We start from the raw sequence: 60,948 nt of genomic DNA, 5'->3' as shown, positions 1-60,948 counted from the left end.
GATTATTCATGATTCATTGGATTCATTAAATTTCTGCTGTGAATTCATCATTGACTCACATCACTTATACAGTGAGTGGTTACTTCCACTTTATTTAATCTAGGTTAGCAATTCTAAGGTCAGTTTAGTTGCAAAGCCAGAATCAGAGACCATAATTTACCTCCCATTTTTTAAGATGACAACAAATATGGATTAGCACAGTGAATCCCGACATATCATGCAAAATTCAAATAGATGACATTATTCAGGAGCTATGTTTTAATAAAGTTGTGTAATTTCAACATCACTCCCGAAGGGAGCATTTGAACCTTACATTGTTGTTTGTCAGGAATCTCTTGGATTGACCATTCTGGTCAGCATAAATCCATACTCAGGCCCCAGGAAACCATCCAAAATGCACTACTAGTGCAATCTGTGAAATGTCTTGAGTTATCAGTTTAAGTTTGGCTTCAGGAAATCTACACATTTCCCATGAAGAGATTTACACCTCAGGAATCATTTCCATGTGTGAATAATGTGATCGAATAATGCTGAAAAATGCTGAAATGTTTTCCTTATACTGCTGCATACCAAAATATTTCTCCAAACCCGGAGAAAAACTCTTTCTGTTTTGAAGAGTGTGTCAAAACACAGGGCTCCACCTCAGGGGAAAGACTTTACCATACGTCTGTACACACAGAACCCATGGCCAGGTCACTGCTCCAGAAGACCAAGCAATCAATCAAATCACCTGCTAAAATAAAGAATAATAAATAATTTAAAAAGATGTTTTTGTTCACTGCTCACTCAGCTTCTGTGCCAGCAGATCTGTATTCGTTCCATAGAAAGTGTTTTCTCTTAAGCTTCGAAAGCTTTTATGCAGTCACCCAGAGGAACGGTTCAGGCTGGGCTGAAAACACAAAGGTCACAGGTTTGATCTGAGGTAGGAGTGACCAAGAACGTGGGGAATTACCAGAGTCACAGGCCCTCTGTTATCATTGTGCCCTTTAGCAAAACACTTATTCTCTGTGTAATAATCAGTCTTCTATGGCATTTTTGTCATCGATTTTTTTTTAGGACATCCATTAATGATAATACATGAAATATACCAAATAACTTTTTGAGGTAAAAAAAAAAAAAAAAAGATAAAACTTTGAATATTTAAAATGTTTTTAAAAATGTCATCCAAACAACTCTCTATGTTCATATCATTGTATCATTTATACAAAACTTCTGAATATGTGTATTAAATTTCACGGTGACAAAAGTTTAAAAGCTGTATTTTTTGTCTGCTTTGTAACGGCATTAGTCGACGTTAAAGTGATTAGCCAATCAAATCAAACGTAACATTACGTTAGCTTAAAGAGTCGCATTTGTCAATACGTGAGTTATGTACTAAAGATTTCATATTTTACAAATGTTTACAATAAAAATTGTCAAACAATAGTAAACGACAGTAATATTTTCTGATACAAACTACTCGACCTTTTGTCGAATCTCAAATTAAAATATAAAGTTTTACATGGCTATCGGTTCGAGGCTATTTCACGAATATTTTAAACCGATCCATAAAAAAATCATACGTTGAAGAACTGCACATCATGGCTCACAGACATTACTGTTTGTTAACAAATCAAAGGTATGTTCTGCAATGTATATTATACGTGTTTATGTTGTAATGTTCTTACTTTTATATTCAGTTCACATACAATTGTTTTGAATGTTTTAGACATTCTGGTGCCATCAGCCTGGCAGTGTTTTCAGTTGCTCGACCACTCACATGGCTGGAAACTCTCTTTACTGTGAAATAACATGCATTTGTATCTCCTTTCCTTCCCTCTATCACAGAAAACAAACACGCAGGGTAATAAACGAGAGAGAAGTTCTGTGTTTGAGTTGGACGGGATGTCTAGCACAAACGGTGGGAAAGGATGCTGGCTGCAGGTTTGTACTCGGAGCAGAGCTGAGGTGAGCAAAGCAGCACAACCGGAGAAATGCTTTACCTAAAGCCAAACCACGAGATAAGATACAAGGGCTTTGCCATGAATTTCTATATACCTTCGGGTGTTTGTTGAGTGATATTTTGTCTTCTGGAGGAGGGAAAAACAGGACGAAATAGAAAAAAATAAGGAGGTGAAACAACTTAATGTGATTGTAATCAAAGCATCACTTTGTTTAGCAGCTTGGCATTCTGTCGCTGATGTGGCACCACTTCTAAACGCATCATTAAAGTCATTAACTTTCATAATTTCCCCAATTTTCTTTATTTCAAATATAAACAGTCTCCAGCTTCTACAGCCAAATGCTCCGAGACCTCCCGTTTCACAGGGAGCTTTATGTTTATCAGATGAATGCTGGGATATCTTAGGGGCTTTCTGGCTGATCGGAACATACTCTAAATGATCCTGAAAAAGTCCTAATGGCAAACACAGGTGGGAAAAGCATTACGAGCCCATCGGAGCTGCTACCATTCTCACAAAGACGGCTAACGCTAAGAGAAAACATGCAAGGCAATCGTGATAAAGTGGGAGAGAAATGCAGTGTGAGAGGAGTGTGTACTTTCTTTGTGAAAGCAAGTAGTTGAATTGTACTGTAACAACTCCTAGAACGGTTAATTAGACAGTAAGTGAACTATGAAAGCAAAGCGGGCTATTGCTCTAATTCCAAAATCACCCTGCTAATGAGCCTCGCAAAAACAACCATCAGACTATTTTTCAATTACGTGAACCTGGTTGAGCTGTAGTTAAAATCTGAACAATTTCATTTGTACAGCATATTTATTTATTAGGCCAGGAAAGCTCCCCCAAGCATTTCCTTTTTCAAAGAAAAAACAACCCCACAAAAACACAAGACACCAGATTTCAGTAAAAAAACTCTAGAAGGCTTAACGGTTTATGATTAGCAGCACCACGCATATAGTTAGATAAATGAGAAATGCTATAAAAATGCATACGTATGAGATATTTTACTATGAATATAAATGTTTCACTGTCAAAAAAATAAATTAAATTAAAAATATATATTTAAATTATTTACATTCCTTTATTTCTGCTTAGTAAAACACTTTGTGCAGTTACACTTAAAAGTGTGTATATTTTTACATTAAAGATCAGCATTTCACCTTTGTAAAAGCCTAGTATGCAATGCCATGTACAATCAGAAGAGATACTACTGTACTTCTGTTTAATGTATTTTTAATAAATACTCTGAGAATGTCCACTGATCTTCGGTATGAGATGTGCAAATCAAATGCAGTGTTAACTGTTTCACAATTAACAGCTGAAAAATGTAACAACAGAGCAAAAGTTAGGCACAATATTACTATAAGAAAACTTTAGTACTATTTGCACATATTTTCAGTCAAAGAAAGGGTTTAGTTCTTGTAAACTATATTAGTTGGCATGATTCTCCTGTTAATTACCCATTAAGGCTGGATCTAGTCTTAACCAACACGTGAACAATACATGTAGTTTTGAAATCTATATACCTGACTAGCATGAGAACGGGAGCATGGGAACAGGACGACTGAGGATGACTCTGGATTTATTTAAAACATATAACCGCACACACATTGTTACTGTTGCAGCAGAACTAACAATCCGCTAGTTGCAATTTTACAACATTTCAATGCAAAGTAAATAAGAATGGCAAAAACAGCTCCCTCCTGTGGATGTAGGCATACATTTTGCATGTTTTCTTTCCAAGAGAAATACTTGGTCGTACTTTATTTTCTCAGAGATGTCCTTTATTTTTTTCAAAATGTGACTCAAATTTGAGATTTCAGGTTGTGATTCCCACCATCACCTCACTGATGTCCCACAGTTTCTTGGCCACCCCCTCATCTGTGGCCTTAGCCAATAGTTGCTCTTCGTGACAGTTAGCAAAGCACTTCCCCTGAACGCCCTCCACAGCCGTAGAGCAGGCCAGATAGATAGAAGTCTGCGCTCCTTCCTCAGGAGACTTGAAGAAGGCATGTGAAGCCAGGTTAAACAGCGGCTTCACCAGCAGTGGGATGTGGACATGCCTGCCCAGGTTAGTCCGCACAATCCCTGGGGTGAGAGCATTTACTGTCACTCCGGTCTCCTCGAGCCGGTGCGAGAGCTCCAGAGTGAACAGAAGATTGGCTAGTTTACTCCGTGCGTAGGCGAAAGCTTTATCATAACTCTGCTCACTGTTTAGGTCGTCAAAGTTTATTTCACCGTACTTGTAGAGCTTAGAGGACACTACAATGATACGGCTAGGAGCAGAGCGTTTGAGTAGGTCCAGCAGTAGGTTAGTGAGCAGGAAGTGACCCAGATGATTGACGGCGAACTGCATCTCGAAGCCATCTTCAGATTTGGTGTATGGACACTGGTAGATTCCAGCATTGTTGATCAGGATGTCGATCCTCGACTCTTCCTGTTTGAGATACAACAGATATGGCAAATTGATCACAAGAATGACAAGATAAAATAATCACAAACGGAGAAACATTATTCTATGCTAATTTAGATACATTTCTTTTGATTGTCTATTCTTTTCTTTAAACACCAGACTTTAAAGAATGGGACATGTATGAAACAGTAGTAAAAGCATTAGGCAATGAAATCTTTAAACCTATTGACTCTTGCATACATGGTTATAAGAATATGCAATATATTATTTAATTCAAGATAATTGGGACATACTAAATGTAGATGGTTTTATTTTCTAAAGTTTTAAAATATAAAATTGTTCTATTTAATTTAAGTAATATTTAACATTTATGTTGGCCAACACAATACTATGGTAATTTTATACAAAACGTTTTTATATATTATTTGGTGTTTCATTATTCTTACTTTTTTGGTTTTGTATTTCTTTTACTGTTCTCAAACTCTACTGCTGCCACCCCTCATAAACGGTTACATTTTAGTTATGTGTAATAAAAACAACACATACGCAACAGAATAGTACAATGTTTATATACTGATAATAAAATATATCTACTTGAAGTACACTCCCTCTCCCCAATAGCATTACGTTATACGGGTTCTTTAGCTTGTCAATGAATTCTATTGGAAAAAAGGTTTCATGCGCGCAACCACGTGCTCTTGAACTTCTCGAGAGTGACATCGTTCACACAAAAGCGCGTGACGTTCGTAGTTACTGTGCACTTCTTAGTTGAGAGCAATTCTACCAGAGCGTGCTACGGGTGCTTTATATTTGCTGGCGTGTTCTAAATGTCTGAAAAGAGAAGCAAATCCTTTTTGCTTTGTTTGATGCAGTACCTTCATTATCTCTTCGCAAAAAATACGGACAGATTTAAGCGACGCCAGGTCCAAGAGTTTGATCACTAGTTCCCCTTGCTCTGGTCCGGCCTCCTGCTGGATCTCCTGGGCTGCTTTCTCTGCCCGTTCTCGGTCCCTACAAGCCATGATCACTCGGCCCTGACGGCGCAGCAGCTCCGCGGCCGTGGCTTTTCCAATACCACTATTTGCCCCGGTCACGATAATGGTTTTGCCCCGCAGCATATCGACGCCTTCATCCAAATGTTTAGAATGGGGAATTGCTTGACTGCTGATCCTTCTGGGGCCATCGACAACATCCAGTTCACGAGCAGGTTTGTAGGCGTAAACAATCACTCATGTGGGAAGTAACTGGAACGTTATTGAACTACATCACCCAGAAGCCATAGCGGTTAAAACGTAATGCATGTTATAGCTGTTTTTACTTACGTGCAGTGGAAAGAAAACTACATGTATCTGACAGTAATGAGAAGACAACATAAAAATAGATCAAATTACATTTGAAACCATACAAAAAAAAAAAGTCAAACGCATTTTTTCCCACTTCCGTTCCATGTTTATTTAGACCTGTACTTCTAGTCAAATCTGTGTTTAGGACTACAAACTAAACATCTCTATTAAAACACAAAACAAAAAGACAACCCAAATATGATCACACATTTAATTTTTCAGCACAAATAAATCCAGTGTTTGACAGTCAACAACATATTTTGGTTTTGTGGACAGAACTAAATAAAATGAATATATACCTTATGGTAAACACACAGGGGTAACACATTCTAATTACAATATATATGTTTCTTCACAGTCTTACTCTTATTTCAGCATTTTATTATTGTGGCAAGGTCTGTCAGAAACACTGGTGGTGAACAAACATAGGTCAGTGAATTAAACTGGCTGATGATTGAGTCTGAATATATAAGTACAGCAGTAAAAAAAGTTCAAAACATCAAAATGTAGATAAAATTTGCAAAATTAATCTTTGAATAATAAGACTTAATAAAATACAGACAGTTGCAGTATATGTTTCCCTGAGATAGAATTAAATATTCTCAATTAAACTTGAAGAAACACCTTAAAAATCAGAATGAACAAGGTATAAAATTGGATAAATCCATGTAATTTCACATTATTCTCCTTAAAAAAAGAAAGTGATGCAGCACATAGTTTAACCTCACAGTGCTGACACATTAGTACAGTACATGATATACCAGAACATTTTGAGCACCGTAGCTTCTTTGTATTTATATTTCCAGCAATTAATTTATAATCCATTATATGTATAGTTCAAGGTTCAGAACTTTCTCTTATGCAACCAAATAAATAAATACAGTTACCTATAACTTGCCAAGTCCCTGCTCATTATTAATATTAGTAAACATTCAGCTGTTGTATAGATTAAATGTAAGACACTGAATAGGTGTTGAGGTACCTAAAGTATTGGTCAGTTGCATTGGATAATCACCAAATCTTTTCACTTTTTTTCAGTATCACTTGTATCTATGCGTTTCCCCTTATCATACTTCTGTCCAATCCCATAGGGCACATGAGCAGCGATTGTACCCAGCTCCTGGGCACCTTCTATGTGGAACATCTGATCATCAAAGAAGATGTGAGGCCTGATCTTTTGTAAGAGAGGCCCCTTTGGAGCCCCAGCCAAAAAGAGGGCCTCATCTACCTCCAACCCCCAGCTTCGTAGGGTCTTCAGAACACGGGCCCCAGCGCTGGCGGCACTTCGTGCTGTGACTAGGTAAGTGCGAATAGGGCAACTGATTCGTTGGTTTTTTGCATAGAACTTGCGCTGGAGTTTACCCAGTGCTTCCAGGAAACCTTTAAGGGGGCCCTAGGAGAAAATAATGCAACAACGATCAAGGATAGAATGGATATTGAGTGCTACAAACACAACATGATGGAAAAGATACTAGTAGTAATGAATATTAGTAGTTAGTTATTGTTACCCAAACTTAGTTTACCTGAGCAAGAGGCTTGTTCTCAAACTCTTTCTCATGCCTAAAGAATGTGTCCAATCCGTGTTCCTTAACAATAATTTCAGACTCGTCTGAAAACAAAACCGCATCTCCATCGAATGCTACACGTAACTGTGTGTCACTGAGCTCATTTTCACTGCCGCATGCGAACATTGTGGCAGCTGCTATTCCTGTAAAAAAGGGAATTTAAAGCAAATTTAGCTTCATCTTTAGCTACTTTAAAGATCTTCTGATTTATCTTCTGCATTGATATGAAAATACCAGTTAGATCACAATGCATATATTTTTTTTATACCTTCTTCAATAGCTTCTTGTACCTTCTTTGAATCTTTGGACAAGTAGAGGTTAGTCATGTAGGCCTTTAGGTAGCCAATTGGACTCTCTCCACCCGTCATGCAAAATCTCTCTATAGTTAGATCTGCAGAGAGAGAATTCATGTACTAATTATTATATATATATATATATATATATATATATATATATATAGTTTATATTTAATGCAGTACATATGCATTTGTGTGCTTGAAACCTCATGAGAAACATTATGTAAATCACTGTAGTGGTCTTTAGCCAAATTTTGCTCAGTGTGCCTATGTACATGTTGGTCTATATCTGTGTAGAAAATATATATTTTAGAGAATATAATGAAATGTAATGAAAGGCTGAATTGTAGGTGAGTAAATGTTTCCTGGTTGAATGGTAGGTTAATTTCTATACCGTAGTAATTGATGCTGTTGATGAGGCGAACTCCGACCTGGGCGTGATTGTTAGTCATCAGCACAATATCAAACAGCTCCTCGTCATCTGGGTATAGTTCTCTCAAACGAGCATTTACATTCATCAGGGCCTGTCGATTAGAAAAAACAAAGTAAATACAAAAAGCATGGCCCTGGTTATCTGTTTATTAGTGTAGAGTCATGCAATAAAAAGGACTAAAGTCCATCAATGAACAAAAGTCAAAGCGTACATTTGTTTTCCATGTTGCTCTACAAATTTTTCAAAAGATTTGCATCAGTGTAAATTCAACTACTTGGCCCAACCAGCTTATCTGACATGTGTCAGGTTCATACTAGAGTACCTGTGCTAGGGGTTGTCAGTGTTGGTTTGATTTTGTCATTCTTTCTTTCTTTTTCAGTTTTTTCCACAATACTTGTGCCAAAATTAAGGGCTAATTTCTAACACATATACACTATTCTGGTGTCACATCAAATAGAAGAGTTAGATCAAAGTTAATCAAATTATAGTACCCAAAAACTACAGGGTTATATTATTAAATAGTTTTGGTCATGTCATTTTTAATCAATACCAAAGGAGATTTCAGCAGTAATATACCTAGATGATGTGAACTGAGGTGTTGTGAGGAATGCATCAGTTGGGTTGTAAACATTAAAAAAAAAATCCTATTCTTTTTTTCTATAGGGGAATTGATTTTGAAAGATAATCTAAAAAGTCTGACCAACTGAGAGCTATGATGTTGCACATCAATGCTATATGCATGCGATGGTATATGTATGCATAACCTTTAAATCATTTTGTTTACACTATCGTTCCTGCATGTTGAAAAGCTGTATTTCTCAAGATTCTGCAAAAAATCTACCTAATTCAGATAATGGAACAAAACAACAATTTTTCATAATTCTCTATCATTTTTCATTTGATGGCCTTCACAATGCTTCATGGGATTGAAGTGATAAAGCTACACACATACCTATTTCAAAAGAATGTCTGAAAAAATAATTCAAATGAAAATAATAATGGGAAAAATACTGAAAAGGTGTTGCTACTGTTGCACTCTGTTCAAGTGTCAAGTTGCATTACTTGTGGAATCAGGTTTGACAGGTGCTGATGGAGGTAGGGCTAGTGTTATGATCAAACAGCGTTCAGATCGTTTAAAAGAAATAATTTTGTAGTGCTTAAACCGGTTGTTACCTTCACGAAAGGAAACGAGACCCCTGGGGTGAAAGGCTGGTCCTCGAGCTCCAGCTGGTGCGCGACGTACCTCTCCAGCCCCTCCTCTTCAAACACCTTCCTCTCCTTCACCATGTTAAACAGCGTTCGCGAGGACACCGCAATGGTCACGGCGTTGCTGGGTTTGGGCTATAATAATAAGTTAAAAGCAAGCAAATGTTTACAACAGCTGTAGACGACAGCCAAGCTGCTCTATGTGGTCAGTTACCGGTCTGTTCAGCGCTGTTGTGACTGGCGCAGTGACGCGCCATCGATACTGCAAGCGAAGAACGCGACGCGCTAAAACGCTCTCGCTTTCAGGGTAGACAGCTGTCTTCAATATAATATAACTCTTTTTTTCTAGCAATATCGCTAGCATTGTATATTGGGTATCGGATGCGGAAGACGCTGCTGTCATTTACAGATTATATACACAAACAGTCGCTTACCGGACGGGGCTTCTTCGTTGTTTTCGCGTTGTCAAATAATGCTTTGACAGCTGCCCAGTCTCTTTCTTCGCTGTTGTCGGAGTTGGACTGTCCAGCTCCCCCAGTGCCTTCAGGTTTGCTCATATTGTTGCGGTGGCAGGGAGGAAGAATTGTGTTCTGTAGGTCTATTTCTCTCAGCAGCATCAAAGCCACCACAACCACCACGTGACGTCACCAGTCCCGGGCAAGTGTCGGACTTGTAGATTTGCATGTTTTTTTTTTCTTCTTCTTTCCAGTACATTTAAATAGTACAAAAAAAGCTAAAAATAAGCTAAATATTACATGATCATTGATCTGGAGCTTTAATTATGTAGAAATAATGTGAAGGCTAACTATAGCGAGCAATAGCCTAACTATGTGCCCCTTTAAAATGTGACATCAAATAAATAAATACCGTTGTCCTGAGAGCAGTGTTCAGTTTAGGTTAAAACTGTAGTTCTGAATAAATCCAGGTGTTGTACTGAACAGCTATTAAACACAGGAATGCGTGCCATATAATATATGGCGAAAGAGAAAAACATGCCATATAATATATGGCGCTCCCGCCGTGTCATTCCGCGGTTTGACGCTACGCTGAATAAACGTGCATCTGCTCGTATAGTAGCCTAACGCTCAAAGTCCGCTCAAATAACAAAGCTCAAAAGCAGAGTCCGCTCAAATACGGGCTCAATGTTAGTGAATGATAATTTTTAGTTCTTGTTCATTCAGAGTGCATTAACAAGCACAACTGTTAATTTACTGCATTAGTAAATGTTGCAATTGACATTAAACAATATTAAAGAATGAATGATTTTTTTTTATTATTAGTTAATGTTATAGTTGTTAACTAATGTTAACTAACCTTAACTAATGAAGTGTTATCATTATTAATATAACCTAAATACTGTCAGATGTTTTACTTAAGGCTGTGTTTTCATTTGCTTATACATTTGTATTCAGTATCATTAAAATTGTGTTAAAACAATCATACAAAATTACTCAATATTATTTAATAAAGTAGTAGCATTTTCAGTTTTGGTTTTCAGCCAATTGCATCCAGAATTTTCAGTTTCCATTTTGGCTCAGAATTTTTATTTTGGTGCATGTCTGATTAAACACTCAAAAAATTTACTGCCAGATAAACTGAAAGAGTGGTGCAAGAGGATGTGATTCTGGTCTTTGAAAAGATCAATGTGGTTTGGAATTGGTAAAATGTTCATATGTTCAAAATATCAGTTTGTATGCGTGCACTGTAGTAAGAATGCAGGAGAAAAAAGACATTTAGGTAAAGATTTATTGATTAAAATATAATTATTTAAAATCAGCATTTGCCTTAATTTCACTTACAATTTAAGCCTTAAAAACATCAGTGGAAAGTGCCAAATTTAACTTTCCTGGCATTATAAATCATGTTGCAGAAGAAAGAATTGTCAGGAATGAACAAGGATTAAGTTGCAGGTGTGAACTCAAATCTATTTCCTGTCTCTTAACAAAAACTTGACTGGGGCAGAGGGCCAGAAGACATAATTCCAGACAGATAAAATAACCAAGTAAGCGGTCAATAAACATGTGTCCAGTCACTCCGCTAGGCAAGGAGCGTTTGGAGTAGAGGAATCTGCTCTTATAGTCTCTGCATCAGTCCCAACATCCCAGCAAAAGATCTTTGTAGAGTACTCCAAAAGGAGCAGGTGAGGAGGAACTACAAAACACAGCACTGGAGGAGCCAGGACAGGGGAACAGAGGTCTGGAGGAAACAAGAGGCAGAGTGAGCAAAAGGAGTAAAACTAAAAAATACCAGCTATGCTTGGAGCCACAGGTGAGAAGGCAGCTGAAGTGGTTAATCAGATGACAGTGGGGAGGGAAAACACAAGCACATGGCAAACTGTTAGACAGAGACCAAAAACAAACTGATCAGAATGAAGTCATGACAAGAATGATGTATGGTTTTGTCACGCATTTACAAATAAGACTAGGTTTGATTCTCACTCATTCCGTACACCATAAGGAACATGAGCACTAATAACCCCTTTTTCAAGGGCTCCGTTAACATGTTGCATCTGGTCATCAAAGAATATGTGAGGTTTGAGTGCTTGTAGTACAGGCCCTTTATGGGCACCACTCAGAAAGAATGCCTCATCTATCTCCAGATTGTTCTCCTGAAGAGTCTTCAGAGCTCTGATTCCAGGGCTGCCTGTGCTACGTGATGTTACCAAGTAGGTACGAATTGGACTTGGGCTTGGGGCTTTCCGGAATTTCTTATTGAGATGTGCCAATGCTTCACAAAACTTTGCCAGAGGACCCTGCAAAAGAAATAATTTTAACAAATATTTAACATTACCTTTTTGAGAAAGAAAGAGAGAGACAGAGAGATACTACATTATATTACAGTGTTTTGAATGAACTAACTAAATGTTTAGTCAAATACCTTATTTTAAGGCATAGGCCTATGTTAGTTTAATTAACTAATTATCTTTGTAAAGCATGTGTGGTATGTGTTTCAACTGTAAGCTCTAAATGTGTGGCGAGTAGACTTTTCTTTAAAAGCTTCCTTTAAATGTAGATGAATGTGTGTTTTGTGAATGTGAAATATAACAATAGCCAACTCATCTGATCTTTACATATGATTTCAGACCAATAGCCTTACCATTGGCAAAGATGTCCCCTCTTTGGTACACTCATTTTGGAAGAAACCCTCTAGACCTTTCTCTTTGTAGACTCTCTCTGACTCATCTGAAAACAGGACTCCATCACCATCAAAGGCCACACGTAACATTTCATCACTCTGCTTTTGGTAATCTCTCTGGAACATAGTGGCTGCTCCGAATCCTGAACAAGAATGGCTCATTTTAAAAGTTCAATAGAAGTAACATTTCCGTTGCATTTATATTATAAATACCTTCATGCATCCAGTGAAAAAGACTTGAAGCATCACCTGCTCTTATGGCCTCCTTCACATTCTGCTCGTTTGTGGAAAGGTAGAGAATAGGCTTGATCTCTTTAAGGCATTTAACAAGGTCCTTTTCAGGAGCAATGCTAATATTCAGATCTGCACACACTGCACACACACAACTTTAAGAATAAAATTACATTTTGTTTTATTCTTGTTTATACTAAATTATTAAAAAAATATTAAATACAGCTTGAAGGGATGGTTCAGAAAAAAATATTTTATAAGGTATTATAATTAAGATGATTTATCATTATACTTGTACATTTATTAAAAATTAAAATTGTGACCAATTACATCAAAATTAAGAAATTCACAATTTAAGCAAGCAGGACTGGCAGATTTTTATTTTAACTTTGTCAGATTTTCTTTTGTTTAAAATTGTAATTGTTCTTAACTTTAAATACTTAAGTAAGCTACTTTATACATTTAACTTAAAGTTGTAAGGTAATATGTAATATAAATGTTTTATTAGTAGAACCCTAAGTAGTTATAACTGCTAATACAATAAAAGCAAGCTTACTAATTTGTACACTAAATGAGCAGGGCAATATAGAAAATAAAACATCTGTTCTCAATCTGTTCTCTTCTATTTTCTAATAAACCTTTTGAAATTAAACTTCTATTTTCATGAATTACATGCAGTAATAAACAACATGTGAACACTGTAAAATATTTTGCCACAAACTGACAGGCAAGTAATTACACAAAAAAATGCCAAAAGTATAAATAAATAAAAATAAATGCCGTAAATAGCCCTTCAAAGGGAGGGTAAGCAATTTTTGAAGAAAAGTTTATAAAACAGAGTTGGGCCGATTACCAAAACAAACTTGTAGCCAATCAGCAGTAAGGGGCGTGTCTACTCATGACTTGTGGGGGAGATGGCATTCAGTGAACAGTCCAGCAAAAGAAATATATACGACTGATAAAAAACAAAAAAACTTTCCAGTGCTAGAGAGAACTCAACAGGCAGAAGGCCTGCAATTGAACGGCAAGGTGGCTTTAATTTGCAATTTAAAGTTCTCATCAAGGCACGTCAGATCTCGTCACACCCCTATAAAATGCCACTAAATCCCCCAATTATTATTAATCTTGCACAAAAAAACATTTAGCTCTTCCTTTCGAGTGCCATGGCAAAGCATACCAGGAAATAGAAATCCCAGACAGTTTCTGTTAAGTTTAGGTTTGTTCTAAGAAATTAATTCATAAAACTCAAAACAAGAAGTTCAGATTACTTTAAATGTGTCAATTTCTTTAAATAAAAAACAATGGAAGTTTTAAATTCTAAATTAAAAGAAGTTCTAAGAAAAGTTTATTTGTTAAAGTTCGTTAAAATTAAGTTTGCTCTACTCAGATGAATTATTTTGAGCATTTTGCAGGACCGTGAGATATTTTAATGTGAATCACGACCTGAAATGTTATCTCTAGATTGACATCCTACGGTCACTGCATAGATTTATTGTATGAGAAACAGCACTTTCAACATTCTTCACTGATCACAATTTTTCAGTGTGTTTCATGCACGGAAATAGAGTTTTGGGGAACTTCTTTCTAGTTACTGTATAAATAAAGCACTCTTCTACTCCTACTGTAGTTTAACATACTTTGTTTCAGATGATCCATGTCCTGAATGCCGGTAGGTATCAACACAATTTTGAACTGCTCATTGGTGTCTGGTGTCAGTTCACTCAAACGTTGGTTCACCTTTGTAAGAGCCTAGAGTGAGTGGTGAAAAACACTAAATACACCATACACAATAAATAGTTATGTGAGAAAAAAAACTCATTTGTGTCAGAGAAAAGCAGTTTCAGTGAAAATAGACACACATTAATAAAAAAAAATTTAAAAACTGGATCTACAAGGTAAAAGTAAATGATTATTGATACTGACACAGAGGATTTGCTGTTACCTTGACCAATGGAAAAGCAACTCCTCTAGGGTTGGTCTCCACTGTCTCTTGACTGAATAATGCGCATGATGAGACTACAATGGTCAGTTGCGTCACTGAAAAATAAAGATGCAGAGTGGATTTAATTCAAGGCTTATTAAATATTGGAACACAACAGAATTATTATTTTTTGATAATGTCATTGTGAACGTGAACAAACAACATACTTGTGAGCTCGCTTGTTTTCTTGATTTTCTTATTCCTGCTTTTGTTGCTTGATTGAGATCGTCTCTGTGGACAAACAAAACCCAAAACGTATTTTTACATCTGCATTAAACATTAATCTCATGCAAGACACAGACATGAAAACTGACCGCATTTAAACAGAATGTTTAAAAAGTAGTTTAAATGTGACATTAGAGTAACAGATACTAGAAAAACTTACCTTACCTGAATGCATATTGTCTCACAAGCTAGTACTGAAGAATTGATGCTTCTGCAGTATTTATAGTTTTTTATAAACGGTAGAACAATACTTGTGATTATATAAGTAGGCGTTCAAATAACTTTTGACTTGTTTAATAAATCCGGTTTTTCAGGATTACTTGTATTGTTCTTTTTGCTGCTATATTTATTCTTACTGAACATAGTTTTAATTAAATTAAATACCGATACTTTTATTTTTTAGTTTACAAATACATTTTTAAAACATTAGGTGAAAAGAATATGTAAAATATTAGTTGCTTAACTTTATCCAATAGATAGTCTCATCTTAGTTTATTCGCTATAGTTTAGAAAAGGATAATAAAATATGTAAAGAACAGATTTAAACTGTCAGAACACATTCATTAATGATATCAGATAACTTTTATAGAAAGGTATGTAATGATTACAATCAAGCAAAAGCAACTGTTAGTACAACAACTATCAATACTTTGTCGGGCCACCCTTAGCCTCAGGGACAGCCTGTAGTTTCCTGGCCATGCTGTCAACCAGGTTCACGGAAACATGAACTTCAACTATTATCCGGATTCTTTATAGTAGTACACAGACCAAAGTATCAAGATATAATATGCCTCTTTATTCTACTATCCTTACTTGCATAAATGAGCTACAGTGTCCGGAACCCACTAGTAAAAAATATCAAAAAGTATATCTGGTGTTTGAATAATTTAGGTAATTTTCACACTTAAAAATACCCATTAAAATGTATTTTACAAGTTTTTGTTACTTTCACTGTTACTTATTTTATTTATTTATTTATTTGTATTTATTTTTGCTCTATGGTACATCATTTTGTATTTAATAGCAAGAAAAGCATGGTCCAGTATAAAAACGTGGGTATGTTTTGGTCGGCCATCAAGAGACTTTTTAAAATGTAAGTTGTAAATGTAAAACAGTTTCTGGATGTTTTGCCCATTACTTAAGCTACACACCTTCTATGTAGATATCTTGAGTATTTTTTGTTGTCACCACATTAAACAGAAAGGTTTCTATCTTCAATGTGGCACACCCAAAGGCACACCCTTTTTGTTATACATTGCATTGGCATGGTTTAAAATTACAAATAATAGATTTTTTAGAAAATAGTACAACAGTATTATTTATTAGAAATCTTGAACACAGCTTACTTGCTCTGACGAATGCTTTTGTTCTTTTCCTGATATTGACATTCCAGCGTTTGCAGTTTGAATCGGTTTCTTGCCTGCAACAATTTAAATTTTAAATAGTAGGTGTGTCACATTAAAGGTTCAAGGATAGACTACGGATGTTCCGCAAAGTAAAAGACTGAAAACTGAAATTATTCCAAATAAAATGTTTTTAAAATGTGGATAATGCTGCCAGATTTTGATTTAATGTGCATTATTGAATTTATTTACCTATTATTATTATTATTATTATTATTATTATTTTTATATCAAAGCTTGGCAATTCAACACATCAACTTCATGATGGGCAGATCTTAACTTTGCAGATCTCATTATAATGCAGACAAAGAAACTATTATTTAAGGAAGGTACAGTGCAAACTACTGATATCTAGATCAATATCAAACCTATGGCCAATGTGTGCAGGTATGTGTGACTGTGCTGTCCATTTTACTTGCAAAGATGATTTTTGCATTTCATGAGTGTTCCAGGAAGAATACTATATTTGATTTATTAAGACTATCTCTCAGATGTTGTTGTTTTTTTAAACAATAGGCTACCATTGTATAATACTGTGATGCATATTACTTTTTTTACTAGGAAAATGTCATGTTAAGACATTTTATTTATTTATTTATTCATTGATGGCTAGGTTAAATTTGTTTGTACAGGCATTAACATTTGCTTAGTGGTAATTTTTTTTCTTATTGCCGTATTTGATTATTCAACACAATTCTTTCTATTCCCCTTCTTACATAATCAAGTGATTTCACGCTCCATGACTAATTGATGAATTAATGTTGCTTAGCAGTCAGGTGCAGCTGAGATGATCATTAACTTCATCTGTCAATGGAACAACAAGATGCTCAGCAGGATTTACTGGTTAATTAGTGGCAAGGATTGCAGTCAGTGGTGAACAGTGTATTAAAGAGATTACTATGCATGATCATAAGGAAGATACTGGGTGTTTCCCAGAAAATCCATCTTACTCTGTCCTCAGTATATTATATTTGTAGTTCAAACGTTTAGTCCTGCTATCTCTTTCTTTAGCAGCGGTTAGCCTGAAATAAACTAAACACTTTTTGGGCTTACCAGTTTCTGTGTATATGTGTGTGCATTTATTATACAGTGGTAATGAATGTAATGTGCCAGTAAGCCTTCATCTGGTTAATATTGCAGTTTGGATTTTTATTTTTGAGTGTGCATGTGAGTGTATTTAAAGTGTGTTTCCATGTAAAATACACACTCTTTCTTAGAGTAAATGTTTTACTCTCTTGTTAAAAATGAGAGTTCTCACTTCACTGCTTTCTCAGACTTGGAGCAATGATGTAATTGCCTATAATCCTGTGGGGGTATCTCTCACTTCACACACACTAACACACACTTACACACAGAGGCACACCTGGGAATCTCTTACACATAAATGGAGGCCGATTTCTGTCATCAGTCCTGATTCTGTTTCCCGCTACATAACACCCTCTGTGGTGCGGCCAGCAGCTGCCGTTTATTTAACTTGTGACTAAGGCCACAGAAATGAGGGGTTATAGTGGATGCAGAGAGAGCAAAGCTGTTCTACAGGCTGACCTGAGATCGAGGTTGAGAATGGCTTGGTTTTATTTTGATAAAATTATTAAGAGTAGTGTGAATGTTGTAATGTTTTCAACGATCCTGTGACAAAACACAATTTGTGTGCTTAAATGCATGAAAGAAGTGTAATGTACAAGATCATTTTTAAGAGCAGGGGTTACTAAAATTGGGCCTGGGAGCCCCCAGGGGCCTGCATCAGAGTTCTAGGAGCTCTGTAGAAAAATTAAAGGTCTGTCAAAAGTAGAAAATCTTCCTGGGACAATATATGAATATATTCTATAGTGAATCCCACTATAGAAGTGAATTCAAATTGAAAATATGGGGTAATTTACATTTTAAAAAAACTAAATTAAAATCTTGAAAACATTAAAATACAAAAAAAGAGAAACGCTGATTTGGCACCTAACTGTAATAAATTAAAACACTATGTTATTAATACTATTACTATTATGTTTAATATGCCTATTTAATTTAAATAGTAAACTAAGAGTCATCATTTTGGCCATCCTTGATATTAACCATATTCAAAAACTACTAGTGTGAAGTAAACAGTAGGAAAGCAGGTCCAATTTTTGAGTAATTTCTAGAAAGGTCGAAGGTCATATTAAATCTAAACTCTGATCGTCTCAAAATAAGTGTATTTGACAGCTTGTTATAAACATCTGCCAATAGAAGTTAATGTATCAGCCAAAATCAGTAACGTCTTTACTCTTTTACAGTGTGTAAGTCCCATCCAAGTCACAAGCAACCGCCTTTGAGATCATATTTAGAGCGTGTAGCTGGTCTTTATCAGAATTTGTGGAAAACTTTTGTAGTTTTTTCACCCTTCATTGCAGTAGAACTAAATTATGATCAGTTTGATCAACTGAACTGAGCATTTATAGCATAAAAAAAAACCAGTTTGAAATCTGCATGATTCCCACGATCTGCCCAATGTTCCCCCATAGGACCATGAACCCAAATACGTAAAACAGTTAGAAGTCGGTTTGTCATGTAGCTAATAAAAACCAGCTTTAGCCGAGTTAACAAATGGGCTGGCTGACTGAAGTGGTCATGGACTGTCAGTGACTCTGGCCGGAGCTGAGCTGTGATTAATGATGGTGTTTGGTGGTTTGCTAACCCTCTCCTCACTTCTTGTGCTCCCATTTAACTTCTCAGGGTGAAGAGTGCTGGTCTGGCATCAGTGTTTTTTCAGTTTGTGTCCTGACAAACATAATCATATAGACAACTGGGAGCTGATTTTAGATCCAGAGGGGGTGCTTGACAGATATGAGCCCAGTACTGATGAGGATCAACAGTGACCCTGTTAGCACTCCGTCCTATGTTGTCTTTAATGTCCACTGGAGACTGTAGGCCTGGTGTTGAATGGTTTATAGAACTGGTGAAATGCAGCTGTACAAAATCAACCTTTAGAAGGCCTGATTTTAGTAAGTTAGTTCTGGAGTCAGAAGCTAGTTCTTAACGTTGTGAAATTATGTTATTTCATCTGGAATGTTGGAATATGTACATCTAAAAATAATAAATACTGATTTTTGACTCTCTTCTCAGTGATATGTATTTTGCGATCATGTATTTTTTATTCTTGTTAATAAAAATAATAATACAATAATAATATTATGTAAATATACTTAAAATATTGTTAATAATAATAATAATAATAATGACAAATAATTTATATTAATAAGTAATATAATAACAATATAATATATAAATAACATAATTCTATTCTATTCTGTTCTGTTCTATCAATATGGTATTACACTAATATCATGAGAAGTAATTCACATTTTATACAGTTGACAGTGTGTGTGTGTTTGTTTTTATATATATATATATATATATATATATATATATATATATATATATATATATCCCTGACTTTGGTTTTGACTTTACTTTGTTACTTTGGTTTTTTGCTTTTCTCAATTTTGTGATTAATAAAAGACAAGATGTTTCATGAAATGAACAGCAACAATATTAAATTAAAGCCAAATTCCTAAAATACAATATAACTTATTATTTAATATTTTAAGAATTTGTAATAAAAACTTTATTTTTAATAAAGTTTTAATATAAATTTCGTTGTTGTTACAAATAATAATTTATATTAAGAAATGACATAAATTATAAAAATAAAAATTACATTTAAATGTATAAAACTTTTATATTTCTATATATGCTATTCATAAAATATATTTAATATTATGCAAGTAGTTATTCACTTTTTTATAGTTTACAGTGTGTCTTTTTATATTTCTTAACATTTCGGTTAAACTTTTTATTTTTGTATTCCGCTTTCTAACTATAAGAAACTCTGTAACTACATGTCAACTACATGTAAGCTAATTGTCATTACTTTATACTACTCTGTACTACTCTCAAAGTGTGCTGTTAGTGTAGGTTTAGGGTTAGTAGAGTAAGTTGACATATACTTGCAAAGTTTTTCATAGTATGATAAATAAATAAAATGATAAAATGTTAGAAAATATTATTACCAATTCTCTAATTACTATTAGACATGTAGAATGTCTAAAGTGGACTATCAAAATAAAGTGTTACCAACATTTTCAATGCAAACAAGTTCAGATTTATTAATTTGTATAGCACCTATCACAATAATTACTGATCTATAAAAGTTACAGAAAACTTGCACATGGCAAAAATTTGTACTAGACCTTTCAGCAGCATACAAAAAAAGTGTTTTGAAAGCGTATTGAAAGAATAATAATATTTGATAAATGTGTTAAGTTGTTGCATTACACATTTAATTAATCTCTGAAATGAACATGTTAACTCTGGCACCCCTAAAAAGTCCTCATCTAATACCAGCCAGTAAATGAGTTCATGAACCTGTGACGCATGTGTCAGTGAATGTGTGTGGGGGGCCTCAGGAATCTCCGCTCTGTGTTTCATGGTCTGCTCTGCTGATTGCCCCTTGGCTTCTGTACTGAGAAGATGCTGCCAGGAGCTCATCAGCTTCCTTGGGAGTCAGAAGCTATAGCAACTACCTACAGTGTGTGTGTGTGTTTACATCATTGGAAGATGATCATATCTGCAGATGGAATATATACAGGTGACCAGGCAGAACTGCACTGCTTTTCCTTGAAAGCAGGGAGGTCTCCAGTAAAGAAGTGGGAGGAATGTTCTTCTAGTGGTCTATATTTTATAAACGAACCTATGCAGTGAGATTGTGTTTCTGCTCTAACTCATTTCATGATTTAACTCAGATTTACAGGAAAAGGTCAAGATGCTGTGCTTCACTCTACAGCGATTCTAGAGATAGTTCTAGACCATGTCAGGTGGGACACTAACCAAATGAGACTAATGTGACACCATATGTGTATTAGATGTGGGAACTACAGTAGCTCAACAGCAGCGAAGCAGTACAGGGATCTCGAAGTGACCAAGAGCATGGTCTAGAGGCAGAATTTATAGTATAGTATAGTATAGTATACTAAGGCATTGAAAAAAAAAAAAAGTAAATAAAAAGGTGATGATATACCAACCTGAAAAAAATCACTTATAGTGCCATTGCAAAACATTGAGACAACAAAAACAATGAAAACATTTTAATGTGAATTTAGAACATATGAAAATAGCCGCAGTATTAATACATTTCTAAAAATGTTTTAAATGGTCTGTTTTGCATTAACTTTGACAATAAATCCGTAACGCTCAACAATAAGCCTCCGATGCTGTTGTGTATGACTTGTAAACATTGCTGTTATTATGCAATCAGAACGAAAATAGTTGTTTTTCCAAATATGAATTGCACTTATGATTTAATGCATTTGCATCAGGAAATTCTGAAGATTATTGATGATATTGTCCATAACCTCACTATAAATCCTAGCGTGCTTCCAAATGCTTGGAGGGTAGCTATGTTTCTTGAAACTCGCAACAGTGGAAGGATCATATTTGACAGTAAAAAATGGAGAGATTCTGGTGTGTGTGCAAGTCAAATGTGGAAAAGCAGTGAGTGTGTGTGTGTGTGTTTGTGTTGGACTTTGAGAATGTGTGAATGAGTAATTGTGGGAAAAAGAATCTCATCTCAATCACATGCTTCTGCTTCCCTCATTTTTCTGTATTTCTGACATAATGCTACACCTGCACACTCTGCTCTCTTCCTCGCTCTCCAACATCAACATCTCTCTATTTTTCCAGCTTTACTGGGTTTAATAGATGATCCAAGCGGAGCAGCGCTGGGGAACTTGACGTAGCAGCACCGAATCTGATTCTCGCTCATCTTATTTCAGTCCAAACAGTCCCTATTTTGTCTGTTTATATCCCCTCTCTGGCAACAGGGCTTGAGGTAACGAGTGTGGTGTGCTTTACTCTAACTGTTTGTGTTGAAGAATGAGCGAGAGAAAGAGAGATGGATTTAAGCAGGCATGATGTAGCCACATTCTCACCATCCCATGATCCCCTACTGTGCAGGCTACAGCCAAAACAGTGATGTAAGCAATCCGAGCAGCTATGCAAGTTAGAGGGGAAACATTCATGCCCCTGTAACCGTACATTCAAAAAGCTTTCTGGCAAAACCAGTTGGTAAACCTAGTATGTTTATTCTAAAACCTTGCTTAAAAATGCTGTATTTATACTCGATGCGTTATGCCAATCAGCAAAAATTTACTAGATGTTCTCTTTATCAAAAAGTAAAAAAAAAAAACCCCAAACAAAACAAGCAAGAAGGAGCTGTGCCAGCTTGTTGTATGAAAACCTTCTGCTAGCCAGTAATTTGGCCACAGAGGGGCGACAAACTCTACATTTGCGAAAACGTGCACAAAAAAGCAGGAGAACGAGGGGGAAAAACACAGTAAGGACTCCACTGAGAAGACCATCTCAGACCAGAATGAGTTTAGGTTTATGCTGGTTTGGTACTGGTCAACATGTTAACTAGTAAAATCTATTTGTCAAGTCTTTCAGCCAGCACCTTCTTAACCAGGCGCTTAACCAAAGCCTGATGTAGATATCAAGGATGCATACGACATACTTGGTTTAATAGAAATGTGAGGGTTTAATTGAAGTCTGGAAATCTGGTAGTTGTTAGAAGGTCTATCAACTTTGGAGCGTCATTTCCTCTGTAAGCACTTGCTCAGTGGCCTGTTGATCAAGATTAACCTGTACGTCATCACTGTGCTATTTGGTTATGGAGTGAGATGAATTATAGTTTTTATTATTGTTCGAGCATGTGTAAAGATGCATGCGCACGTTGAAAGATCACAGATCTGCTGAGGTCAAAAGCTCAATTGAGTACAGGAGTGTTATAATAAGGGATTCACGTCAGTATAGGGTACAGCAGAGGCTTAGGGGTCAGAGGTCAGAAATAAGACATTGTTTTACACCATCTGTCTCTCGACAGACACTTCACAGATTGTTGCTTCTTTCTTTCTTTTTGTTCTTTTTTTTTCCAGATTGGTCTCTCTCTCTCTCAAACACACACACACACACACATATATGTGTGTATATATGCATGTATATATATATATATACACTGTGGGGTCCAAAATCTGAGACCACATTGAACATCTGGGAATAAAAATCTAATTTAGACCTGAAAATAAACACAATTTTGAAACGTTTTTCATTTTGAGTTCGAATTGATTTTGATTGAGTTTTGGTTTTGTAAAATTGTAAACAAAGTGACCATGACCATGTGAACTCCACATTCTCAAATCATTCTGCATTTCATGATCACTAGGTTGTGCACAAACGGCATGTAGCTTGATGCCTTTGTAAAAACAATCAAATTTAAATATCAAAATATATTCTTATATACAATGGCAGTTGAAAGGGAAGGAAATCCCTTATGCTCTCCAAGGCTGCATTTATTTGCAAAATCCAAAATGCAGTAAAAACAACAATATTGTAAAATACTATTGTAATTAAAACAAGTTTCGTATTTGAATATATTATAAAATGTCATGTATTCCTGTGATTGCAAAGCTGAATTTTCAGCAGCCATTACACTGTCTTCAGTGTCACATGATTTTTCAGAAGTCATTCGAATATGCTGATTGGGTATTCAAGAAACATGGCTAATTATCAATGTTGAAAACAGTTGAAGCATCCAGTTTAGTGGTTAAAAAGCCCATAATACTTTTGTGGAAGTCATGAAATATTTTTTTTTTTGAAAAAGAAAAACATTTATTTGAAATGCTTTTCTTCCATTATAATCTTACTGCCACATTTAAATTGAATGCATCCTTGCTGAAAAGTATTTTTATGAGAAAAATACAAATTAAAAGCACTTTCATTGATTCCAGACTTTGGGTCACTACTGTATATTTATATCTTTTTCACCTTTGCTCATTCACTATATGTTCTAATACTGCAAACTGAGTGTTTTCTCTTCAGCTGTCAGTCCTCACATCTTTTATCTTGCCCTCTCGTCTTTTTCCTCTCTCTCGCTCTCCATCTCTCTTCTCATAATAAACACTAAATGTTTTATCTTCGAGCCTCCACCCCCTGCCCCATCTGCAGCTGTGTGTGTGAGTGTGTGTGTCTGAGAGGAGGTGGTAATGTTGGTGAATGAGTGCAGGGTTGTTGTTCTCTCCCGGTCTGGCACAGCACCTGGATTATATTTGAGACGGGAAACACTGAAGTAGATGTTTCGAGGATGTGTATGAACCAAACTAAACATTCAGTCATACAGGAGACACGTGGAGGCCTGTCAGCCAGTGAACCCAAACTTCTGTACACCCACCAGAGAAATGACATGCATACCTCACATGTTTAACAAGACATGGCACTTTCACCCTCCATAGAAGACAAACACAAACGATACAGACAGATAATAGATGAGATACCGCACAGTAGATAAAGTGGACAGAAAGTCCCTGTGGAAGCTAGGTAAAATTTGACACAATCACACATGTATTTTATGATGCAACACGTAACAATAAGGATACAAGCATTAAGATTGCGTTTCAAAATTATGAAATGTAGTTCTATAAATACATATTATTGATCTGTATGAACCAGTGCAGTGCCATGGCACCGATGGCAGTGAAAAATACATTGCAGAACAAAGAGAAAATTGACAACATGCAGGCAGACAAGACGGAGCAGCTTACTTTTGGCATGAAACAATGTCTCAGCTTTCAAATTTGATAATTTCTCGAAGACGATCAAACAATAAAAGTTTTGTGGCTCTATAATGTGTCATGTTAGATCGCTGTTGCACTTCAGTTCAGTACTAGTTTAAAAAATGAATGAACATCTGAAGGTGTATCTTGTGTCAACTGCAATACACACTATTTTTCAATCCACCAAATTTAATCTAATCTGTTTGGATTATTTGTTGGTCAAAATCAGTGTTATTGGTTAGAATCAGTGTTATGCTAGGGCAGATCGTCTGTCAGTCTAAATCCCTGTGAAGGGTCAATTGGGCATTAAGCAGTCAGATACTTCATATCATATTCCCCAATTTCACAATACTCACAATACTCGTATGCTAAATATTAGACTCATACAGTAACTGAAACGATTACTTGCGTATTTTAACTACTACACTTCCTACTAACTTTCCGTAGTTCCAGATATACTTATAGTTGTGTTTGCAACTTCAACACTCTTCAGTCTTGAAGTATAATTTAGTGTTAATACTATAGTATTTTATTGTTGCAATGTTTGTCATGTTGTTTGGCTGATTGTTTTACATAAATCATGGATAGGATTTTTCCTAGCAGAAACTTTAAGATAGGTGCAGGTAGATTTCTAAAATAATTGAAACTAAAATCAATATTGTATGCCAGCTTATTTATTTTTTTTTAGTTAGTAGTCCCATTATACGCGAGATTACTTTCTGTTCATCTATTAGGCTATTGTAAATAAATGTAAAATTACTGTTATCCTATGTTCATAATTGAAATCGCATTGAATATAACAAAAGACTCTGCTTTGTTGGATTTTGTGAAGATTTTTCCATAAAAACAGTACATTAAAAATATTACTGCCCTTCCAAAAAAAAAAGTTTTCTGTTAGGTATACAAGTCAACCTGCATACACAAATTTCCAGTAATGAAATATTTCATAACAACGAGTAGAGCTGGACAAACAGAAGTAACCCCTTTCCTCTCTACACAGTTCTGTGATTCATCCATGTCAAATACAGCTGCCATGCACTAGCATTTCCTGTTTAAGAGCGACCACCTCCTCAGAGAGCACTCTCCCTGTCAGCTTCACAAAACTGCAGCTGAAACATTACAAATACACAGAAAACAGCTCAGACCGAGCGGTACATATTTATTCATCCAGCGTATACAGCATGCTCAGTTTCTTGGCATTCCAGTGATTGAAAGTGTGGCACGAACTACATCTGCGACGGTTTCGCTCAAGATGAGGCGGGGAAAAGTACTGGCGGTCAAGCACGGGGAACTCAGTAGTAATGTGTCAGATTAGCAAATGGAAATTCCAACGGAAAGTGTGAGATCAAGTAGAAGAGAGAGAATTGACAAGGTTAGTTGATGAAATGAGAAAGACGAGCCAAAGAGTAACCAAACCTTCCATAATCCTGTCTTGCCGCTGGCAGGCCACAAGATTTGGGGTTTTCCTGTTGGGTTTTGCTTCTTTTAACCCCATGGCCTTCGACAGGCCCCGAGCACCTATCACTGCCTTTTATGAGATCTAATTGATTACATGTGACCACACCATTTATTTTTATGCCTGACTTCTGACCATTGAGTCACTTTTTCAAAGAAAACAGTATTTGTTAAAGGACTTGTGGATGGAGCAAATACGATGTTGGTGGTGGTTTCTGTGGTTAAATTATGTAATTGACAGTATGATGTAGTGCAGTACAGCTTACCTCAGAATTTCATTAAAGGATTTTCCTTTGGAAAGCCCGGATCGGATCCATGCCATTGAGCTCCGTTGGGTTATATTGTATTTGCATATAAGGGCTCAGTTACCGTATTCCGGAAAACCATTTTTAAATTGATATTAGTCTTCATGTTTAATATTTGGTTGAGAATGACTACACAATAACTCAGAATGGATGTATTAAATAACAGATTTAAGCTCTTATGATGGACGGATGGTCGTGTCAGTGCCCGACCCATGTGTTGAGTTAGTTTGTGCCATGTCTTCATGAGATTTTTGGGTAGACGCCCAGGCTCTGAGGATTTCTGAGGTGAAATATGCAGACACAGATATTTCCCCTCCTCAATAATGCTCTGAGTAGATTCACCTTGCTGTGCATTTATTTGCTTTGGAGCCAGACCTGTGCGTTTAACCCTGACAAATGCTCATTCACGTTCCGTGTCACTCTGCTTGCCAAACTTTTAGAAGAATTAAGTACATGCTCTAATGGTGCAAAGTCTAAAACAACCATTTTGGGACTGTTTATTCAGAGCTGTAGTACAGGTGTTACACCGATGTGTTGGTCAACCGGAGACATACAGAAACCACAGAGCTTGTTCAGCACATAGCTTGTTATCTTAATAACTGAAAAGATTATTGGGCAGCATACAATTTACATTCGTGAAGGACTGTTTGATTTTTTTATTCTATTAAACTGATTTTATTAAAATCAAATTTCAATAAAGTCGTTTCAAAGTGTCAGTGAAACCACATGCCTTCCCAAGTTTTTACTGTTTAACTCAATGTTTTCAATACGGTTTAATAATAATACAAAGCAAAAAATGCAGTTGTATGTTTTGGCAAATTTGTCAAAAGATGATCTGGCTATCTATTCCATTTATGTTTTAATTATCATTCTGAATCTGAACCAGAAGTTGTGCTTTACAAAAATGTAATTTTTCATAAAACTTACCTAACATTCAATTGATAAAAAAGATTGAAGCTAGAATTCTTTTTCTTTTTTTAAACAGAGGCACTGTTCGTTGTATTAGCATAATTCATGTTCATATATTCATACTACCAAATACTCTGCAATGCCATTACATTTTTGTGTGAATGATAAAAACGGCTGCGGGCTGGCAACCTTAAAAAAGTGCTGTCAGGGAAATAAAGTATTAAAAACTAAATGGCTAAACAAAATACATCATTAATAAGTTAAATTCGAATAAGTATTTGGTAACTTACTCTTATTCAAATTTAACTTAAATTAACTTTGTTAATTTGTAAAATGAACTAATTTGACTTATTACACCTCAGAAGGGGCAGACAGGGAACTGACCTAAGACTTATTAGTCTTTAGCCATCATGCTTTGCTCTGTCCTTAATGCATATAGAAATGACTATGTAGAAACAGTATCATGGACCAGGAATTTAAAAGATGAAGGGGAAAAGATTTCAAGAGCACCCTACAGCGAGAGAAAGTTAAACAAGATTTTACATCACTGCCCCCTAGAGTGGATAGCGTTAAAGACACAGAATGAAGTATTCTGAATGCATATCAATTCTGTTGGCTCTCCCCGTGGCCATTAACTACAACTCATATATTGCGCAATCATTCCTGCAGTGGGTGGTTGGTGAACCGTACCTTTTAATCTAAACTGGATAAAAAATGTACCATGAACAGCTCTGGCGTCTACTGTTTCCTCATAACCAGCTTTCAGATTATTACTGCTGCAGTTTAGAGAAATTTTATGATTAGTCATGGATTCATGCTTGCTTCTTCTCAATGAACAGAAATCCCACCCGGCAGTCTGTGAAATGTACTCTGAAAAGCAGTGGATAGATCTTTATCTGCTTACCCTTGTGGTTGCCACCCTGAAATTATCAGAGCAGATCTTGGTTTCCATAGTTTGTCTCAGCCTGGTGTGGTGGAAAGTTAATCAAACTGTAAAGCTCGCTGTTGTGAGTAAAAAATGTGTTTATACAACCTCTTTTAGTTTCTGCTTCTGCATCACCTAGACCTTTTGTGTATGTGTGGCAGAGAGCTGTACTATAAACTGGCTTATATATATGTCTATGCATTTTTTTGCCTAATGAAAACTGAATATAGTCATTAAAATAAACTAAATACTACTTTACTTTTTAGTCACATTTTATTTTAAAGTTCTCGACAACAAACCCTTTTTAATAAGGTAGTTGTTTAATTTGGGTTTTGTAAAATATGGTCATGCAGAATATTTGTTTTGTAAGTACTAATAAGGACAGCCAGTATGTTAATAACAGGCATTCCAATAAGCAACAATTCATGACAGTAGGTCCCTAGACTAAAGTGTCTTTATGCATTAGTCAATGTGCTTCAGGTAGTTTATTTCATAAAATACATCTTTTTCACATTTTTTTGCTTCAAATCAAAGTTTGTAATGTTATAATTCATCTCAGATTTGGCTGGTTCATGACTTTACTCTGTTGTAAAAGTCCTTAGGAAGAAATTAATAGGGAAAATTAGTTCCAGAAATGTATGAGTAACAGTAAATTTGTATTTTTGGATGGTTTTTGTATATTATTAGCCTGTTTAAAAAAAAGATAATTTGATTAACACAGCATTTCTGAGGCATTTGACATCATCATTTTGTAGATTTGGGCCTAAATGCTACATTAAATTTTTAACCCTTAAATTGTAGTGTTTTTCTTGTATCATTCTTTTTAGTTCTGACATTCTAATTGATATCATCATTGATAAATGCTGCTTTCAATTATTACTTTGATATTAATATAGTTCATTTAAAAGACATCACTCTTTTAAATGGCTTTATGCGTGATTACAGCAGTCTTTCATTCTTAACTTTCACCTACTTTCTGTTTTTTGGTAAGTGAGTGCTCTGCTAACTGATAGAGATGTCCAAATACAGAATAGTGAGGAAGGTCTTTGTTTGATAAAGCCGGACATTACACAGCTCTGTTTGGTGGAGCGTGCAGCCAGTCTTAATCAAAGCCCGTCTCGCTTGTGAAAGTGTGCTGTAAACGGTCGAAACGCAGACCATCCATCCACTGGTTGAAGCACACACCTGCTTACCGAGTCTCTCTCATAAACCTCCGACCGCAGGCATAGTTTACCGCTCCGGTCCTCTTGTGCTTTATCCTTTTTTCCGGTGTCCCTGCAAACACGCATCTCTGTTATCCAATCCCCACTGCATGAGTTCAAAAAGCGCCCGTGTCTGTCTGTTGGTTGGTGTGTGTGTGTGCCAGGTTTAGGGAAACAGTGGAGAAGAACACACAGGATCTGGCTTTGATCTGACGCAGATGGTCCTTCTGGCCCACTGCAGAGGAGTTTAACAGCATAGACATCTCACACACACTCAGTGTTTCCTTCCTGCATTTCCGGAGCTATTGCTTTTCTTCGAGTGATGAGCAAAGATGTGACATGTCATCACTGCCGTGGCCAAGGCGACCGAGGCATCCACAAGGGCAACCTGCTCGAAAAATGGAAACATTTCAAATGATAAATCACACTTGTTTAAGGAACAACGGGATCAATTTGGACTGTTTGCTTTTGGTGGGGGCCAGAGTTCTGGAACGTCCTTCTGAAGCACTCAGATTTTCTGTGAACTTGGTAATACAACTCAACAAAATGGCATTTGAACAAACCCGGCTGAAAGCATATAATGTGTTTTCCTTTTCCCCCACCTAAATAGCTTGAGAACCTGTAAAGATGTTTGTTCTGAAAACACAGAGGTGGAATGCACCGTTAAAACAACAGCATTCGCCAGCCTTTGAGTCACTTTTGGTATTTGGTTTTCAGTGTAACATGACAGAGGGTTGTTATCGAGTCTGTAAATCCCTTTGAAATATGTTTGGGAGTCGTAGGGTCCTGCAGGGGGGCTAAACACCGTACACACAGACAGCGGGAGTCACTGCCAAATAAGCATTGCTACCTCACACTGATATATGGCCCTCCATTTCAAATCTATCCCAAAATAGACTTAAGACGGAGAGATTGTTGCGCATTAAGGCTCGCACGACCGCAAGAGTCGGAGGCAAAATTGAGCAAATGAAGAAAATACACCACATTCCATTCTTTCACAAACCCATCGGTCTGTTTGAATGGTTTCACACAATTACAGACGTATTAAGAGATATTTCGGAGCCTAGAGTCGTGTAATGGTTTTCCCTGCGGTTGTGATTAAAGGTAAAGAGGCCAGGCAGAGGTCGCCATTTTGAGATGGTAATGTGGGGTTGAAAGTTGACCTTTGACAGCGATGGCGTAGTTTATGTTTGGTTCAGACGCTCTCTGATTGAGACCCAGTTCAGAGAGAGTGCACCAGTTTTGTTGTCGCAGTTCGTTTGATGAACGATAATGGAGAGAGAGAACAAAAAGAAGAGTGAATATTCCAAAAAGGCAGAAGCATAAGGCCACATGAAGGAGAAAATGAAAGATTTTACTTCACAACCTATTTATTTACATAATTTCTTTTTTGATTTAGTAGTAGTAAGTGTTAGGTTTATGTGTAATGCCTGTGTCTGCATCAAAAGGAACAAATATAAAAGTAATTGTGGCATATCTTGCACTGTGACTGCTTCTTATTTTAAACTTTGTTACAGTTATTTATTTTGTTGAGTTAAATGTCACAGTGTGATACTGTTCAGTGCTTTGACATAATATGTATTGTTAAAAGCGTTATATAAATAAAAGCGACTGGTTGACAGCGTGAATTACATTAAAAATGTAAAAATTACCAGTTAAATTTTTCTGATGATAATTGTTACCTTTTTATTTTTTTGTGATTTGTCATAATGTGACATAATGCCTAATTTGTATGTTTATTTTCAATACTTCATTTTTCCAATGAACTTTATTTCACAGTTGTTGTTTTTTTATTAATCTGAGGTAGAAACACTACATGTTTTGTAGAAAATGTATGTTTATTTATTTATTTCATCCCTTAACAAGTTATTTTTTGTAAATTGCATTGTACACTGCCCTTATGGGATCAGTAAAGTATTTATTTATTTATAAATAAATTCATTCAAAAAGGCTGCATTTCATTCATCAAAAGTGACAGTAAAACATTTATAATGTTATAAAAGGTTTCTATTTCAAACAAATGCTGTTCCTCTGAACTTTCTCTTCATCAGAGAATGAATAAAAAATGTGTCAGTTTCCATGAATCTATTAAGCAACAAGACCATGACCATGACCACAACATTGATAATATTAAGAAATATTAAGAATTTGCACAAAATCAGCATATTAGAATAATTTCTAAATGATTAAATAATGCTGGAAACTAGAGTAATGGCTGCTTAAAATTCAACTCCAAAAGACACTACTTTCAAAATGTACAATTTTTTCGCACCCACTTCAATTCAGTCTAATCAATTTTTAATCTATATTCTATACCTTTTTCAATTCCTTGCTTTATGTTTTTGCTTAGTTCTCCTTTCTATTTCAGATTAAAAATTCCATTACATATTACACAGCAGATGTTGAGATTCTGATGAAAAATAAAGTCATAATGAAATGGAAAACTCTTTCTCTTTTCCACACACACACACAGATGCTTGCACAGGCAGCTGTGTTGCGCCTGATGCTGTGTTGTTTGATTTCTTCCGCCTCCCTGATGCGGAGACTGGGAGGTCACCAGCTGCAGACCACACCAAGGTGCATTCACACTGACGCCATTTGCCTTTGAGTTACTACCTCAAACAAGTGTCACTAGCAAAAACTAAACAGTAAGACTGGTCGTACCCTCCAAGGGTCAGAACCCTAATGAACGTGTCCGTTTCCTCCTATTAACACGCAGACAAAGGCAAGACCTAACAAATCACATCTGTATCAAACACACATGCTCTTTCCTCCATATTTGTTCTGTCTTTTCTTCTTCTGCCAGTTGGACGGTCCTCAGCATACAAAAAGCCTTCAGTTATTTGAGTTGCTTGTGAGGGTTTTCCAACTCTTAAAGCTGGAGCCGCGTTCACGTAGCATCTGCTTACAGTGTCCTCAACCTCTACCCATCTGTCCCATGAGAAGTTCATCATCTGGTGTGTCTCGTACAAGTTGTATCTTACTTTCCTTTTATTAAGTCAGTCACTGATTGTTCTTTACTCTTTAGAAGGTTCTTTTTCACATCTAGAGCAATCAAGTCCTCAGAATGTGACCTCCTACCAAGCAGAGCTCGTTCCGTCCTTCTAAACAGGCCCTGTTCTCCTTTCAAATTTAATTGTAGGTTTCTTTTGTACTTTGATTTGAACGTCTGTGCATCCATGGAATTATTATTCTAATAGCAAACACTTGTTAGTTCTTGGGGCTGAGATTCATCCACAAATGAGAGTCCAAAATGCTTTGATCATTGGGTGAAACTTAATTAAATGGCAGTGTAGGTCAAACAAGTTATCGAAAACATATTTGAACACTATGCATATATGTGTATGCATCATATTATGTTTTTATAGTGCTTTTATTAAAATTTTTTCAACCTATAATCTATATTGTATTTATACAAAAGCACAAATTTACAAGATGATTAGTTTTTAGTACACAATTTGTTAACCTTGAAATGATTGTGTGAAAAAAAACATGAATTGCTCTTAAGAAATTAATGTCTTTACGTAAGAAAAGTGGTTGGACACACCGAATGCACACAAATACCAACGTCTTTGACAGGAATATGGAAGATTTGTAGTCTTCATTGGTACAGTGAAGTTATTGCAATGCAATAAGTGTTTAATGATTTTTAAAAGTTAGAAGAACTGCTTGTTGCCAGTGAGTATGTCCTACAAAAATCTTAATTGTAGGTTGAGGACAAAAACATTTTCAATGCTGGTAATAATAAAAAGTAGCTCAAGCACCAAATCAGCATTTCTGAAGGACCATGTAATTCTGAAGAATTCAGCCTTTCCTTTAAAGAAATAAGTAAAAATAAATGAAAATAGAAATTGTTACTTTAAATTGTAATAATATTTCACAATGTATCAAATAAGACTTCTCTCAAAAATCGATCATGAACTTTTGAACAGTAGAATGTTTTTTAGTTCAGTCTTTCCATAAATGATTTGTCTTTTGAGAAATAAGCCTTTGAGATGTCTTTCTCCCAAACAACATTACAATATTTTTCAATTTGGAGTTCGTAACCATGTTTTTGGAGACATTGTGGAATAAAAAGGCACTGTATGTGAATCACACCGTTTTGTTTTTGCTTGGTAAAGGAACAGAAAAGTGTAGTTGAAGCAAATGATCCTGCCATGGCACTCTGGGTGAACCCATCATGACCGTTCCTGAAAGGGATCTGACAGGCCATGGCTCGGCTCTCAGATTCTTCTTTTCCATCTCCCCATCATGACAGCCAAGCAGGGAGGCCCTCCGTTCGCCTCCTTCACACGGTGACTCATTCTAACCTTGATACTCTGGGCCAATTCCCCAGGCTCTGGGCTTTCCCCTGACAGGAGAAGCCAGCGGTGTGAGCCGTAGATTCTGTGGGTTCTGCCAAAATAGCGAAGATCCTTTTGGGTTTTGGAACCAAAACGATGAATCTGGTTATGTAAGACTGCTAGAAGTGATATAGTTGTTTTGGGCCTTTTGAGTAGTTCACCGCAAAGCTCATGATGTTGCCTGACAAATTCATTACGTTAGAACAAGAATGTCGTCTAAACATAAATAAAGCGGTCTGACCCTGAACTTTGAACCTGAAGGCAACTCCTCCTTTGCTCCACTAAAAATATACAAATCGTTTGAAGTGCCTGGCGGGAAATTTGATAAGAAGTTGGCGAAAGGAGCGGGAGTCTGTGGGAGTGTGTGAAAGCATATTGAGGCTAAATGCATCCACTTTAGACCAAATAACTACCACTAGCCATTAGACCTGAGATGTCTGAAGTGTGAGTGAAAATCTCGACTGCTGGTCATCCATCCAGAGGTGTGGGACAGACGGAGGCCATCTGGTTCATAACCGGGGCTACTCGTCCCTATAATAATGTCCTGTGTGTTTAGATGGATGAATGTGAGCTGGAGTGCTCAGTATACATTAACTGTTGACATGAACTATCTGTTCTCAGGAAAAGTGAGCAGGAGGTTTGCACAGAGATGGAGAATTGTATTTAAACACAACTTTATAATAGTAGAATAAAGTAAAAAAAGAAAAAAAAATATTCAAGTAATCACATTGTTTGATTATCAAATATGCAGAATAAATGATAGAAAAAAATACTAGCACTAGCGGGGATCTGCCCTTTAAGAATGACCCCAGGAAAATCAATTGAAAACAGCAAGTAAAAAATTTACTTGAAAAACCGAAAAGAGCCATTTTATTTCAGAAAATGCTTTTTTGGTAGTTTTTTTGAAAAGTGAGAACGAGAAAGATGAACAATATGGTGGCACATACACTGTATCATACAGTAATAAAGACCATGTTTATTGTAATCCTTCAGGTTCAAGTCAGTTCACCCTTCTGCGAGATCATGCTCCAGGTTTGAAAAAAATGTATTGTACTATGTACAGTGGTGTGGTCAACTCTTTCTGGTGCATTCAAATGAGATTAGCTTTAAATAAAAAGAATATCTTGAAGATGACAAGATCTTGCCCAGATGTGAGTACACAGTTAGACGCTTGTAAATGCTTTAAATCATAGACTTAGTCACTTTGGACCTGAAGAGGCATAAATCACATGTAACCAAGGAGCAAGTTTAGCAAGCACACCAAAGACAAGGTTTACCAAGCTCCAAGTGGAAAGAACATTAGAAAGAGTGATGTTGTTTATGTACACTGTGAGGCGGTGTGTGTAAATGAATTGAGATTCTGTCGCCGGCGAGTTTCTCATCTGACCAGAGGGGTGATTGTTGCTGTTTTCATTTCCATAAAGCACTAGTGTGAAGGGGAACGTATGTGGGTAAATGAATCTGTTAAGATGGATATTCTGTTCGGCTTTACCGCTCGGACTTCTATAGCATTATGTTTCTGTCCACAAATGTTCCTCATTTTCTTGGCAGCGAGCGAGGAAACAATGTGCTTGACTGCTTCAGAAGAGGTGGGGGAGAAAGTACATAACTCTGCTGCGACCGTTGCGGTGTTGTTCTAGGTAATTGCAATTTCGCGGCTTTAGAAAAATACAATCACTGTAATTGCAAAATTAAAAAATAGCCATATTTTAATTGCTTCCAGGCTGTTGGAGATGGAGTGATATTTCAGCTGCCTCTGTCTCGACACACAAAGTGCTAGACATATGTTGAGGTGTTGTAATTCTGCCACCTAGCTTGACTTCAGCTGAACCCTCATTCAACCAACCCATGTTAGGAGCGTTCATGGAAACTGCCACTTTGCATGCTCAATCGCATCTTTACCGTGTTTCTGTGTTTGAGACAAATTTGCTGATAACTCTTATCTGATTCTTCGGTGGAGGCCTGGAAGTGTAAAGAGGCATTTTTGTGTTGCATGAGCAGCAGCTTGACATGAAGCATTTGGTCTGGATGTAGGAAACATAATGCTGTAGGTCAGGGGTGGCCCGTCCCGTTCCTGTTCTACCTTCTTGCAAAGTTCAGCTCCAAAGCTAATCAAAGTCGTCTGAACCAGCTAATTAAACCTTCAGAAACACTTGATAATTTTGTGTTCAAACGGAGATGTTAAAGATTCTTTATGGTAACATTTAGACAAAAAGGTTCTTCTTTGGTATCTTGAAGGATCTTTATTGTTAAGCATGTAGGTGGTTTAGGATTGGGCTCAGATGAGTAACCAGATGGAAAAATGCCCCAAACCCATCAAAATCTGGGCGACAAGCAAACCAGTTTTTTTCCCAGCAGGGGGTGGTGGGGGCTGTTTTGAGCTATACAGATTTTCTAGTTGCTAATGTAATTTGGGAACAATGATATATGAACTTTGTGACAAAAAGTCTTGATGTCAACAAATTTTTAATATGCTGAGAAATTCAAGTATAAACACGCATTTCTTTTAGAACAAACTATCAAATGGAGGGAATGAGAAGAAAAGTGAGATGTTGAAGTATAACGTTGCCTGGCTACTGTTCAGGAGACGTCTGCTGCAACAGCTTGGCCATGTAATAACATGCGTCAACGATATTTAAAACAACGGCGCTGCTACCGCTGCTGATGAGCTCTCTTGTCCTCAGCGTGTTTACATCAGCCAGACTGTTCCCGCTCATTTCGGCCTCACGATTCATGAGAGGAACCGACACATTTTTCATGGAGTCCTCTGAGTTCACATAAACGCGGTGGATGTTTGGAGAGCTCTGGTGGAAGAGGTCTTCCTAAGATCCTTTAAATCCAGGGAATTAGGAATACTTGCAGCTGACACTGTGGAATCTCACACTTTATATGTTGTAGTCAGAGATTACTTTGGCCTTTGAAAGCAGAAGTTATATTTGTATGAGCAAACAAGCTTTTAAAAATGTGATTTAGCAACGTTCTCGACTGTTGTTAAAACAATACTGACTCTAAGAGTTAAAGTTGTTTTGCGCGTATTAAAAAGGTGGTTACTTTTATATATGAACCATGCAAAAAAAGCCAGACAACTTAAAGCAGAGAAAGCCCTTGGCTTTAGCAGATCTAAATGGGATTTATATCTCTGCTAAACTGCAGACAGGAAGCATAAAGCCAAGTTAGACAGTTGTATGTACTGTAGTCTTAAGACACAATTGACAACCACCATCAAAGTGTCTCCAAAAAGTGAAAATAATACCAGAGGTCTAAGTCTGTCGGAACAAAATCAGCCTTCCTCTGTAAACCGGAGAGAGAGTGACAGTGACGGACTCCGATCAAGACCGACTCACATCTGAAACACATTTGGCACATCTGAGATCCTATAAAACTGTAAGAGTTCAGCTAGTAAACCATCACTCCTTAGTGATGCTCAGTGGAAACGTATCTCCCCTACCAGACAGCAGCCACATATACAGCTCCTGTTTAGCTGCAGGTTTGCATTTGATTACTGTAAAATATGGCAAACTGGGAAAGGCACATCCAGAAATACAGAAAATATATTGATAATTGATTACACTTCACTCTCTCTCTCTCTCTCTCTCTCTATATATATATATATATATATATATATATATATATATATATATATATATATATATATATATATATATATATATATACGTCATATTATTTGGCCCTCTTTCCAGACTGCATGTTTCAGCTCCTATGATATGCATATCTTTGCATCAAACTTATTAAAAAGTCATTCATTATGTTATGTTTGAAGATCTAGATTTCTATATTTTTATATTAGTTGTTGTATTTTAGTGCTTCTAAAACCGTCATGAAATCTCATTTTTTTTCATGGAATGTTGCACTGTTTATCAATTAACTGTTATTATCAATTAATGTCTTGTGATGCAAGAAGCTGCATGTTTACAATAAATAAAATCCATCAAGATGCATTTAACATCAAAACTTTCAGCTAAATAGTCCTCTATCCATATTAATGCTTGCTCTACTGAAAAATATCTTGTCTGAATCAGTTGAGAAATATGCACAGATCAAGCACCACTTATAAGCGAAAACATTTCAGAATGGTTCTAAGAGGAGGATGAATTATTATGAATAATGGGCCAGAAGCAGCAGCTGAAAGTAAAACATCTTAATGAAGTCTTAATGATGCATTTGTTTCATAAAAGTATGCAGGTTTTTGCTTAACAAGACATTAGATGATTAACTAGAAGTGTGTGAATAACTTGATTATTGAGATGTTTTTTTTTTTTTTTTAATCAGCTGTTTGAACTCAGTAGATGCATTGGTGAGTGACGTAATGCTAAATTTATAGTTCAGAGAAAGCGTCCTTTCTTCAGGTCAAGCTTAGCCATCCTGTGGTTTGGAAGGCCTGTATTAGTTTGTAATGTGAATGTTAGTGTTTGATGAGCCATTGTCTCATGGTTGGTGCCCATGTCAAACTCATTCTTCTGATCCTGGGTGCATGTGTCTCGACTGGTTTACTCCAGATTCTGGTCTGTCCTTTTCACTTTCCGTGTGGGAACATGATCTTTAATTAGAAGCAGCAGGCGTTAAACTCATGCTCAGACGCTAGCAAAAACATTGCTAATCTTAGCTGGAACTTTAGATGTTAAGGACTGCGTTTGGAACGCAGTGGCGGTTTTTATCTTTCATTGGCCACTCTTCTCACATCATGTTGGTGTAAACTGTTCTCAAGAGTGAGGTAAATCATTCAGCCAAACACACAGTCATACACAAGCGCCTGTTCAAGGTCGTCATATCTGAACAATGCTCTTCAAAATAAACCCTAAATAAATAAGTAAAAGTAATGATTGCTTTCTGCTTGAAGCCATTGATTCTGTAAACACAAGGATTTTGGAAACCCCCTTCCCTCAGCAGAGAAGTTAACAGCTCACCACCATTTTTTAATACGCATGGCCATGCATTTATTTTTTTTCTTTCTCTGAAACAATAGATACAACAAGGTTCTTCAGAATTAAAGAACTGATTCTCAACTGAAACTGAACTGAAGAAAGAGGAATTTACTGAATTGTAATCTAAAAATGTCTACCTATCATCTCTATAAGGCATATAAACCTAGTGAAGAATAATAAGAAATAATTTGTTTGAAATTCCATTTATTTTAATTCTTTCCTACAATCAAATTCAAATTGGCCATCTTATTTGCTACTGTGCTGTACTTCCATTTAAATTAATGTTATAGGTTTTCAGAATTGAAAGCCATTCTGAGTTTAGTTTATAGATGGATAGATAGATTGATAGATAGAAAATTAGAGAACCAGATTGGGATAGAGGAGAGAGTATGTTTATGTAGGAGTGCACTCTGATGTGTTTTGGTTAGGGCTCTTAGGGAGCCTGACAGTCTCAAACCATCTTTTCTTCCATAAGTCAAACTAAAATGAGCTGGTGTTTATGTAAAGCATTTATTCCACCTGTTCACCATTTCACAACTGAGAACAATTAAAACTACAGAGGGAAACGAACTCTGCAAGCACATGTGGACATCAGCAACAGGCACATGAATAAGAGGCTTCCAAAAACAAAATAGTCTTCTCTACAAGAAGTTATATTTACTCTGAAAACAAAAAGTCAACAAATATTTTGGTGAATGGTGAACTTGCAGGGCCTTACTCAAAACGCTGAACAAATTATGATCAACTGGAAACAGCTGGTTGCCACGACATCTATGCAGAACCAGCCACATCCAGATATTTCCGTTCATTTCCCTGTGCACAACACACTGCAGGCAATTAAAACAGCCGATCTGAGCGAGGAAAATACGAACACACTGCGAAAACAACACATCCATCATCTCTAATAGAGCTCATTACACATACCAAGACCACAACCTTCACAAAAGCAAGAGAACTTGTCATATATTTCATATTCATATAGGGAAACTATAACGCATATTCCAGTTGAAATTGGGTTTCTTGGGCACCATGTGGCAGCTGAGACCATTAGAGTTGGGTTCATTAGATACTAATTTGTGCTTTTCTGACTTTTATGCTAAAATTGCTAAATTCTCTTTTAAACTTGGTTGTTAATTTTTATACTACTTCAGGAATGTTTACTCACCTTTTTTGCCTTCTAAATATATACGTCTTTCCTTTTTCTGTGAACGCAAAAGAAATTTTGGATACGTACAAGAAAAGTCAATGGAGTCCAGCGACTTTCACTGAATGAACAAAAACAGTAGAATGATTCTACAAAATTCTTTCTTTTGTGTTTGGCAGACGATTCATAATCAAAAATCTTTATAATTCAGCATTTATTTGCTGCAAAAGAGAATGGTCTCCACATTTTGTTAGCGAGTCAAAAAGGAAAATGTCTCTGTTGTGAATTTTCGAGAATGTGATGACTGCTCCTGATTCAGCTGAGTTGATTAAAGCGAATAGCAGAGTTTTTGAATTTGATGGCAGCGCGTCTGGGGGCCACATGCCGTGAGCACGTAACTTTTTCGACTCATCACTGTCTTTTGTGTTTTTCTTCTGTTCCACACTAAGCTCCCCAAAATTTCCCTCTCTTTTCATATAGCTGCCCATCGGCAAGCATTCGCCCTACTTCAAAGATCTTCTGTGTATGTTTTCTTAATCCTTGCTCTCCATGGAACCGTTGTTTTCTCTGCCGTTGCAGCCGGGGGTGTTCGGGGGGTTGGTATGGGCTCTGGCAGCTGTGGGCCTCTTAGAGTGCCACTCTGCCTCAGGCACCATGTGGCCTGCTGCCACGCCAGCTTCATGTGGGCCGACTCCGACGAAGGGAAGCTGAATAAACACAAACTCTGTGTTTTAAGAGTTGGCTTTGCTATTTCAATGGAAAAAAAAGTGGCCGTCGCGTAGCAGAAGCAGAAGCAGGTGAGTAAATGAACTAGGACAAAATGACTTCCTGCTCCCAAAGGGAAGTTGCATGGGGCACAGAGGTCAACAGGGTCAGCGCTGTGTTTGTGGATATTATCTGCCGGGAGGCTCATGCTCCTGCATGGACCTCAGTGTGCGCTGATTTCTTGCAGCCATTCGTGAACGTGAACTTGAACTAGTATGTAACTTAACTGAAGTGCTGCCTTTTTCTTATGAAATCCCTGATTGATAGCCTAGCAGTTACGCCTGGTGAGAATGGCTAATAACCTGACTTCAGCATCGAAGCTCTGGGGATATATTTTTCATGGGTGATTTTTGCGGCTGACAGCCAGTTAGCTAAGATCATCAAGTAATGTGGATTATAATTAATGAGTTAACACAGGTGTGTTTTAACGGGTACTTTGCCATGTTCCCAGAACATCATGCTTGCTGAACCATACACTGCTTATTTTAGCCATTCATTTGTTAAATATGTTGCTTTTTTTTTTTTTTGTTTTTTTTTTTTTGTGAAGGTATAGTCAGCATTAAAGTAAAATATTATTTCTTCTCCAGTGGTGGCAACAAGTAGAACTGCAAAGCCCATACAGGCAATATTTATTTTCTTTATATTTCTATATTTATAATGCTTTTATTTTTGCAATTTTGTGCTAGTGGTATTTAATCTAACGGTCTATGTAAATATGTTTTTATAATTTTCTTTTTCTTTTAAGTAAAATAAAATTAAAAAACAATTTTTTTTTTATATTATATTTAAACATTTAAAAGCTGCATCAAATCTTTTTTATGTAAACCTAATCTCTTGAAATAATATTTCAATGTGCTCATTACTGTAATACAATATTGTGAATTAATATTGTGTAGTTAATGTACTGGAAGGATGCTTCAGTTTTACAAAAAACATTGTTAGCGCCTAATTTTTTTCACACATTTTTGTCAACAGCTGTTTTAATTGGATCAAATTTTCATCTAATTTCCAGTATTGTTCACAATCATAATACTTTGAATGTTTTCACACAGTATTTTTTTATGATCTGATTAATAAATCGTTGTATTAAAGTCCTTTCTTGTGATTCTGGTCATGTGACACCTGCTTGGAACCCCCCACTATGCCAGCCTTTGAATGGATAAAAATAAGTAAGCAAATAAAGAAATGCTCTTCACATCTGCTGATCCGGAGCAGCAGACGAGTCAGATGCATCCTCTGAAGTCTCAGTAGGTGGAATCCTTGTGATCAGCAAGCAAACAGCACAAGCAGTGTAGCAGTCTGGGGCTGTGTGTGGCAGCTGAACCCCGTCTCCTGGGAATCTGGAGAGTCGCACACACATACCCACGCCACATGTGTCTGTCCTCTTAGGCAGCTGTGTTTTCAAAAGCTGTGGCCCCTGATGGGCATATGAAGTGTCCCCCGGTTCAACAGGGGCTTCGGCACAGAGTTTCACACGTCGTTCAAAAAGTCAAGTGGAAGATGAGAAGCTCTCAGTGAAATCCACAATCACTCCAGGGGGTGTGCACCATTCAAAATTGAACTGTGAATGCCTTTTTATATTTCAGAGGAGTTTGAATTGAATAAACTGGATGCAGAACTATAGTTCAAATGTGAATTTATGGAAGAAGAATTAAAATGAATTGAAACAAAAAGAAGTAAAGAAGTACTGTCTCAATATACATTGACAGTCTTTGTCTAATGGATGGATGAATGGATTCATTTACAAAGAACTTCAAATAACGCTGAATTACATGTTGAAGCAGGAAGACAAAAGTATTTCATTCCTAAACATATTATTTTGTTTCTGTAGATATATGGGTATTTGACATACGAATGTGTCCTATGGTTTGACTTAAAAATATCTCTAACATTGAAGATAAACCTCTCTCATGCTATTTGTAACTATATGAATTGAGATACGTTGTTCTCATGTTATTTTTGTGTTAAGATTTTTCCCCCACATTTTTCAATATTATATCAGTTTTTATTTGTCAACTACCCATATACATATGGATGAATTGATAAGATTGAAGACTTTCCAGCTGAACTATCTGTGGAGTGTTGCCAATTCACACCACTTAACTAACAGGCAAATCTTCATTTAATTCTAAATAATTGTCTGAGAATTCACTACTGAGATTTAGTCTTCAATACTGTTAAAAATAACCCTCATTTTGGCCTTTTACCACTGAAGACACGCTTTTGGAATTGAGCTAAGCCAACCATTTACACCAAACTAGCTCATCTGAGTGCCAAACGCAGGCGAATCGCCACCCCTTACCTAAACAATTACACCATCTTAATAAATGTGCTGTCTGGATGAGCTCCAGCACCTGGTATCCACCAAACAGAAGCGTGCAGCACATACCGTCCAAGACGTTTCGTTCTCTTTCAATCCCACTCTTTCTCTCCATTTTTCTTTTGCGTTTTTCCCCCTTTCTCCCTCTCAATGGTATTTCAGGCTTCTGGTTGTGGGGGTAATGCTTCTTTAATGAGTATCTCTTTTTAATGTGTTCCCCTGCATCAGTGGCTCAGTGGAGGCTTGTGGCTGGTGCCGTGTGAATGAGCACGTTAATGTAGCATGTAATGGATCCCGAGAGAGCCTGGCATCAACCGGAGGAATGTTGGGATGGGAAGCACTCCCAGTGTCGTGGCCGAAAGCTTGAGGAACACATCCTACAGGTGGTACATGACCAATGGAAGTTGGCCTAGAGTGCCATGCTCCACGCTGACCACACTCGCTCCGAACTCGCTGTATGTCTTGGCCACAGTAGCTTCGGTGTTCTCACCATTTTCACATGACGAGATCAAAGTTTCCACAGAAGTTCTTTTCACATGAAGCTGAGTGGGATTTCGGCACATACTTCACCTTCAATCCTTTGGAATTCCCAAATATCTATAGAGGAAATCAGGCTGCCAACAGTTATTTATGCAGAGAGAAAGCTGGATGCGTGGAGTCCCCTGCACCCTGTTAGTCAAGCTTAACTACGTAGTGGTGCATTTACAATGGTATAACATCTAACAGTGCTATAAATCTACTCCCTGCCATTTCATGTCATTATCATCAATCAAAAGTCTACGCAAAATGTATAGTTGAGCTGTTCACCCCAGCTTTGCCTCTTTTTTAGGTTTTGTGGAAAGCTGTAAAACCAAACTGATGATGTTGATGTAAGAGCACCGTGGGCCGCATTGCTCCAGGGAAAAGCACTTGTCCTTTCCAACCACCAGCTGAGGGCATCCTTTCCCATAGTTTCAGAAACCGTCAATTACTGAGAATCACTGTATCCTCTGGGAAATATGCTTCTCATGGTGTAATGAAACCAGTTTAGAAAAACAAAAACTCTGGAACAGAGTATTGACAATAACAGTAGTAATCTTGTTCATTCATGTTGCATTCCGTGGATGTAAAACATGAATTCTTCAAAGGCTTTATTGCCGTGTTTGTGGTTTTTATGGAACAGACATAAGCACTAGATGAGAAGAGCTTGCTTTTTCTTTTTTTTTTGGTAAAGAATTCATTTAAACAGTATGGCAAGTGCTGCACACTCAAAAGCTTTTAATGTCAAAATATGTTTTCCTTTTTTGCTGATCTGGAGCTGTTGACATTGTGGCAAAGTTTGTCTTTGTAGTATGTGATTGCTGGGTTAGGGGTCAGTTCTACTTCAGACGTGGTACATATATGTTTGCAACGTGATGGTGCAATTTAAAATAACTGTTACCTATTTCATATTCATATTTTAAAATGTAACTAATTCCTGTGATGGCAAAGATGAATTTTCAGCGTTTATTACTTCAGTTTTCAGGGTCTCATAACCTCTCACTTTATTCTCAGGATGATTATATATTCTATATTATAAAAAGAACAGAATTTATTTTAATTACAAAACTTTTGTGACATTTTAAATGTTTGCACTGTCAATAAATGTAATGCTTCCTTGTTGAAAAATCTTATTAATTAGACCCCAATCTTTTTAACTGTGGTGTATTTTTTGGTAGCATAACTGCAGAGTAAACTAAGAAAGTAGCATTTAACAAATTGGAATAGACAAAAGAAAAATTTAATAAGTAAAGATTAACTTTGGTATTATAATGACTGTAACTTTAGTCACTGAGACAGTAAAAGCCTTTCGTACTCTGGCAGACAGACATATACTGTTCCCCTAATGGGATGGGGACGTTTTCATCCGGTAAATGATCAAATGAGTTGTTTATCAGTGTCATTTTGTGGTAAAAGCTCCCCCGGATTGTGTATTTTGTGCATTCTGTCAGAAAGTGCAGCTGTCTGGATTTTGCTTTGATCGCAATAGTGTAACTGGACACAACCATTCCTCCTGAAGCCGCCATGTTGTCTTTGTCAGACTGTTTCTATAGCAATGTTGTGTCCACTCGGTCTTAGTTAGTTGTTTATCTATCTCTATGTACACAGTGTAGTGTCTTTTTAGGGTCAGACAGCATTGTATTTTGTGCTTGTATACTTTGTTGTTCTGTTTGAGTGCTGATTGGGTTTAAATGAATTAGTCTGACAGTATTGTTCTGGTCCAGAGCATCAATTTGATGGGGGTTATGGGAAGAGTTGTAGAAATGTTTATCTCTGTTTTCTCTCAATCTCTTCTCTCTCTTTAAATAACTGTGTATGTCTCACTGTAAATCCTCACAGTGTTGAAAGGGAGATTTAAGAAAACAGCCTAGCTTTCTGGGTCTCCAGGAAGAATATAAAGAGAAAGAACATATACCTTCATCTTTTTCTCCTCATCTCCCCTAGCTCTGGAGAGATGAGCAGGGCAGCATGCGATCAGCTTACCTGAGAGAGATGGATGAGGTGACGAGAGAGTGGAGGGAGGCAGCCGAGAAAGAGGAGTAGAGACGACCTCCCAGGAGAGAGACGGATGGAGAGATTTGGACTGAAGGATGGTGGCGGAGGAGGGGCCCACTTACACCTCTCTAAGTGTGGTGATTACGTTAAAACACCATCGGGCTGTCTAAAGTTTCACATCAACAGCTTGACAAGATCAGAGAAATGTGAATCGCGGCATGCTCATCTGTCAGTGGTTGGATGTTTTCAGGAGAGAGCACACTCCCCCTTCACCGCAAAGACGCACCTTTATTTTCCTCAGATATAAATGATAAATGAAGAAAATATTTCCCGTTAACCCATGATTAAATGCTCAAGGAGTCGGATCTCTCATCATTTGCACCACACTTTCAGTTTTGGCGATGAAAACACAAGCTTTGACCGTACTCACTTGTTCCATTTGTTTCTGCGGTGGATTTCAGTATTGTGCGAATATACTATTTAATGTTTATTTAGTCATTTATCTTAATATTTTTCTGTCAGCGAAGTGCTGTTCGTCTCGCCTTCCAGGGAGGGCCGTCAGAGCTTCGTAGATCTCTGCCATTTCCTCATATGTTCATCATGTTTAGATGTGACGAAGAACAAACTCCTTTTGCTGTCTTGGATTCGCATATTTTTACAAATTTATCATTAACAAATTTAAATGTCGGCCAAATGTGCACGTGCATGCAGTGTTTCAGTGAACTGAAAATGATCTACCCATTTAAATAAAATAAAAAAAAATTGAAAAGTTGAAAGTAATATTTGGCAAGTTTAATATTTGTGAAGAATATAGTGAAGACATTTATATAAAAAGTAAACAACTTGTCACTTTTTATAAAATTAAGCCATTCTCAAAAATATTACTCATCTAATACTTATGAACAGTGTAATCATTTATAATTTTATAATTTTAACCTATCCTTCAAAAATATAAAAAATGTTTGGAATAATACTTAATTTGTTTGATACTTTTGCAAACCGGCTTAAATATAATGTGTAACTGATATTGCATTTCAACCAGAGGACTGAAAACAGCTCATGTTAATGGTCAACCAAAACCTTTCCCAACAGCATAACCTACACCAAAAAAACAAAGAATTCAATTTTAGTCGTATGAAAGTCAAGATGGCAGGTTGGTCATGGTTCTGTACAGACTCTGAGATGAAAGACCACAGGTGCCCCTGCTTCTCAGCCCAGCTTTAATATTTATTTTAAAGCAAGATGCATTTAAATCCTCGACGTTTGCTCTCCAACTTTACACAAAACCTCAGTCATTTATCATCGTTTATGGATTTTGTAATTGTTTATCAATAAAATGGACCTTTTGGCAGAGCAGTTTGTGGCGTTGCCTGCTGTGCATGTGTATGCTCGCTCTTTTTCTTCTTTCTCTCTGACGTTTGGCCTGCGTGTTGATGGATGCTCTGAGGAGAACGGTTCCTACAGGTCCAGACAACAGAACCAATCACCCTGGACTGTAAACATGGAACTGCAGGCCAAACACAGACCACTAACTCAGCACTTGACAAAGTCTTTCAGCAGCATCATACACTGCAATAGCAAACATCTGTCCAGCCCACTTAACCAAGGCCAAGTAAGTCTTGACATATTCCCAACCAATAGTGTAGATTTGGCCTTTGAGGCTGAGGTTAGTTTTCTGCATAAAGTGGCTTAATGTGGACCAGTATTTGTGACCATTGTCTCCCAGGAGCCAACGTAAGTGGTGTATATTTATCTGAACACTTTGTTTAGTCTGTTTTTCTTCCATTAGAGCTTTTTCTTACCTTTAATGATGTTCTTGCTTACATTTGATGGTCATATGCTCCTTTGGCGGAGGGAGAGACATATTAGAGAGCAGAGACTACTGTGCTGTAGTCAATTTGGGTGGAAATAAAAGGATTGCAGAAAGGGAGTGGAGATATTTTATGGAGTGGCAGCAGATGGCTCCTGTAGGCCTGCTCGTGACCATGCTAAGTTCACAAGCATTTTTCACAAGCAGTGCAGTCAGTGAGAAGACTACCTGACTCACTGTACTGGTATGCAGTTCAGATTTGTTTAAATTTCATACCAGGGCACAAAAAACGTGTATTTCTGTGAATTTTTTTGTTTATAATACATTCATTTGTGTAAGGTTTGGTGAATTTACTGTTGCTGTAAACCGTGATGAATGAGTAGGTGTGTCAACACTTTACTGGCAGTGTGTGTATAGGATGACAGAGCTGCAGTAAGTGTTTGAAGATGTTGTGGCAACAAGATATATCGCAAGCTGATTCACTGGGAAAAAAAAGCTATCAAATGAATATATCAGCAAATCAAATGTTCTTTCAAATCAAACTATAAAAATGTTATAATCATTCGAATTGAGAATTGTACGAGAACAGGGAAGGCCACAACACAGTTTTAATGATATATACGCACTGGTATAATTTTCTGAATACATTTTTTCAGCTGGTTAGCAATAAAAACATTGATAGCTAATCAGAATCCACTCGACTTTAACAAGCTTGAGCATTTAAAGTGGCAGATGAATGTTATTTTCCATTGGTGTGGACTCTCATGTAGTTATTGTTATAGCTATCCTTACTATTTACTACAGATCTGAACAATTTGGTCAGATTCCTTATATTTATGAATGATTACTATTGCAATTTGGACATCATTGCTATGTTAACAGCAAGAATTATTCTATAACGATAACAATATCAGCGAATGATATTGTCTATTCTAAACATACCGTCAATTGCTGCATTCAATTCTCAAGCTCGCTGTAGCAGGATTAATTCTGATTAGCTCTCATTGTTTTTTACTGAGAAGTTTTTTTTTTATTAACAAGTGAAGATGGGTCACATCCAAACCCAACTTTATTTAATGGTGTAATGCTATAAAACTCTTGAACAAATCTTTTAAATTGAAGCCCTAAAGTTGACTTATCTCTTGGATTTGTGTAGCCTAGTTTAATTTAAAAGCCCATTTTGTTTAGGAGCATATTAAGAATTTGTTTTCTTTGTATTTTTGTATCTGCTTTAGTTTGGTTTATTTTGACTCTTTAATTTTTGTTCTGTTTTTGGTTAGGCAGAATGTTGGAATGTGATTTTGTAGCTTGTTTGATTGTAAAGTTGTTTCTCTGTGCCTTTATCATCATAGCTGTGGTTTGGACTGCTATTCTTTAATACTGAGAACAATTTTTAGAACTACATCAGAACTATCTTTATACTTATCGTCCTTGGTGTGAATGGGCCTTTAGGTACTGAATGCCAAAACATTACCTCACAATATGTGAACCTGGGTCCCAAAACCTGTCTTAAGTCACTGGGTTATGTTTGTAGCAGTAGCCAAAAAATACATTGTATGGGTCAAGATTCTTTTATGCCAAAAATCATTAAGGTATTAGGTAAAGATCATGTTCCATGAAGATATTTAGCAAATTTCTACTGTAAATATATTAAAACATAATTTTTGATTAAAAATATTCATGGCTTTTGGACAAGTTTAAAGGCAATTTTCAAAAAACATTTTATACCCTCATATTCCAGATTTTCAAATAGTTATATCTCAGCCAAATCTTGTTCTATTCTAACAATCAATGGAAAGCTTATTTACTTACTTTGTGTTGAGATGTATAAATCTCATTTTAAAAAAAAGAAATTGACACTTATTGCTGGTTTTATGGTCCAGGATCACATATGATATCAAACAAAACTTTTTCCAAGAAAAGATTTTCCCAAGTGTTGTTTGTTTTATTTATTCGGTCAATTGAGTCTGGAGCATTGAGAAGGTCAATCTATCAATCAGATGTTTTGAAATGAACCTTTTCAAAGCCCTCTGGGATTCCGCTTTAGAAACCCAAAGAGCTTCTCTCTCACCTGACAATAAGTTATCAACCATAGTTTGTGTTGCCCCTCTCTGAGAACACAGAGCAAAGAATGAAAAAGGAATAAAGTCATAACAGAAACCAGAGCTAAACTCTCTTTGTTCTTTGCAGTTTTTTCATTCAAGAAGAGTGCGGGTGGGTTCTTGAGTGTTTACGAGTCTTTGTTGTCAGGGACAACGAGGCCAGTGGCCGACAGATCTCACTGACAGTAACCCAGGCAGAAATGCCAGCCATAAAGTCTCCAAACATAACAAACCAAGCAGAAACAGCTGTACCGCACTCTTACAGCCTCTTTGCCTCCGTCCAGAAACATCACTAACGCACTTCTGACCATTACAGAGTCTGCGTAAACCAACCACAGCCCGAAGAACCTCCTAATGAACTGTGTGAGCCAAACGCAAGACAATCGACACATTTTTAGAGACCCTAGTCCAAAAAGACCATCATATGATGAGAACGGTGGGTTCAAGGAAGCATTGGAGTCTCAATTGAACTGTTTTGGTGATTTGTTTTTAATTAGGCGTTCATTCAACATGACATTTTTTCCTCTTTGACTAGTTGCGAAGTCATTTTGAAACCCTAGTGAGTGTAACAGTTGTCCATTTAACAGCATGCATGCTGAATTAGTCTAGTCATCCATCCATGGCCCATTGCATCTAGCCTCATCTTCTGTACAACATTAGGTGTTTCTAAGGTGAAAGATGTTGCAAGGCCAGATTTGTTCAGTTGGGTGAGACAGTAGATGAAGCAATGCTTGTCAACAGATTCGTCACTTTGTAGATTAAGCGTCTGCTAAGCAACCATGCAACCAATAAAAGATTCTCTTCTTGTTGGTCGGCGCAATGTGTAGTCTTGACAGGGACCAGACCTTTCTGGCTTTCTTTGAACAATAGTAAAGGACTGTCCAATAAAGTCATGAATGTTGCTGGTGTCTTGAAGTAGGGTGGAGTGCACGCAAAGATGGAGACAGGCCACTTTTTAGAGCTCTTTACGACCCCCTGGAGACCCTTGATTATGCCGTGCCAGGGCAGAGGGCATCCAGAGAGCAAACCCAGGCCCTTTCCCAAAACTCAGAGGTTCAACCCTACTGCAGTTACATGACTACAGTGAGCATGGCCATCATTGCAAATCCTCAGTCATGTTTCCTGAATTGTGTTTGTGTATAGGACAAAAAACAAAACAAAACGCATATACCAAACTAACTTATAGACCGCAATAGTTACAAACGTTTTTTCAACAACTTTCTTTCACAGTATTTTTCCCCACATATATTTTTCTTGAACTAAATCGAACTGATGATTCACATTTTTTTTTGTGGTTGATAATTTTATTTAATCACGGGAGGGGGAGTTTGCTGCTTTGCTATTATGAGACAGTTTCAACAATTTCAACAATTTCAGTGGTAGATTTAAATTCTTCTCTGTTTGGCAACGAAATGCCATTTTTAAACACTTAATCTGAAATTGTGATTCTCACAAAGCCATTTAACAAACTCAGAGCTTATGCCAGAGCCAACCAGAAAGTTTTATGTTAAAAAATTTTATGTTCACTTTTGAATCTGCCCTATTGCATTGCATTTCATTTTAATGTAAGTAACTGTAGCTGTGCTGCTTCATGCATCCTGATGCTATAAAATCTGTGAGAGCAGATTTCAGAGAGCTTGCTTACTTCTGTGTTTATAAACAGATGTCAATGTCATCTCTTACAGCTTGTGACAGTTTAGACATCAGAGAACAGCCAAGAACTGACTGAGTGTTAATTGAAGGAGGGCTATATTACAGTGTCCAAAAGAAAGAGACCGTCCTGCCTGACTGAAGTAAGTGATTACATTCAACATTTACTGGCAAACCCAATCAGAGTCTTATGCGCTCTTTCCACGTACCACCTCAGTTGTTTCATAGAAGCTCTGAAACACTAATTACTTGACTGTTTAGTTAAAAAAAGACATAACTATCCTGTTACAGGGAGCTAGAGAGGAAGAGAAAAGAAAGAGAAGGAGGAAGGTAGGATACGGAGAGAGTTAGCGAAGGGAAAAAAGGGTGTTTGTCAGGAAATTTATTCCACATGTAGTCGTGCAGGACTGTGCAGTCACGCGGAGTGCACCCTGTTGAGCTGTAGTGGTCAGGGAACCCTGCTATTAATCTGAAGAGGTGACGGGTCGAACCACTTCCGTATCCGGGGGGCCAGTGTGAGGTCCATAACAGAAGCTGGGAGAGGGAGCATTCTGGATATGCTCACCACCAACATGAGAAAAAAACAGTTTTAATCTATTGATATAAAACAGGACAGTTGAGGACAGAAAGATGTAGAGGGAAAATCAGTTACATTAATATTAATTAGATGAGTGTTCTTAAATTGGGATTGGCAAAAACTTGAAACATCAAAAAGTTCAGCATTGCTGTGGTATAGTTTTATGATGTAGTAGGTTATTTTACTTAATTTAATATGAAAAAATGTATATAAATATTTTTGGATTGTTTTCAAGTACCAATATCAACATATTCCTGAAACAAGATAAATTTACGTTGTATAAATGAACATTGTGTAATCATTTCTGTATTTATTATTATTATTTAAACCACAAAAGAAAAGTATTTTTGTCCTGATTTCAAGTACAAATATCTAAACATCTTGAATTAAGATCAATTTACTTTAAAAGCAAAAGGACTTATATAAAATATGAAATCTTGTTTCTTATATATGAAATATATAAATGTAGCTTTTGCTAAAACTAAGCAAAACAATTTTTTTAGCCTATTCAAAATTTGAACAAAGCTTGAAGGATTTAAATCATTATTTTTCTTTTCAAGCAAATGTATATCGATTTAATAATGTTTACAGATTTATAATGGAACACAAAACATGAAAAACTAAGATTATCACTTCTTGGCACTTTTGGCACTGATAAATTTGCTAATTTTGCTAATAAAACAAAATTATAAGTTGATTAATAAAATAAAAGGAAAACTATTTGCTTAAAATTAATCTTGTTTTATGAATTTTTTGCATTTTTAGCCTGTGAAAGACTTTTTAGACTTTAACATACAAGTGAAAGGAGCTTATGCCTTTGAAGAGCCTGTGTATTTCTGAACTTTAGCATTTGACAAAAACAGGGCATTGCCGCATCACAGCACAAGCAGACGAACATTTTAAGCCAGAAAAAAAAAGATAAAAGCAAGCACACACTTCTGACAGAATGCAGCGATAGTTGGGCGGAAATGCTTTACGACTGGGAGTCATTCGTTTGGTTAGTGTCTCTGGCATGCAAACCGCAGAAGCAGGGCCTTTTACAGGACAAGAAACATGTTCTCTGCTACAGACACACACACACACACACACACACATGCATGCTCACAGCCCCCATTACTGTGGTCCACGCTTAAAAACACACTCAACTTCAAACACATTTTACTGAGTTTTAATGAGATATTTATCTTGATGGTGATCTCGCATTTTAAGCATGGCACATATTTCAGGGGTCACCGTGATGTCATCCACACATCCAGACAGAAGATGGTGGTGATTGGGTGAAAGACTCAGCTCGCAGGTGCTCTGGTTATCCAATCAGACGATGTGAAATGAATTATGTGAAATTTTCTAATCAATCATAAAGTTTCTCTTTGGACACCTACAGGGTCAACAGCGGCTTGGCTTTTGGCCGTTGAGAATAAAGCTGGAAAAGTACTTTTGCGTGATTATGAAGTCATTGCATAGAACCGTATCATCAGATCTAGATTTGCTGAATGCGAGACATGTGAGTTTTGGATAATTTCAACAATTGATTAAATATTAATCAAAATGTATGGCCTTATGTTGCAAAAATGGGTTATTTAACCAAAGAGCTGCGTTTGGCCGGGCTGAGCAGATCTGTATTTAATTTTGAATTCCTCTGTGCTGTAGACAACACAGGGTGGAAGCTACAGGCAAACGTTTGAGTGAGCAACCTTCTTGTTTCTTGAGCATTTCTAGTATGCCATTAGCCCACTTTATCAGAGCTCAATGGGAGGGCTGAAAACAGTGGGAAAATGCACCCGGTGTCCTTTTTTCCCTCAACTGATGCTTTTGTGTTTAATAGGAGATCATCCGGCTATAAACACACAGCATAGTATTTGCCCAGACAGCTGTGAGTGGAACTGCTACGTTATTTATAACTGTGCTGGTCACTGTAATGGAATTCATTGAGATTATTAAATACAGATTTAATCAGATATTAGCAGATTAATTCAGAGTGATCTCTTTATGATTGTGTATTTCTATTCGAACTACTACCAGTAATGACAAAGATGAATTTTCAACAGCCAATATTCCAGTTTTCAGTGTCACACGATCCTTTAAATATGCAGTTTTTTTGATGAACTTTGATAAACGTCAGTTATTTGAAACTAAAATCTGACAAAGTGAATGTGTTTTTTGGTCGGCGCATATCCATGCTGAATCAAAGTATTTACTTGTTACTTTTTCCTTGAGGCAGTCTCAAAATAGGTAGTAGTTTGTATTTTTAGGCTGAGAGTCTATAGTTGCCAGCTGCCAGTATAACACTCTTACTCCTTTTATGAAAGTACAGGAAACTATTTTTTTTCTGTTACATATTCCAATTGGAAATTAAATAAATTGGTGGCTGGTGACAACTGACCACATAAATGCAAAGAATTTTAATCTAATACTAAAGTGTTGCATGCTGTTAGACGTCCATTTGTCTAACCTAGCAACAACCAATAAAAGGTAAATGTGTTTCACATCCATCTTTTGTGATCTGTTTCCCATTCTAAACTTTAATGATTTAAATCCAATAGCTGAGATCCTGACACTTTCTCAGCTGTCTGGGTGTAAAACGCATTTCATATTGATTTAATATATAACCCAATTTTGTCCCCTTAAATATAGAATGATTCTGCTATATTCAGGGCGGTTGACACATCCGTAGGTCAAAGGTTGTCCGGGACGCACACTCTTAGTCTTACAGATGCTGCGTTGTGCATCACTTTTCCTCTTTTTCACGCTGTCTGTAATGTTATCCAGGACAACTGCATATATCAGAGTTTGATGCCTTCCAGACGCAACACTAATGTGTGCACCCTCGGCCAGCGTAATGAAACCAGCAGCAGGCTGAAACTATATTTATAGGAAGTGTGGATAGATTTCACATCTGGAAATGAAAACCCTGCCCTAGATAAAATTCTAGTTATCAATACAGTAGATGTTGAATCGATAGTTAACTTGGGTTTGGGTGTGTGCTGCATCAAACAAAACGGAAAATATCAGTGATTAATTTATTCACAATGCTTTCCGAGAGGCATTCTGATTCACAAATAACACACATTGACCTCTGTGGCTGTCTTTTGCTCAATTGAATCACTCTGTCAGTAGCTGTGCCGTTCCAAAGAGGCCAGACTACTCTCATCATTTCCCTCAACTAATGTTCCCTCGGCCCTGACCCATTCAAACAAGTCTGAATCGCAGGGACCTAATTAAGTCCCCCTATTTTTTTTCTTCACTGCTTCCCTCTGTTTTGGCGTAAAGAAAACAGTTGCATGCATTAGAGTTTTCCCTTTCATCAGTCCAAACACCCTGGAATGTGACCCCCATTAAATTCATTTCAATTACACTCAGCATCAGCAAGCGTTCAGGAGGAATATGTGTAATTTCACAGACTGGATGTGTGTGTGACAGGTTTCTTTGAGTGGAAAATAAGCACCTCAGGCCAGTTCAGTGAGTGTTGTTTTAATCAGCACTCGTTCGGTATGACTGTGTCCTAAACTGTTGGTCTTATTTGACAACATATTGGATGTAAAAACTAATATTTGTGCAAGGACATTTTCTGAATACATTTTTTGACACCGATTTTTTTGCTGTACTTGGAAACCTTAGGTTTGCAGAGTCCTTTGGGTCGAAATGCAGCCACAGTGAAAAAGCGAAGGTACGACTAGTTTATTTTCCTGAATATTTGTGTCTGCCTCAATCTACCGCGGTCTTAGCTCAAACTCAGGTAGCCTGTACATAAAACCCAACAGTCCATAACTATGCTAATCTGAACGCTTCACTGGTTTTTAATGAAGCCCATTAAACATGTGTTCTGGGGGTCCTTCAGCACTGAGTTTTAGGGCCCAGCAGCAGGGGGTTTAGTGGCTGATGCGTCCCCAGGCAGCCACGCTGATCAACACAGCAGTTTTATGGTACTGAAGTTTTAGAGAGTGTACAGGAGAAGGAAGTGTCGACCGTAGCTGTGAAACTGTAAATTGTGACGTCCCATTGGTTCAATTAGGGTGATCAAATACAACGGCAACACTGCATAAAATGATTTACTTGTTCTGTATTTTTGTCTTGTATTGCATTACAAAAATCTTAGCATTTGTAAAACAAGATAAATTTACTTGGGGGAAAAAATACTTAAGATGTAAATCTCATATTCTAGTGAGAAAAAAAACGTAAAATAATGTGAGTTTCAGTTAAACATTCAGTGGGATGAGAAATATAATCTTGTATACCCTTTGAATTTTAGTGCATTTTGCTTACCCCATTGGCAGTCATTTTTTCTTGTTCTAAGCATAAACTCATTCAACTTTGATAATTTTTTTCACTGGGAAAACAAGACATTTACATCTCAAATCATTTTGGTTTCCAAAGTAATTTGTTTCTTGATTAAAAAATATTTGATATGCTGGATATTATATTTATATAATACGTAAAATAATATTTGCACTGGAAAACAAGACAAAAATGCAGAGGATATACCTCGCTTTTTTTAATGAAGGTATGAAAGATTTAGACAGACAGGAAATAGAGTAGCAGATGTCTGAGAACCAAAAGAAACCTTAAAGGAATAATTCTTAAAAAAAAATAAAAATAAAATCCATATTTTTTTCACATTTTTAAAGAATGTGTATCAAAACTGGTGCTTCAAGCTTCAAAAATAATCACAATAAAAGCACCATAAACATATTATAAAAGTGGTCTGTGGTTTATGGAAGAAATTTATACAGATTTGGAACTACATGAGGGTGAGTAAATAATGACAGAATTTTTATTTTGGGCTGAATTAATCCTTTAAGCATTGCAATATGTCTGCTGAATCAGTGCATATGCGCATGGGAGTTAGATCTGTGCTGCCAACTGCTGAATAGATTAATGACTTTCAACCCAAGGTGTGAGGTACTTGCTTTGTTTTGACAAGAGTTGTGAATAATTGTGATAAATCAAATTATGCGTTCAAAACTTGTATCACCCAGTGTAAATGATCCATGCTTTCCACAGGAGGATTTTTCCAGGGAATAAATGAACTTTTAATGGCTGGCCTCTAGATGGCTCTGCACTAAGCATAACTGAGTTCCAATAGTTTAGGATCAATGTAGAATAAACACCCCCAATAACTGTGGAACGATTTAGTGTTTGAGGATCTAATGAGAGCATCTGTGTTCTCTTTTCTTAAAAAAAAAAAAATCCATGGTGATTTAGTAAAGAGCAGAGATCTTTTTATTGAATGCAGAGGGAGAAGAACAGATTTGAATGTGGCTTGTTGGAAATTATGCTTAATTAAGGTCAATTAGACTCAACATGCATCATGCCGGATTCTAATTGCTGAAAATTCACCTGTAAATGTTTTTGGATAATAATGATTAGTGAAAAAGTAGGACGAAAGCAAATGGGCAAACATGACAAACCTATTACTGTAGCTTACATGTCACTCATGAGAACTGCAAAGGAGGAAACAAGCAGGAGAACGAGAGAATGAAGGGCAAAGTGAGGGTATTCCAGGAGCATTTAGAACCATTGGCCGTAATCATATAATTGTAGGATATCCTCTCTCAGAGCTCTACTGGTCCAGTGGATGGTGGGCCCCTTAATGACCCTTGACCTTTGTGATCCCTCGACCTTAAGAACAGGAGTTGAGGGAAACAGATTGGAGATGATGTCAAATCTGCAGCGTTTATCCGTCAGTACAGCATTTAACTCTGGAGCGAGGTGGTTACGACCAGATGCATGCTGGAGCACTTGGAATCTGTTTCAGGGTTATCGGTCAAGTTTGGGTGAAACTGTCCCCTGATGAACTTATAGTGTTTTGTTTGAACTTTACTATTTTATGTGACTTATATTAGCAGGTATATCTCACACATTACTGTGATGTTGCCAGATTTCTGAAAAGGTAGACACATACCCTTAGTGAAAATCTCTCTTGTGAATTTAATGTGCGAATTAAAACAAACCTCAGACTTTAAAACATACTAAATATTACATTGCATATAGCAGTTTAAAAAAAAATATAAAAAATTTATTTAAATGTATTTTATAATTCTGTTTAATATTTTCATTTTTACAAGCTGAATATATTGCTGCGTTTTCAGTTACATTGTCGTTCTTATAGACATTTCAGCTTTAGCCTTAATGCTTATATCCTTAGCAAATATTCTTGGTTATTTGTCATGTATTACCCAATATATGCACTCTTAAGAGATGTTTTGGTTAGACATTGTCTGCCAAGAACATAAACATAAAGCTAAATAAATGCAAGCGCTTTAGTAGACCTGGCTCTCCGTCAAAGATCGCTGGATCTGGCATCCCTGTGTTCCTTGCTCCCATCCTAATATGTGATGGACTGAGAAGAGGAAATATTTGGGGAGATTCCGAGAACTTTCCTACGTCCAATCGCCCAATCCTATGATCTGGGAATCCAAGCGAAATTGCAGGATGCTGTTTCACAGATGGAAATAAAGTGCCGAGAGTCTTTAGCCACCCTGTGTTGTCCTTGTACTCACGCTCATGATATGAAACAATTAGCAAAACTGCATTTGACGGGTGAAGTGTATGTATTGAAATGAACATAGGTTGCTTTAGAGCTGCCACCTATGGGAATATTCTGTGTATTTTTTTTTACTGTTTTGTTAAAAGCCTTTGGTGTTTTTGAATGAAGCAAACCAGCTCTTCCTGTTTTCAATTCAGCTTAAAGCACTCTCCAATTCTCTTTTTTTCTCAGTACTTTTGCTTAAACCAGTCTCCATGGAAAACCTCAATAGATCAAAACTGTGAAATCCCTGGACTGTTCTATTGAATGTTCTAAGGTTTCTAACTGTTTTTATTTACAATAAGTCACCTTTTCAATATTTATTGACACTGGAAGTTCATTATTATTGCTGTGAATGAAGGTATTTATTTATTTGAAGATCATTTTATTAGCATCTTCTCAACCAATTTGAACATTCTTTGCCTCTAGGGTGGCGAAATGCAAAAGCTGTATATGTTGCGGATGGTATAAATGCCTTTTCACAGTCTTTCCAGTGGAGTTTGTACACTAATGAGATTCAAAGCAGGCGGGGCTATCTATCACTAAAGATTGTTATATTTGAAATTTTGCCAGATTCATACTAAAGTTGATGACGTTCTATATATAACATACTACATTGTTTTAACGTGTGTGTCCCATGGCCTTAACAACGCTGATATCAAACTGCATGCTTCTCAGCAGATGCTTTAATGTTTTGTTACCTGCTCCTTTATGAATACTGCATATTTACACATCCTATATTGGAACTAAGCAATCAACAATATGCTCTTTACATTTAAGAAAGCTCATTTGTCATTTGCTGTCCAAGACATGTAACAAAATTGAGTTTAGAATTATAGAACCTGATTTAAGTTCTGTTGTTTTGTGTTGTCTCCATAGCACTGGGAATAGAGTTATATGTACCGTAGGGGAATTTTATGGAGGATATATGCTCTGGATACAGGAATTATTCCTCACATGCTCCCTACCATTGTAGTCAGTGTTTAGAGTATGTAGCAGAGTTGACTACTTTTCTGTCAACTCTCATCTCAAGTCGGTCTTGTTTATGAGTGTTGTGTTTGGATGTCACTTTCATTGCTGTCAGGTCTAACAGAGGGTTTGTGTATGGGAACTCACTCCATCAAACGTTTCTTACTGAAGTAGACGGGCTAAAACGGCGGTTCTCTCTCTCTGTAATGTGACTAATGCGACAGCGCTGACTAGCTCCAGAATCATCTTCGGCCAAACACTCTGGATGACACACGGGCTCCATGATGAGTGTTCGGGTAGATGCAGTTGTAAAACACAGATATATCTGTCTGAGATAGGCCAGGAGATGAATCCTCTTGTTAATTCATAAAATGCAGGGGATACATTGAGGTCTTTTTCTCACAGTCCATGTTTGGCTTCCTTCATTTGTTATATTTTTTTTTTTTTAAACTTCTACTAAGGAAAACAGTGAGCGTGGAAAATAGAACTCATGTTCGGCGCTTCTCTTACAGTATGTCTCTTTCTCTCTCTCTCTCTCTCTCTCTCTCTCTCTCTCTCTCTCTCTCTCTCTCTCTCTCTCTCTCTCTCTCTCTCTCTCTCTCTCTCTCTCTCTCTCTCTCTCTCTCTCTCCCTCTCTCCCTTCCTACCCATTTAACAGGATAAATAATTGTTATCATCATATTTTTCACATTTGAAATGTTGTGTTTGCATTGGCTTATGTTTCTGGAAGCCTTGCGCAGTCAGGGTCATATTTTTCAAAGATGCATTTTTCAATTTAGCGAGCCAAAACAGCGAGCTGCAGTAGTTATGTTGACCAGCTTGGCCAGACCAGCAAAATATGGTTAACAAATTGAAATAGTATGGCATTCGTTCAAAAAATTGTTCCACTTTGATAACTACAGGCCAATTTTGTTTTTCCAGCTAATTATAATGAAATACCACGCATAAGCGAGACCATTCTGGCACAAAGCTGGACCGTTTAAGGCATTTGAGTGTGGGCTGCAGACAAAAATATTTTCTTTTGACTATTAACAGAAGAAAATGGTGTTTAGGCAACCTAAAGAACTGTAATCAGCTTGTGTAATTTTCGGGCACTCAGGTTAAAGTGAAGTTCAGTACCTAAACTAAAGCCATTACATCAGTTAGCAAAAATAGATTTACACGGAAAATCAGAGAAAGGAGAGGGATTTGATGCAAACAGATGAAACGTGATTCAAAATAGTAAATTTCTTAAATGATTTTCTTCATGAAAACATGTTCTCATGTGCTTCTGACTGATGAATAGCAGACAAGAGGAGGGTGATCAACGGTATTTTGCTGTGGGGAGTGAAGAGATGAGACGGGATCTAAACCGCACTAAAAACAACAAAGCTAGCCCTTGCTCTCTCCCAGTACACAGACAACACTGTTTCATTCATGCTACTGTGTAAGACGCATTGCCTTCAGAAGTGGGAATACTGACCCTGCTCATTTTTACATGTGGAAAAGGTTAAAGTCACTCAGTGTTACTGTTGAGCTGTTTTCTTCATTTAAAAAACGAGCAAACAGTGCCAGGTTTATGTCAGACCCCAATTCCGATGACTGCGCAGGATGTTTTTGTTTTCAGTGTGTGATTGTCTGTTAAAGCTGCACTGTATTTTTTTTCTTTAAATTGAATCCATTTGTTTTTTCATTAAAGTTTT

General features: G+C 36.8%; 3 protein-coding genes and 1 long non-coding RNA gene across 5 annotated transcripts; 1 reads left to right on the top strand and 3 right to left on the bottom strand.

The window, feature by feature from the left end:
* Positions 1-3,156: 3,156 nt before the first annotated feature.
* Positions 3,157-5,602, bottom strand: rdh14a (retinol dehydrogenase 14a). Its single transcript, XM_043256199.1, has 2 exons — positions 5,229-5,602; positions 3,157-4,377 (listed from the first exon to the last, which is right to left on the bottom strand). The coding sequence occupies exons 1-2, from the start codon at positions 5,469-5,471 to the stop codon at positions 3,760-3,762; spliced, it is 861 nt and encodes a 286-aa protein (XP_043112134.1). The 5' UTR covers positions 5,472-5,602; the 3' UTR covers positions 3,157-3,759.
* On the top strand, positions 5,431-51,342 carry LOC122357025. Of its 2 annotated transcripts, none has more exons than XR_006252410.1 (3): positions 5,431-5,560; positions 6,788-6,996; positions 51,230-51,342. It is a non-coding gene; the product is annotated as an uncharacterized LOC122357025 (long non-coding RNA). The 2 variants fall into 2 exon arrangements; XR_006252409.1 differs by lacking the exon at positions 51,230-51,342 and adding an exon at positions 12,279-12,410.
* LOC122357022 (cytosolic 5'-nucleotidase 1A-like) lies at positions 5,894-10,651 on the bottom strand. The gene is made up of 6 exons (XM_043256198.1): positions 9,631-10,651; positions 9,164-9,331; positions 7,952-8,081; positions 7,530-7,652; positions 7,220-7,404; positions 5,894-7,089 (listed from the first exon to the last, which is right to left on the bottom strand). The coding sequence occupies exons 1-6, from the start codon at positions 9,811-9,813 to the stop codon at positions 6,721-6,723; spliced, it is 1,158 nt and encodes a 385-aa protein (XP_043112133.1). The 5' UTR covers positions 9,814-10,651; the 3' UTR covers positions 5,894-6,720.
* On the bottom strand, positions 10,762-12,493 carry LOC122357024 (cytosolic 5'-nucleotidase 1A-like). The gene is made up of 2 exons (XM_043256201.1): positions 12,293-12,493; positions 10,762-11,948 (listed from the first exon to the last, which is right to left on the bottom strand). Exons 1-2 carry the CDS (start codon positions 12,491-12,493, stop codon positions 11,631-11,633), a joined length of 519 nt encoding a protein of 172 aa, XP_043112136.1. The 3' UTR covers positions 10,762-11,630.
* Positions 51,343-60,948: the final 9,606 nt, after the last annotated feature.

Source organism: Puntigrus tetrazona, chromosome 13, assembly GCF_018831695.1.
Source record: "Puntigrus tetrazona isolate hp1 chromosome 13, ASM1883169v1, whole genome shotgun sequence".
NCBI classification, from domain to species: Eukaryota; Metazoa; Chordata; class Actinopteri; order Cypriniformes; family Cyprinidae; genus Puntigrus; species Puntigrus tetrazona.
The sequence above is the reverse complement of the archived record's forward strand: the minus strand, read 5'-3'. Positions and strand labels throughout refer to the sequence as shown.

Excerpts from the sequence above, each read along its gene's own strand:
- rdh14a (XM_043256199.1), bottom strand. The coding sequence starts at position 5,471 with ATGCTGCGGGGCAAAACCATTATCGTGACCGGGGCAAATAGTGGTATT. Across the intron at positions 4,378-5,228 it reads TTTGCGAAGAGATAATGAAG|GAAGAGTCGAGGATCGACAT; the intron begins GTACTGCATCAA and ends TATCTCAAACAG.
- LOC122357022 (XM_043256198.1), bottom strand. The coding sequence starts at position 9,813 with ATGCTGCTGAGAGAAATAGACCTACAGAACACAATTCTTCCTCCCTGC. Across the intron at positions 8,082-9,163 it reads TCTCGTTTCCTTTCGTGAAG|GCCCTGATGAATGTAAATGC; the intron begins GTAACAACCGGT and ends TCTAATCGACAG. Across the intron at positions 7,090-7,219 it reads AGAACAAGCCTCTTGCTCAG|GGCCCCCTTAAAGGTTTCCT; the intron begins GTAAACTAAGTT and ends ATTTTCTCCTAG.
- LOC122357024 (XM_043256201.1), bottom strand. The coding sequence starts at position 12,493 with ATGAGCCATTCTTGTTCAGGATTCGGAGCAGCCACTATGTTCCAGAGA. Across the intron at positions 11,949-12,292 it reads AGGGGACATCTTTGCCAATG|GGTCCTCTGGCAAAGTTTTG; the intron begins GTAAGGCTATTG and ends TTTCTTTTGCAG.